Consider the following 72089-nt stretch of genomic DNA (forward strand, 5'->3'; position numbering starts at 1 on the left):
GATGAATTTAGATGGCGGGCCCCAGTAATCCTAGTCCTCCTCGACTTGTCACAAGCTTTCACACAAGGCGCTGCTAGGCAGACTGAGGGGGATTGGGGTGCAGGGAAGGGCCCTTAAGTGGATTCAAAGCTTCCTCTCAGGGCGTACCCAGAGTATCCAGCTAGATACGTTCATATCACAAACCGTCAAGGTAGATAAGGGCGTACCACAGGGATCTGTGCTTAGTCCAATCCTGTTTAATGTGTACGTAACCCCATTGGCTGATATCATCAGGAGCCATGGCTTTCAAACCATCTCCTACGCGGATGACACCCAGCTAATTGTCCCGATTGGGGAGGATATTATATCCACCCAATCAAGGTTTAGAAGCTGCATGGCCAACATCGCTACCTGGATGAGGAGGAATTTTTTACAGCTCAACTCCTCAAAAACTGAAATCTGTTTGGGAAGGCGGAGACCATTTGGTCCCCAGAGTGGTGGCCCACCGAGCTGGGCGATGCCCCCGCACCCAGGAGTTGGGCGAAAAACTTGGGCATCAAGATAGAAAATAAGCTATCCATGGAGGAACAGGTCAAGACAGTCTCAGGTGCCTGTTTTGGCACCATGAGAATGCTTAGGAAGGTCTTTCCTTGGATCCCTCTGTCAGCAAGGAAAACCCTTATCCAGCCACTCCTGGTGAGTCGGCTGGATTATGGTAACGTGCTGCTGGTGGGACCAAGGGAAGATCTTTTATCTCGACTCCAGGTAGTGCAGAACACGGCGGCCCGCCTCGCCCTCAACAAACTGGCAAGGACTCCATCAGCCCCACTGTTGCATCAGCTACACTGGCTCCCGGTGAGGAAGAGAGCTATCTTTAAGAAGCTCTGTGTAGTTTTCAGATCACTACAGGGAAAGGGTCCAGCTTACCTTAGGAACAAACTCAGGTGGTATCAGCCAGCCCGACAACTGAGATCCAGTAACTCTAATTTTCTGTGCTCCCAGAAAATACGGAAGGCACATATTGGCGGTAGAGCCTTCTCCCATCTGGCAGCCAGCCACAGGAATATGCTTCCACAAAATCTCAGGTTCTGCAGTGAACAAACCAATTTAAAAAAATTGTTGAAGACATGGCTCTTTTGAAGACTTATCCTCACGTTCTTTCTCCGATATAGCGCCGAGAGATCATTTCAGGGATGATTTGTATGCGCTTAATAAATCCACAAATAAAATAAGAAGGAATAAAGAAGGAGATTTTTCTTCTGACCTTTCAACTTTGACATATAGCTAATGAAAGAACTCATCTGCCATCGCTGCATGACACATACCAGCAGCTTCAATTATTCTGAATGAGGCTTAGAAATAATTTTAGACTCTTAATGGTCCCTGTGAAGTTATTTTGTAAATTGGTATTTCATAGTATTTTCTCTCTCTGTTTTCAAACTTTGCTATTTTTTGGGGGAAAAATGTAATGTTATACTGGAATAGTAAACTACTTTCACATAATAGTGGCATGGCATGTGCTTGGTGTCAAAGGATATGCCTAGCTCAATGATGTCAACAGTGATGCAAGGATTAGTTACTTACCTGTAATCCTAGTTCTCTTCCAGGGGTATCCTCATCAAAGTCATAAGCATTAGAATATTCCCGCCCATGCGCGGGACCCCGGAAACAATATATTATATGTGCCCCACATATATATAGACATATATATATACATATATATATATATATAAAAATAAGCAATTGCAGCCAAATAAAACAGTAGAGCTGGAATATGCTGTGAAGAATTTCCACCATACATGTGTATTTGCATTAAAAACATGAGAAACAACACCAATGCTTGTTTAGAAACTGTTTTAATGCTTAGAAAGCAGTAGAAATTCTTATAACACACTGTAAGCATATACAGCTCCCAGGCTGCATTGCAAATACCCAGTCTAAAGAGACTGGAAAGCTAACTTGTTGCTGTATGTACTAAAACTGACGCCGTGCCTTTAAGGCACCTCTGCCCCTAGCTTCCCATCATGCCTCAGGGGTTACAGTTAGGTCAGTTGTTCTTTTCGGAGACTGAAACCCAAACCATGGTAATAACAGGTTAAAACATCTCCTATTTAATAAACAAAGTCCTTTGCCCGGGGAGGCGGGAGGGTTGCTTATGACTTTGATGAGGATACCCCTGGAAGAGAACTAGGATTACAGGTAAGTAACTAATCCTTCTCTTCCAGGGGATCCTCATCAATAGTCATAAGCATTAGAATAGAGTAGCGAGCCTCACCTCATCCCTGCGGGCAAAGGAATCAACAGATAACATTTATATTCGTAGGCCCAAAAGTAGGCCTCATTCTACCCAAATAGGTTTCTCAAGGAGGCTTGCCCTACTTGAGACTCCGCTCTGGAATCAGACTCTAGGCAATAATGCCTTGTAAAGGTATGGACTGATTTCCATGTTGCAGCCTTGCATATTTCTGACATCGGAATGTCATGTAAAAACGCTATTGTGGCTGCTTTCCCTCTAGTGGAATGAGCTTTGGGTGATTGTAACAAAGGTTTGCCAGCCAGCTGATATGACAGCCTGATACAGGAGACAATCCATCTGGAGATGGATCTTTTGGCTGCTGCAAACCCCGTTCTTATTGAACCATAATTGACAAAGAGTTGGTCTGTCTTTCTGGTGTCCTTCGTCTTTTCTAGGTAAAACTTTAGCACCCTTTTAAGATCCAACGAGTGCAACGACCTCTCAGCTGGGGTCGATGGGTTAGGAAAGAACGAAGGAAGGGTAATCGTTTGATTTATATGAAAATCCGAGACCACCTTTGGAAGGAAAGATGGATGAGCCCTCATTACCACTCTGTTGTGGTGAAACACAGTGCAAGGTTCCTTGGTGCAGAGTGCTTGTATCTCGCTAACCCTGCGCGCAGAGGTTATTGCCACCAAGAAGGCCGCCTTCCAAGTGAGATGCTGCAAGGAGGCCTTGTGTATAGGCTCAAACGGTGTCGACATCAGCCTGGAGAGAACCAGGTTCAACTCCCAGGGAGGAGAAGGATTTCTCACAGGGGGATAGACCTTCTTCAATCCCTGAAGGAAATCCTTAACCACTGGAACTTGAAAAAACGATGTTTGTGTAGGTGATTTCCTGTACGCTACTATGGCAGATAGATGAACCCTAATAGAAGCGTATTTCAACCCTGATGTAGCCAAGGAAAGGAGGTATGGAAGGACTACCTCTTCTTGTCCTTTGGTGGGATCAAAGCCATGGTCCTTACACCAAATGAAAAATCTTTTCCACTTGAACGCATAAGACGCCCTTGTGGAAGGTCTTTTGGCCTCTTTTAAGATATGCATACATTCCGGAGGCAGATTTAAGTGTCCATATTGCAAGACCTCAGGAGCCATGCAGTCAGGTTCAGTGACGGGAGGTTGGGATGCAGGATCCTCCCGTTCATCTTGCTCAACAGGTCTGGCCTGCACGGCAGGCGTCTGTGTGGACACAGCGACAGATGTAACAGGTCTGGATACCACCATTGTCGCGGCCAATCCGGAGCTATCAGGATCATGTCCATGCTCGATCTGATGAGCTTGGCCACCACCTTCGGAATCAGTGCCAGAGGAGGAAACGCATAGGCGAACATTCCTGTCCACTCCAACAGGAGAGCGTTCCCTTTCGTCCCTGGTCGGTGGAACCTGGACGCGAAGGCGTGGCATTTGGCGTTTTCGTCGTCCGCAAATAAGTCTATGTCTGGACGACCCCAGCAACGGAAGAGTTCTTCGACTACCTCTTCGTTTAGCACCCAGTCTGGCTGATCTTCGAAGTGCCTGCTGAGCGCGTCTGCTTTTGTGTTTAGCTCGCCTGGGAGGTGCACTGCCACCACCGACAGTCCCCGAGCCAGAAGCCAGTGCCAGATAGTCTGGGCCTCCAGAGACAGAGGGCAAGATCGAGTTCCTCCCTGTTTGTTCAGATAGAACATAGTTGTAGTGTTGTCCGTCTGAACCAGGATTTTGTCCGTTTTTATTGCTGGAAGGAACGCTTTGAGCGCCAGATGAACTGCTCGAAGCTCCAGCATGTTGATGTGGTATGTCTGGAGGTTGGTCGACCAACGACCCTGAATCTGAAGATGACCCATGTGAGCACCCCAGCCTTTTAGAGATGCGTCCGTTACCACAGACAGCGAAGGAAGAGGTTGCTGAAAAGGGACATTCCAAGGGCGAGTCCACCACTGTATGGAGGTCAAAGCTGCTTGAGACAGGTTGATTCGATCCTCCCAATCTCCTGTCGCTTGGTCCCACTGGTCTTCCACAGACTGCTGTAGAGGCCGCATCCTCAACCTGGCGTTCGGTATTAGGAAGATGCAGGACGCCATGGAGCCCAATAGAGATGCTACTTCTCGCACCTTTGGACGAGGAAACTGAAGCAACTTTTTGCATTTCTGCCCCATGGAAGATAGTCTCTCCTGCGAAGGAAACGCTCTTCCTAAATTTGTGTCCAGAACTGCTCCCAGATAGTGGATACTTTGCGTGGGAAGCAGGACCGATTTTTCTGTGTTCACGTGGAGGCCGAGCCTGTGCAGTTGTTGGAGACACAGGTGACAGTCTTTGGTGACTTGACGAGGGGACGAACTCTTCAAGAGCCAGTCGTCTAGATATGGGTACACAAAGAGACCTCTTTTGTGAAGACACGCCGCTACCACTGCCATGCATTTGGTGAAGACCCTTGGTGCGGATTTGAGACCGAAGGGAAGCACTTTGTACTGGTAATGCTTGTTCCCTACCAGGAACCTCAAGTACTTTCGATGACCTGGTGTAATAGGAATGTGGAAGTACGCGTCTTGTAAATCCACCGAACACATCCAATCTCCGATTTGTAGATGAGGACATATTTGGTGAAGTGCCAACATGCGAAACTTCTCTTTGACCACCACCTTGTTGAGGAGTCGAAGATCCAAAATCGGTCTGAACTTGTCTTCTTGATCTTTTTTGGGGACTAGGAAATATCTTGAATACACTCCTTTCCCCCTTTGGGATGGGGGTACCTCTTCGATTGCGTTTTTCTTTAAGAGGACGCTCACCTCCCTTTTGAGGATCTTTAGTTGGTACGAGCGAGTCTTTTTTGGAGGAATCGGTTGTGGTCTCTTCCGGAAACGTAGCGCATATCCATTGCGCAGTATATTCAGCACCCACCGATCTTTTGTGATGCTGACCCACTCTGCCAGGTGTTGTGAAGCACTTCCTCCCACTGGAGTGGATAACGGCGCCAGAGGAAGCCACTGCTCAGGCCTTGCCTCCTCTAGGCGTGGTAGAGGACTGATGATGCCCGCCTCTGCCTCTGCCCGACTTTCCTCCTCTGTATTGCGGCTTTCCTTGTGGCTTGCTTTGAGACCATTGAGGGGTTTGAACCCTCTGTTGGCCTCCCCGGTTCTTGTTGGTCTTGAAGCATCGTTTGAACGGTCCTTTCTTTTTTTCCAGACCAACCGCCTTCACTGTGTCTAACTCCGTCTTCATACGGGTCATTTCCTGATCGGCATGCTCCCCGAAGAGTGAAGATCCGGAAAAAGGTAGATTGAGGATGCGCTGCTGGGCATCTGGTTTGAGTCCAGTTAAACGCAGCCAGGAGGATCTCCTCGCACATACCCCATGTGAGTAGGCATGTCCTGCTAGAAGGGCGTTATCTGCTGATGAACTAATCATTTGGTTTGCCACCAAACAGCCCTCCGTCACTGTCTCCTCAAAGTCCTTCTGGTCCTCCTTGGGCAATTTCTCCTTGAATCGTTCCATGGAGTCCCATAGGGCTCTTTCGTACCTTCCCAGAAGGGCTGATGCACTAGAGACTTTCAGGGATGAAGCTGCTGTGCTGCATACCCTGCGTCCCCAAGAATCTTGCGTCCTGCTGTCTTTGTCAGGCGGGACCGAAGAAGAAGGAGCGACAGTGTGAGTCTTTTTAGCTGAGGCTACAATGACTGAGTCCACCGCAGGCTCTCCCTTAACAAAGATAGGATCTGACTCGGCCGGCCTATATTTCTTCTGGATACGTGCCGGTACCGCTTTGACCGTTGCTGGCGTGAGGAAAACGTCTTTGATTGGATCCATTATCCCTGGAACCAATGGGAGTAAAGGCCGTGCAGATGATTTGTGACGAAGGGTCTCAAAAATCACAGTAGTGGACACCTCTGGAACAGCCATCTCTATATTCAGTTTGTGAGCCCCCCTTTGCAAGACGTCCAGATACGTGTTGACGTCGTCCATCGGGGAAGCTCTGGAGCGAGGACTGTCTACCAGCGTCGGAGAGTAATCCCCTTTAGAATATCCAGATGAGGATGAAGAAGAGGATGATGGAGTTCTCCTTCTCCTGTGATGAGATTTCTCCTTCCTCACTGGTAATCTTCTCGGTCGTTCTTCCCCTCGAGGAGAACGTGATTTTCTCTGATGCTCCCTTTGGGGAGATCTCGATCTCTCCGCCCGTTCCTCCCTTCTCGGTGTTCGAGATCTGGGTTGCTCCCTCCGTGGTGATCGGGAGACCCTGGGGGTATGCGACCTTTCCGCTCTCCTCTCCCGAGAGCGTGATCGGTGCTTGGTAGGACTCTGTCTGTCTGCCTCTTCTATCAGTCTCTGAAGAGGTGACCTGTAGTCTGGGCTTACATATCTTCGTAGCCTCTCCGTCGCTCCAGAATCCTTCCACTTACTCAACGGACCATACCATCTTGGCGAGAGTCTTGCCTGTGTGATATACCGTCGCTGGGGTGTCTGTTGCACCGGACTCCTACTCCTAGAAGAGGACCTCGATGAGCCAGAGGTACCTAAGGAGGAATGGTGAGAAGCAGATTGCGTTACTAGAACGGTCGAAGGCACTGAAGGAGATCTTCGTCTCACCGGTGTTGGAGGACGTCTCAAAAGTCTTTCCCTCGACGTCGAACGCCTCTGCGGCGTCGACGGAGTGATAACCTTCGACGCCGAACGCCTCGATGGTGACCTGTGGTCCCTCGACGTCGACCGGCGATTTTGAGCCGATGACGGAGTCTTCTCCCTCGACGTCGAACGGCGTTGTCCTGCCTTCGACGGAGGTCTCGACGTCGAACGGCGTTGCCCTGCCGTCGACGGAGGTGGTCTTTTCGATGTCGATCGACGTTGTCCTGTCGTCGACGATGCCCTCGACGTCGACCGGACACGTGGCGACGGCGGAGGATCAGACATCCTCGACGTCGAGCGCCGACGTGCCGTCGACGATGATCTCTTCTTTGACGGCGAGCGTCTGAGGGGGCTCTTGCTCCTCGACGCCGAGCGCCTCCGTGGAGACGTCGGCGGAGGTGTCACACTCTTAGAAGCCTGTCGACGTTGAGACGACGGCGAGTGTGATCTGTCTCTCGACGCCGATCGTTGCCTGGTTGACGACGGCGGAGTTGACTTATGTCTCCACGTCGATCGTCGTCGAGATGGTGACGACGATGGAGACCTGTCCCTCGACGCCGATCGTCGCCGAGTTGACGACGGCGGAGGTAAGCGTGGGCGGAAAATCCGTTCCGCTCGCGGATTTTGCGGATTTTCGGGAAATCCGCAATCCGCGAGATTTGCGGATTTCCCGCAAAATCCGCAAATTCGCACGCAGCGGATTTTTTTGGCGGCGCGCGGCGTTGGTGATACAATTTTTGCGGCGCGCGGCGTTTATCATCGTTTGCCGAGTTGTTTTTTTCGATAGTTTGCGAGTGCTGCGCCATTTTGGATCTTGCTGTGTGATCCCGCGGGAATTGGCGAGCGCGATTACGTCATCGCGGCTTGCCAGCGAGAGTTTGTCAACGCGAGTACGGCGAGATCACGTCTCGCGGTACTTCGCAAATTGCGAGATTTGAGATGCGGCGCGCGAAAATATAAATTTGCAATTCTGCACAAGAAATCCACCAGCAAGCAGCATAAACCTTCTAGAAATGATGATTTTTATGTGAATAACTCCTTAGTTTGACATTTGCCTGCACTTTTTTAGCGAGGAGTCCATTTTGGGGAGGGGGGCAGGGGGGTGGGAGGAAGGAAGTGCCCCATAGTCTTCAACTTCCTGTTCCTGTTCAGCAGGCTCCTCCCAGTGCTTTGTCCATCTCCTGGTCACTTTTCATTCGGATGTGGACCTGGAAGGATTACCTTTTGTGGATGCTGCTGGATCTTTGGATTTGAGGCCTTTTTGACTTTCTTTGGATCACTGTTGGATTAGAAATTTTACAAGTAAGTTTGTTTGGGGCATTACAGTTGCTGCAACTAAAATTTTGGGATTTTCGATTTTTGGGCTGTTTTGGGGCCTTTTCCCAGGGGTACTCAGTGGTGGGTGGACTGATTCTTTCTGTGGGTTGTCTTGAATTTAAACATCATGGAGGCCATAGATGAATTGGGATTGTGCTGATTTTTCTGTGTTTTTCGATTTTTTTTTTTTGTAAAATTTTGTGTTTTTCGATTTTTGACCTGTTGTTGGGGCCTTGACCAGGGGTAGTGAGTGGTGCATGGGGCCTAGTCTTTCTGTGGGCTGTCTTGAATTTAAACATCATGGATGGAATGGGATTGTGCTGATTTTGCAGTGTTTTTCGATTTTTGGGGGTGTTCATGGGGAGGGACATGCCATGTGGCTGGTGGCCATTTTGAGTGCAGCTACAGGCACTTGCCATGTGCTGGCAGGCAAGTGGCCATTTTGAATGCAGGCTTTGTTGTTAGGCCTCCAACCATTTTCCCTACTTTTCAACCTTTATTTATGCCAGGGGTAGTGAGTCTTGCATGGGCCTAGTATTTCTGTGGGTTGTCTTGAATTTAAACATCATGGAGGCCATAGATGAATTGGGATTGTGCTGATTTTTCTGTGTTTTTCGATTTTTTTTTTTTGTAAAATTTTGTGTTTTTCGATTTTTGACCTGTTGTTGGGGCCTTGACCAGGGGTAGTGAGTGGTGCATGGGGCCTAGTCTTTCTGTGGGCTGTCTTGAATTTAAACATCATGGATGGAATGGGATTGTGCTGATTTTGCAGTGTTTTTCGATTTTTGGGGGTGTTCATGGGGAGGGACATGCCATGTGGCTGGTGGCCATTTTGAGTGCAGCTACAGGCACTTGCCATGTGCTGGCAGGCAAGTGGCCATTTTGAATGCAGGCTTTGTTGTTAGGCCTCCAACCATTTTCCCTACTTTTCAACCTTTATTTATGCCAGGGGTAGTGAGTCTTGCATGGGCCTAGTATTTCTGTGGGTTGTCTTGAATTTAAACATCATGGAGGCCATAGATGAATTGGGATTGTGCTGATTTTTCTGTGTTTTTCGATTTTTTTTTTTTGTAAAATTTTGTGTTTTTCGATTTTTGACCTGTTGTTGGGGCCTTGACCAGGGGTAGTGAGTGGTGCATGGGGCCTAGTCTTTCTGTGGGCTGTCTTGAATTTAAACATCATGGATGGAATGGGATTGTGCTGATTTTGCAGTGTTTTTCGATTTTTGGGGGTGTTCATGGGGAGGGACATGCCATGTGGCTGGTGGCCATTTTGAGTGCAGCTACAGGCACTTGCCATGTGCTGGCAGGCAAGTGGCCATTTTGAATGCAGGCTTTGTTGTTAGGCCTCCAACCATTTTCCCTACTTTTCAACCTTTATTTATGCCAGGGGTAGTGAGTCTTGCATGGGCCTAGTATTTCTGTGGGTTGTCTTGAATTTAAACATCATGGAGGCCATAGATGAATTGGGATTGTGCTGATTTTTCTGTGTTTTTCAATTTTTTTTTTTTGTAAAATTTTGTGTTTTTCGATTTTTGACCTGTTGTTGGGGCCTTGACCAGGGGTAGTGAGTGGTGCATGGGGCCTAGTCTTTCTGTGGGCTGTCTTGAATTTAAACATCATGGATGGAATGGGATTGTGCTGATTTTGCAGTGTTTTTCGATTTTTGGGGGTGTTCATGGGGAGGGACATGCCATGTGGCTGGTGGCCATTTTGAGTGCAGCTACAGGCACTTGCCATGTGCTGGCAGGCAAGTGGCCATTTTGAATGCAGGCTTTGTTGTTAGGCCTCCAACCATTTTCCCTACTTTTCAACCTTTATTTATGCCAGGGGTAGTGAGTCTTGCATGGGCCTAGTATTTCTGTGGGTTGTCTTGAATTTAAACATCATGGAGGCCATAGATGAATTGGGATTGTGCTGATTTTTCTGTGTTTTTCGATTTTTTTTTTTGTAAAATTTTGTGTTTTTCGATTTTTGACCTGTTGTTGGGGCCTTGACCAGGGGTAGTGAGTGGTGCATGGGGCCTAGTCTTTCTGTGGGCTGTCTTGAATTTAAACATCATGGATGGAATGGGATTGTGCTGATTTTGCAGTGTTTTTCGATTTTTGGGGGTGTTCATGGGGAGGGACATGCCATGTGGCTGGTGGCCATTTTAAGTGCAGCTACAGGCACTTGCCATGTGCTGGCAGGCAAGTGGCCATTTTGAATGCAGGCTTTGTTGTTAGGCCTCCAACCATTTTCCCTACTTTTCAACCTTTATTTATGCCAGGGGTAGTGAGTCTTGCATGGGCCTAGTATTTCTGTGGGTTGTCTTGAATTTAAACATCATGGAGGCCATAGATGAATTGGGATTGTGCTGATTTTTCTGTGTTTTTCAATTTTTTTTTTTTGTAAAATTTTGTGTTTTTCGATTTTTGACCTGTTGTTGGGGCCTTGACCAGGGGTAGTGAGTGGTGCATGGGGCCTAGTCTTTCTGTGGGCTGTCTTGAATTTAAACATCATGGATGGAATGGGATTGTGCTGATTTTGCAGTGTTTTTCGATTTTTGGGGGTGTTCATGGGGAGGGACATGCCATGTGGCTGGTGGCCATTTTGAGTGCAGCTACAGGCACTGGCCATGTGCTGGCAGGCAAGTGGCCATTTTGAATGCAGGCTTTGTTGTTAGGCCTCCAACCATTTTGCCTACTTTTCAACCTTTATTTATGCCCAGGGGTAGTGAGTCTTGCATGGGCCTAGTCTTTCTGTGGGTTGTCTTGAATTTAAACATTATGGAGGGCATGGATGGATTGGGATTGTGCTGATTTTGCAGTGTTTTTCGATTTTTTTGTGCTCTATAACTGAACTGATGTTCCTCTGTCTTCCATTTTTTTTAGGTGCACAAGACTCAAGAGAACCACCAGTGCCAGGAAGAAGTCCTGCAGCGGTGTGTGTGTGCAGCATAACGTCACGCGACGTCACGTCTGGCCTCAGACAACTCTACAATTCGTGCAACTGCGGCCTGCTGTCTGACCTGCTCTGAAGAAGATGGCCCCAAAGAAACTTCTCCGTAGCTCCTCTAGCAAGAAAGTTGCTAGTAAGGAGCAGAAGAAGCAAGTTACCAAGGAGGCTGGTGTGCCACCCACCACTTTTTTTGGGAGCAAAAAAAAAAGTACGCCTGCAGCAGCAGGATCTGCTGGGGACCAACCTGAGAGCAGCACCCCTGCTCCATTGGGTTCAGTGCCTCCACCACCACGCCAACTTAAGTCAAAGCCCTTGAGTGCTTCAGAGGCAGTCAGTGTACTTCTCCAATCACCATCGACCAGTGATGTTGGCTCATCGCAAGAAAGTAGCAGCAATGTCCCTGAATCAACACAGGTTGTTGTAACTCATCTGACAAGTGTTGAACAACCACAGCCGCAACAACAACACCATGTGCAAGTACACGCCCAAGTACATGTGGAAGGAGAGGCAGCAAAAGGAGATGCGCAAGCAAAGGTGCATGGACGTTCACAAGTGCCCACAATAGTTGTTCCTCCCGAAGTAGGGGCACATTTGGAAATCGACAATGAAGCTGAGGTATCATTGGAAGCCACTCCTCCTGATGATCATTCATTGTCTTCCACATCCCTAGCAAGGAAAAGATCAAGGGGGGTGTCTACATCTTCTTCAAGCCCACCTCGTTCTGGTGCAAGTGATCTGTCTTGGGAACCACGACAACTGCGGTCTGACAGTGAGGCAGAGGCACACCATGATCTGCCACCGGTACCTAAGCGTAAAAGGAAGGTCGTCCAAAAACTCAAACCTATGGAGTGTGATGAGGCTCAACAAGAAGTGACAGATACTGCTGGTGATGAAGCCTCTCACGATGACGACGAGGCAGTCATCACAAAGGTCACTGCAGCCCCACCGGGCATGCAGCAAAGAGACATTTTGACCCTATCCCGAGAAGCTGCTGAGCGTGATGATGATGTCGGCGAGGAGGCAATGGAAATGGAATCATTAGATTTGGAGTTAAGTAGTACACCAAAACCTACCGCTTCCATATTTCTTCCTCGCAAGAAGGTACCCACCTCGTCCTCGACCTCAATTCGTGGTGGTGAAAGTGCAAAACGTACTGAAGTTCGGCAATCCACATCCTCCACTTCATCTGTCATTAGCAGCAGGACCACCACCACCAGTATCGCCGCCTCCTCCGGCCCCCGAAGACATTTCAAGTCTCCAGTTTGGGACTTCTTTAGTGTTTGCCCAAAAAAGGAAAACGTAGCCATTTGTAGCCTTTGTAAGCTTCGATATAGTCGTGGTAAGCTTGGTTCTAACTATGGTACCGGAGGCCAGAGAGGTCATCTTGAGAGAAGGCACCCTGTCGAATGGTTTCCGCACCTAGAGGCGGTCAAGAAAGCCGGAATTGCACGTAATGAAAACGTTGATTTGTCATCTGCTGATGACGAGGAGGTAGAAGAAGACGATTCAAACACTTCACTTACACCCAGTTCCCATGTCAGCAGCACACCCCATGGGAGCCACACTAAGAGTGTGGGAGAGAGTGAGACATCAATGCGGAAAAGTACATCAGCGAGCGTAACTGGGTCGAAGAGATCATCATCATCCCGTAAATCATTGGTCCAGGGCAACATTAAAAAGATGTTGTTTACAGAAGCGCAATATGAACGCAACCACCCAATGACCCGTCTGTATAACACTAAGCTGGCTAAAATGCTAGCTCTGGACCTTCTCCCTTTTTCTTTTGTAGAAGGGGTTGGTTTTCTAGAATTAGTGACAGTGCTCTGCCCTAAATGGAAGGTTCCTAGCCGGTTCTATTTTGCCCGAGTTGCGGTTCCAGCACTACATGAAGATGTTCTGAAGTTGATTGGGGCAGCTTTGGAGAAGAGTGCTGTTCACACTATACATCTGACAACAGACATGTGGACCAGTGGCGCAGGCGCTGATTACATGTGCATCACTGCACACTGGGTCTCTTTTTCAGGGGCTAAAGCAAAGCTAAACTCAGGTGTTGACACTAACATTGTTTTTAAAGGTGCTCGGAAACATGCAACACTAGCCATGTTTGGTTTGGAGAAACGTCACACAGCAGAAAACATTTTGGATGTCTTTAACACAAAGGTCCTTAACTGTCTGTCCCCACTAAAACGCAAGGTTGGTTATGTTTCCACAGACAATGGCTCCAATATAGTTAAGGCCATGAGGGACGGTTACTATTTCAGAGTGCCGTGTTTGGCGCACTGTATAAACCTGGTTGTCCAAAAATTCTTGGGTAATAAACGCAGTGCAGCGTACAGTGTATTGGACAACTGCCGAAAAATTTGCAAGCATTTCAGGCATTCTTTTAAGGCCCGCAAGCAGCTGAGGAGCATGCTATATCAAAGTCAAATGCCAGTGAAAGCACTCATCCAGGAGGTGGTAACACGTTGGAACTCAACCTTCTACATGCTTGAGCGTCTGTATGAGCAGTATACGCAACTCGATCAATTTTTCTTGAAAGAGGGTATAGAGGAGCTGAGGATGGGTGGGCCGCAATGGAACATAGTTGAAAGCCTAACACGCATGCTTCGTCCTTTTGAGGTCTTCACACGTGCAGTCAGCAAGGAGGACTCTAATTTGGGAAAAGCTATCCCATTGTTGTACATGCTGGAGGACCAACTGAAGGAGGTGTGTTCTGTGTTTCGAAAAGATGACAAAAAGAAAGACTCTTTGCTTCTGGCTGAGACATTATTAGAGCTCCTACAAGGTGATGAACGTCTTCAAAAGATCCACTCAGAACAGCATTACATTTGTGCTACTATTCTGGATCCACGCTACAAAAAGGCGCTGGCAGGCAGAGCATTCTTTCCTTTTGCTGATGAAGATGTTACAAAGTACAAACGTTGGCTAGCCTTGTCAGCCAAGAAGTTTGAAACAGAACGGCTGGAAATTGAAGGAAATGGCAGTACATCAGCAGGCCATCCCCAGTCAAAACAATCCACTTCTGCACCTGTGGCTGTGGCACAAGTGACCTCTCAGCCGTTAAAGACACCGGCAACCGCATCATCTGCACGAAAGGCAGCAGAAACATTGGAGGCTGAAGAGGATTGGCTAGCTCTGCGTGGGTTTGGTTCTCAAAAGGCCAGAGGCACAGCAAGAGCTACGCAAAGTGGAGGAACCTTGGAGGAGGACCTTGAGTCGATGGTGAAGGACTATCTGAATGACTCCACAGAGGTCTATGTTAATTCTGACCCATTGGCGTATTGGCATGGGAAAAAAGAATTGTGGCCACAGCTCACCAACCTGGCTTTAAACTACTTGTCTTGCCCACTCGCAAGTGTGTCTTCTGAACGGGTTTTCAGTGCGGCTGGTGGGATTGTAACTCCCAAACGGAGCCGCCTCTCGCCCAAAAATGTGGAGAGGTTAACAATGATCAAGATGAATCAGCACCTCATACCACCAGATATAAGAGTACGAGAGAGCGTGCCGGATGAAGAGGAGGTGGCCAGCACCATAGATGAGGGAATTTCTACTCTGTCAGGTGGCACTGACCTCACCCGGGCTGAATTCGCAGAGTATGATGACGAAGCCTTATTCTTATTCCTGGACCGTGATTCCGACTCCGAGCCCTGAAAATGAGACAACGAATCAATAACTTTCTTTTTCATCCTTATTCACTTTTATTCCTGTGTGTCTGTCTTTCTTTGTTGTGCACAGTTAATATAATTCAAACTTTAATCAGATAATCACAAAGACAAGCCCATCAGCAGAACTGTCTTCACTTGTTTGCTAATTTATTTGAAGGTGCCGCAGTCTGCATTCCTCAGGTTCACAAGTTCAGAAGAACATGCTCCTCTATCCTCCTCCTCCAGACTCCTATTTCCATCAAAGCAGAGGGCTGGTTTACGCCCAATGAAGAAAGACTCAGCACTTGTGGGGGTGTTGTTCTACCTCTTTGCAGGTGAGTTGACGGGTCTGGGGGCCATTGCTGGGAAGCACTAAAAGTGGTTTGTGCCAAATCCGAGGCGGAAATTTTTTTGTGTTTTTGATGACTTGCTTGCCTTTGAGGTGCTCTTAGGGGGGGTTCCGTCTGTTTGTGGGTGAGTTTCATGGTCTGAGAGCACTGCTGGGACACTCTAATCTTGATTGCATTTGCTTTTCAGGAAATCCGTCGTGCCAACCCCGACTTATGGCCCAGCTACGCAGCGCGTTTGGACCGAAGGCCCAGAAATATTGCAAGTATGAGAGTTTGCTTTTGGCCTGTTTGGGGGTGTTATACTTCTTGGCGGGTGGGTTGCCGGGTCTTGGGGCATTCCTGGGAAGGTCTAATACCGGGTAGAAGTGGTTGGGACTAAATCCAGGCCGATTTTTTTTTTGGGCTATTTCTGACATTTTGCTCTATGTAGCGTTTTCGGGGGCCTGTTTGGGGGGCTTCCTGGTGTTTGCGGGTGAGTTTCGTGGTCTGGGAGCACTGCTGGGACACTCTAATCTTGATTGCATTTGCTTTTCAGGAAATCCGTCGTGCCAACCCCGACTTATGGCCCAGCTACGCAGCGCGTTTGGACCGAAGGCCCAGAAATATTGCAAGTATGAGAGTTTGCTTTTGGCCTGTTTGGGGGTGTTATACTTCTTGGCGGGTGGGTTGCCGGGTCTTGGGGCATTCCTGGGAAGGTCTAATACCGGGTAGAAGTGGTTGGGACTAAATCCAGGCCGATTTTTTTTTGGGCTATTTCAGACATTTTGCTCTATGTAGCGTTTTCGGGGGCCTGTTTGGGGGGCTTCCTGGTGTTTCTGGGTGAGTTTCGTGGTCTGGGAGCACTGCTGGGACACTCTAATCTTGATTGCATTTGCTTTTCAGGAAATCCGTCGTGCCAACCCCGACTTATGGCCCAGCTACGCAGCGCGTTTGGACCGAAGGCCCAGAAATATTGCAAGTATGAGATTTTGCTTTTGGCCTGTTTGGGGGTGTTATGCTTCTTGGCGGGTGGGTTGCCGGGTCTTGGGGCATTCCTGGGAAGGTCTAATACCGGGTAGAAGTGGTTGGGACAAAATCCAGGCCGATTTTTTTTGGGCTATTTCAGACATTTTGCTCTATGTAGCGTTTTCGGGGGCCTGTTTGGGGGGCTTCCTGGTGTTTGCGGGTGAGTTTCGTGGTCTGGGAGCACTGCTGGGACACTCTAATCTTGATTGCATTTGCTTTTCAGGAAATCCGTCGTGCCAACCCCGACTTATGGCCCAGCTACGCAGCGCGTTTGGACCGAAGGCCCAGAAATATTGCAAGTATGAGATTTTGCTTTTGGCCTGTTTGGGGGTGTTATGCTTCTTGGCGGGTGGGTTGCCGGGTCTTGGGGCATTCCTGGGAAGGTCTAATACCGGGTAGAAGTGGTTGGGACAAAATCCAGGCCGATTTTTTTTGGGCTATTTCAGACATTTTGCTCTATGTAGCGTTTTCGGGGGCCTGTTTGGGGGGCTTCCTGGTGTTTGCGGGTGAGTTTCGTGGTCTGGGAGCACTGCTGGGACACTCTAATCTTGATTGCATTTGCTTTTCAGGAAATCCGTCGTGCCAACCCCGACTTATGGCCTAGCTACGCAGCGCGTTTGGACCGAAGGCCCAGAAATATTGCAAGTATGAGATTTTGCTTTTGGCCTGTTTGGGGGTGTTATGCTTCTTGGCGGGTGGGTTGCCGGGTCTTGGGGCATTCCTGGGAAGGTCTAATACCGGGTAGAAGTGGTTGGGACAAAATCCAGGCCGATTTTTTTTGGGGCTATTTCTGACATTTTGCTCTATGTAGCGTTTTCGGGGGCCTGTTTGGGGGGCTTCCTGGTGTTTGCGGGTGAGTTTCGTGGTGTGGGAGCACTGCTGGCTATATATACTTTACTTTGCAAGAGGTTTGAAGCAAATCCATGGTGGCTGAGGGGACTTAGGGCCTAGCTGCAGAGCGCGCGCGGAGTGATTTGGGAAATTTGTGAAAAAGTGACTAAGTCCCCATTTTTGTACTTTTGCTCTTTGGCTGTTTGGGGGTCTTCTACTCGTTTTCTCCTGGGTTGACGGCTCTGGGGCCATTGCTGGGAAGCTCTAATACCGGATAAAAGTGTTTTGGACCAAATCCCAGGCGGAATTTTTTTTGTGTTTTTGATGACTTGCTTGCCTTTGAGGTGCTCTTAGGGGGGGTTCCGTCTGTTTGCGGGTGAGTTTCGTGGTCTGGGAGCACTGCTGGGACACTCTAATCTTGATTGCATTTGCTTTTCAGGAAATCCGTCGTGCCAACCCCGACTTATGGCCTAGCTACGCAGCGCGTTTGGACCGAAGGCCCAGAAATATTGCAAGTATGAGATTTTGCTTTTGGCCTGTTTGGGGGTGTTATGCTTCTTGGCGGGTGGGTTGCCGGGTCTTGGGGCATTCCTGGGAAGGTCTAATACCGGGTAGAAGTGGTTGGGACAAAATCCGCGCGGAAAAGCCTTTAGTTTTGGCACTTTTTGTAACTTAGGGTTCGTTAGGGTTAGCCCTAGCAGCAGGATTGCATGTGTATCGGGGTGTTCTAGATTTTTCAAACTGAGTTCTGGGGTCTTAGAGCACTCGTGAGAATGTGTAATTTTGGTTGCAAGTCATTTGAAGAAAATCCATGGTGGGAAAGGGGGGATTTGGCATAGTTAAAGAAAGCCTTTGCCACTATTCTTAACTTAGGGTTCGTTAGGGTTAGCAGTATTTCTATTGCATGTGTTTGAGTGGGGGGGATTTCGAGTCTTGGAGCGATGCTGGCTATGGCTACTTTTGCTTGGTTGCTTGCAAGTGGTTTGAATACAATCCACGGGGGGTAATGGGTAATTAGGGTACTTCGGCCTACTTTTACTTTCAAAGTAAGTTTTGTCTCCAGTTTTCTGCTAGGCCTCGTTTTTTGGGTGGGAGCACTGCTAGGAAGATCTATTTTTGTTCTAAAACACAGTTTACAGTACACCTAGCTTGAGGGGCAAGATCCGCTACATTAATTTGCCCATACTTACTTATCCTTCAAAAGGTGACTCAGAGTACGCACTTTCAAAAACATTGTACTGTCTGTCTACTAGGAAAAACAAATTGTGACTTTTTGCACTCCACAGCCTACATACCTTATATTTATTTATCAGTGGTGTTGTAATATTATATCACTTCCTGTTTTTCGTTGAATAATTACAGGCCGGGTTTCAGTCTCTGCAATGGGGAAAAAAGGATGGAGTCAGGCTTCACAGTAGCGAGCCACAATTCAGCATCAGGCAGGCAGTGGACAGGGTGTCTTCTGGTGACCAACATCGGTGGACGAAGCGTCGGCTGCAATGGAGGAGTGCCGCTAATAGGAGGATTTTTTTTCTGCGGGCAACTTACTTACCACTTCCAACAGGACCACAACAACCACATAGATACAGTATCCCTTGCCTTTTTCTCTGACTGTGACTGCATTTCTTTGCTCTCTCTCGGCTTCTACATTGATCCCTTAACACATCACTTAGTCCACTCCACTATCTGCACCACACATAGTCATTTGTAAGTGCTCCTACGTAATTCGCAAGTCGCAGCACGCCCCAGGCCGTAGAGGACTGGGATGGCCCCAATGATGAAGCATGTCACCAAGGGGCAACCCTGGTGAGTGAGGGGACACCTAGAAAAAAAGCAATTTCTCCTTTTTTATCTACTATACCTTCTGTCAGGTTACGCAGCCCCTAAGCGCCTACCGTACTATGAAACTACATTTCCCATGAGTAGGCGGGAGACTTGCAGACTATTTAGTGAGACTATATGAGAGTACCCTTGTATGTTAGGACATCACTTCACTGATGCCTGTCTTGTCTTCTCTTACAGGTATCCTTTCCCTGCTGACCCTACCTTTACCCATCCCACATTTTTTATTTTAGTTTGTTATTTTTCTCCCTCGCCTAATGCCTCGAACACCCTGTGTTTACACTTCTGGGTGTTGGTGACATTTGGAGGTGGAACCATATTTGCATCGACTGGATCACGGGGAGTAAACGTGACACCTTCCAGACCAACCCCATTGAGTGTTGTTGTGAATGGATTTATAGTGACCAGCAAGGCTCTCGGGTATCTGGCTACAGAGACCTTATGTTGAATATAGTTATCAATAATTCCACACAGGCCCTGTACTGTCGCATTCTTTCTTTCCACAGTTGTCGATGATATATTCTTACTCTGCTTGACAAAGAACCATTGCTAATGTGAAAGAACTTCAACCGAATTAGTAGTTATACTTTACCATTTGTTAGGCTACAATGTGGCACTGCTCTACTGTACTTCTGTCACCTGCTATATTCTCAGTTGTACCGTTGAATTGCTCAGGAGGACAAACCAGATTTCATTTTCTTTTTTTTCATAGGCATGCAACTGCCACTGTGTCACACCACTACTACCACCGCTATGAGGAAATTTTATCCGACCAAGATTGCCAACGTTATTCGGTGTTTCCCGTGGAGCCAGCCCTGGGCCTAGCCCTACTTTCAAACACAAATTACAGGTAAGATAAGCGTTTGGTGGTTTGGGGGTATAATGGAGTATTAGTACGAGAGACGAGAGCCTGAAGGTAGTACTACTAAAGTCCTAGGACTCTTGGATTCACTTCACTTAGTCTGTGAGAGGCACTTAGTGTTGAAAACATTTGGGCATTTACACTTAAAGGAAGAAAATGGAACTAAACTTTCAGGAAAACAGTCAACGTTAAACCCCCACCCACCAGGCAAGCAGTAAAAAACAGGTATGCTCAGATAAAGTTTGAAAAAGTATATTTATATCCCTAACAAAATAATCTCCCGCAAGACCCTCCCTAACCCCAACGATTGTCCTTCAAAAGTCCCCAAAAACCCAACTCCCAATTCCCACCCCCCAAAAGTCTCTAAAAAAGGGGCAAGGGACACTATGGGTGGATGCTGTTCACTTTTTGGGCCAGGGCATCATGCTCCTCGCGGAGCAAGGCGAGCTCCTGCTGAAGGCGGGACACCATCAGGGTGGTGCGGCGCAGGCGTGCCTTCACTGCCTTGCAGGTGCAAGGCCTGTGAGAAGCAGCTGTTGGCCTTGCTGCTCGGCGGTGGCGTTTGCCTTTGGCAGCCCGGCTCAGTCTCGGTGGACCACTGTGCTGGGTCACGGTGGCAGCCGGTGAGGCCACGGAGGACGACGTTGTCGTTGTTGTCGACCGCACACTTTCCACGTCCTCCAGGGCCACCAGCCGCCGATATTCCGCAACAGTGGCCTCGATTCTCCGTTGCCGGGCCGCTCTAGCCAGCTCCTTCCTCCTTGTTCGTTTGGAAGGAGAACCTATATGAAGAAAGAAAGACATAGTCTGTAACCAATGCTCTTTAAGATTAACTCAATCATTCAGCAGAAATGTGTGCTGCAGTACAACTAGCAACTTGCAAGCGCATTACATAACTATTGAGGCCAGTATCTATCTAACCTCACACTTCTTCATCCTTGCTCTAACATTAGTGGGAGTTTAAGGAACAAATTCTATGAGCACTGTGGACTTCCATTGGAGTCGACTATGAAAGTACACCAGTCTTATTCTTCTTCTTGTCTCTTGTTTTGGAAAATTGGTACGTTATTTTCTGCAAGCCGGCATAATGCCAGCGCGGTAAACTTGCACCCGAGAAAAAGAGACGCACGCCATGAGGAGTGACCTAGACTTGCGTTGCCGTTGCGTTACTGTACCCGTCCAGTACATGCAGGTGGTGAATCTCTTACTTTTCTATTACGGGTGGCACTGAGAATACTCTGTTACAACTCAAGGGCTACTGCTTAATTAATTTAACTTTCACCCTACAGTGGAAATGAGTACTAGAAATGGAAAATTGAAGAAGATAAATAATCTGATTATCTATCACTTCACATGGGATGTTTTTGCTTATATATGGGATGACTTTAGGTGCTTTGCTTTTTATTGAGTGACAGGCAGTGATACATCCACACATGAATGACTGAGTACTACTAAACTTATTAAGAGAGGTAGGGAGTGGCCACCATAATAACCGGATCTATGCAGTGCTTGCAATACAAACTACTGCTACTATTTATGGTAGTATTTGGACAAAATTAAAAGTTCTTTTCCTTGCCTTTCCTACACTGGAACGGACGTGCGGGTGCAGTGTTAGTGTTACATGCTCTTCAAAGTTACACTTAGTTCATCCACTGACCGTCTACTCTCTCTAGATCATGGGTACCACAAACTTTCTCTCAGGGGCTACATTTACAGTGTAGTTTGGGGCCGAGGGCCGCACTGGTGGGGGCGGAGTCAGAGGGGGCGGGGCTAAAGCAAAACGATAACTTGTGACCATGAGGTTGCACACAGGTCCCTGCAGCAGATGCCCTCATCCACTGAGCCACCAGACCCAGCATTTACATACATCTCTCTCCCTCCTGCTGTCCCTCCTGCCCTCCCTCCATCTCTCTCTCCCTCCTGCCCTCCCTCTCCCTCTGTCATCTCACTGTGTGTGTGTCTATCTGTGTCAGCCTTCAGCCCGGGTTGAGACCGCTTCCTCAACGCGCACACACAGACAACAACACCAAAGTACTTAACAGGTCTTTAAAAGACCATTAACATATTATTGAGGCTTTGTTTGTTTTAGCGCCCCTGCTTCTCCACCCTGACAATCACTGCTTGCCCGGCCCCACAGAGCAGAGGCTTAGTTCTATTTCACCTCTTTGTGGCCTTGCATCTCCACTCTGCTCTGTGGGGGCCGGGGGAGCAGTGATTGTCAGAGTGGAGATGCAGGGGCGCTAACAGGTGAAATACAAAAAAGCCTCTGCTCTGTGGGGGCCGGGGGAGCAGTGATTGTCTGCAAGGTCAGCGCACCGCCAACGAAGGCTTGCCGGGCCACCACCGGCCCGCGGGCCGTACTAGGAGTACCCCTGCTCTAGATACACATATGCTATCTAAGAGTCAGATAGTAGCATGATCCAGGTATATGGACACATACAGTTTCTGTGTCACCCACCCAGGCTGTTGTCCTTCCACCCATCATTGCTTCATCATTCACCCAGCCATGCATCTCATATTCTTGCCTTCCCAGCTAGTCTTCAATCTCAATAAGTAAGGAATATATAAGAGCTTACCTCTGGCCGCCACCACCACCGTCTCAACTCTCACAGCTGCCGCCGCCGCCTCCTCCCCTGAAGCATCGCCCGATTCGCCCTCCGCCTCGGTGTCGAGCACCACCACCTCCACACTGGCCCCGCCACCAGATGTTCCACCTACAAAGTACATTTAAGAATGTTAGAATAAAGCAGTCACTAGTATTTGGTCTAGGAATGAAGACATGTGAAAACAATGTAATTTGTGACTGTCGTTAAAGTTAAAAAAAAATGTCCCTTTTTCCAGGGAAGGTTGTCTTGCTGCACTTTTTGGCACAACTGATGAAGGCTGTTTTTTTAACACGCACCATTTTTCTCCACACAGACAGAAGATGGACTTCTAACAACAAGATCAAGTTGAAACCAGGTGAGAGCTCGGCTCGACCACAAGAAATGTCTTCAATTAATCGTCAGCACTAACCACTTTTCCATTATCAGTTAAACGTTTAGTTTTATTATGACTTCATTTTAATAAATGTGTTTACTTTTAATAAAGCTTTTAAAGTTAAATACAATCTGTGTTTTTTGGTCCAGACTAGAGTGACTGAGCGAAAGGTTTTGCAATTTTTGCAAGCATGAGTCCAGATAGAACACTTCAAAAGACATTATGGACAATCCCAGAGGACTGCACTAAGTTGATAGAGCTATTGCTGACTAGAATCATGGGAGTTTCGCCAACCGTGCAATCTTAGTTAGCTACACAGACAGACTAATAAGAATAATCTAGTAATACCACAGGGAGTCATAGTAGAGGCAGGATAAGAATTTAGATACAGTCTACAAGAAGAGCAAAGACAATTTTGAAAAAAGTCAAATGAGGAACGCTAGGAAAAATAGGTACTAGTCTAAAATGAAAACTTACTGGGGCCAGCAGAGGAGCCCTCGCCTGCCCGATCCTGGCCCTGTTGATGAACAGCATCCGCCGCCTGCTGCTCCTGTGTCCTCCTCTCGCCCCTGGGGGGAGCTGACGTACAACATGAAAGAAAGAACAGAAAACATGGATGATTGTTGCTTGTCAATGTCAACCAAATCAAACATTTCAAAAGAACAATAACAAAATATTTCTGCGAAATTATATTGATTATGGTTACTTTTCATTTATATGCGGACCTGTGACTTCGAAAGTCACGTAACTCACTAAACAAAGTACTGAAACGTTCACCTAGGACTGGCAGGCAGCAGTCCGCAGGCAAGACGCAAAGTGACAGACAAACTCCATTGTGATTTCAGTCAGATCAGTGACAACACTAACAGTTGCCTGCTACATTACCAGTCATTTAAATAGTCAAACTATCAATCCACCGCCACTATTTTTCTTATTGTCAGGGTTACAAAGGAAGGGGCAGATTTAAGCCCTTGCGGCTCTTTTGCGCCGTTCTTGCGTGACTTTTGTGACGCAGCAGCTAAACAAAAAAGGGCGCCATGGTGCGGCGTATAATATTATAACAACGTGACGCATTTGGGAGATGCATCCCGTTATAAAGCCCTGCGCCATCAGGGGGCGTTCCGGCGCAAGGGAGGGCATTCCTGCGCTGGAACACATCCTAATAGTGGCTGAGGGAAATCTACAAAATATCAATCAGTCACCTTTAGGACAATGATGCGTCACACAAACCCTGCACCTGCTTGAAGCAGACGTACGGCTTGACCCAGCATTGGGGAGATAGGGTACCCCAGAGCATTGATGGAGCTGCGCCATCGTTGCGACGCAACTCCAGCAGTAAAGCTTCGGTGACGTTTTGGGCCCATGGGGCGCCGCATTGCAAATACGGCGCACCATGTTTGGTGGTGGTAGCGGGCCGCACAATTAATGGCGCATCCCTGCTACTTTGCAGGGATGCGACGGTAATTGCAATTCTGCCCCTTAGGGGCATACTTACTTACGCGTTCTGGCGCATCTCCAGAGATGCGCCAGATCAAATGCGTCACGCAAAACTACCCTTGCGACACGGCAGATGTGCCTCATTTACAATGCGGCGCGCCCTGGCGCAAGGGTAGGCACTTGCGTGACGCATCTCGTCACGTAAGAGCGGCGCATCGCTGGAGTCACGTCGCCAACGCAATGCAACTCCAGTAATGCTCAGGGCCACCCAATACTTTACATGCTGTGTCAGTCCTTTCGCCTGCTTCGAGCAGACATAAGGAATTGAATTGACGTAGCAGCGTCGCAGAAGTGCCTGCGTTAAATCTTGTAGATTTCACGCAGGCAATTTTGCGAGGCGCACAGCCGCTGGACCGCCCACCCTGCGTACTAGGAACGCACCCATTGTGGTGCAGGCCCATGGCTTTATAACGTGACGCATCTCCCTAGATGCGTCATGCTGTAAATGACTTGCAGGGATGCGGCACGTTTACGCCGCTGTTGCGTCACGCAAGGCAACGTAAACGTGGCGCAAGGGGCTTGTAAATGTAATCTGCCCCCTAGTGTCTAGCATTACGCAGTTCTGTTAAGTACACTCATACATAATAGTTACTCAGGCCAATGAGACCACGAAATAGAAAACAAATAAGCATAGTAGCAACCCCACTGAGAAGGAGAGCAGTGCACCTGAAATGCACAGAAGATTTTGAAATATAATTTAACTACAATGTAATCGTCATCAGCGGCATTATTGGCTTGCTCCATGTAAAAAACAAATATTTGCAATACAACAACACAGAGCAGGAGAAAACATCATAGTAGTGAGTGATTAAATGCCAATGGCTACTACTACTCACCAAGGCCGGGGATCTCCAAGCCGAGCTGGTCCAGCAGGTCGCGCTCGCGGTCCAGGAGGTCCGTCCAGCGATGGGTGACCTGGCTGTAGGTGCGCTGGACCCCGTAGAGGTGGGATATGGCCCAGCACACCTTCTCCCACCGCTTCCGGCGCTCCCGCATGTTATAGCCGCCGGCCGCGATCCTGCCGCCTCCCGCGATGGTCCTGGGCAGGCGGCGCTGGACGAAGTAGACCAGCGCGCCCACTTCCTCCGGGCTGAATATCTCCCGGCGCGTCACCTGCTCCCCCCTCGATCTCACGCCTGCTGTCCTGCCACTGGGTCCAGCACTACTCCCCGCCGCCGCTGCGGCCCTCAAGTGCCTGGGCAGCTTCACGGCGCCTGGCTTGACCATGGTCTGGGCAGGTAAGGTAGGAAGAAGTAGAAAATTAAGAAAGAATAGGATAGGGAAGAAGAAAAGAAAAGAGTTTACAAAAGTAGTTTAAAAGTAAAGAAAAATAGCAGAAAAGACAAAAATATACAGCTAGGAAAAGAGAGGGATAGATAAGAAGCAAAATCGTAAAAAAAAAACTGAAAACAAGCAAAGGATGGGAAAGATATCAAGAGGATTAAACACCATGCCCAGACACAGGAAATGAATGAAAAACAAGATGGCCGGCGCCCGTTTCCGAGCGCGAAAGTCAGTTCGCGCGAGATTTTCCTCGCGATCTCGTGCGAACCTCTAGATTTCCCGCGCGATCTCGTGCGAACCTCTACTCGCAATGCGCTTACTGCGCGAGATTATACATAGCGGGCGGAAACGGAAATACGTCACGCAAACAAAATGGCCGCGCCCGTACTCGACCTTGGGGTAAATTCGCGTGTTGCGCTGCAAGCGGCTCGCGAATACTGCAAAAAAACTCGCGAAACAACAAGCCGCAAAAAAATAAAATGCTCATTCGCACGAATTGGCGGCTTCCGCGGTCGGTTTCGCACGACGCCGCGCCCCGCGAATAGCGCGAAAAAAACCGCAAAACGATTTCAGCAAAAGCAAAAGCAATGAGCAGGTGCAAAAGGTCAACCTCATGATTTGTAACGATTCTTTGTATTGCTTCCTGAGGGGGCCCTCCAGAATTCGGTTGCCTGCTTGCAACTATTGTGTGACCCTGCTCTGACCTTAACTGTATGCCACAAAGGTCCTGATTTACAGCTAAAGGAGCAGACAAGCAGGTGCCAGGCTGGAACTTTAAATTCTTTCAGTGACACATTAATTAGCCCCTAATTCATTATTGTCAGTTGGGGCAGGGCAGGTGTTGTAACTAATTTTGCAACAATGAAAGCACTTAGCAAGTGCAAAAGATCACTAATCAGGGCGCACTAAGGAAGCAGGTGCCAGCTAAAAAAATATTCTGTGACACATTAATCAGCCCCAAATTAATTCAGGTCACTTGAGGCAGGGAAGGTGTGCTTTGCTTTGCCGAAAATAATGTACACTGGACAACCAGAGGGTGTGGTGATGAAACAGAGGGTGGCATGGGTGGGCCAGAGGGTGGCATGAGTAGTCAGAGAGTGGCAGTGGTGACAGAGAGTGGCAGTGATGAAGAAGAGTGTCCCAAACAGGCTGGACACGTAGAAACAACAAGTTCGCAAAACTTGCGACCCGACAGGTAAGTTCGCAAATTGCGAAATTGTAAAAACCCTCGCGAACTGGCAGAAACACGGGCGAACACAAAAAAAAAAAAAAATCCGCAAATTCGCGGGAATTCGCGGATTTTGCGGATTGCGAATCCGCAAATCCGCAAAATTCGCGAACGCGAGATCCGCAAAATTCGCCCAGATCTTTGTCTTGACGCCGATCTTCTCATCGACGGTGACCTCGTGGCTTCTCTCTACGCCGATCGTCGCCTAGTTGACAACGGCGGAGCTTTCTTCGTCGTCGGTGAACTTCTTTTCGACGACGATTTCTTCATCGACGCCGGTCCCGACGTCGACGGAGTTTTCTCTCCAGAACTGTCCATCAGATGTTGTTTTTTCAGTGCTGAGCCCGGCGCTGAGGTTGATGGACGCTCTGACTTGCCTTTGGAGGGAGTTCTGGGTCTCTTTGAACTCTTCCTCTCTGTAGATATTCCCCTGATGGATCTCTGGGCCAGACCATAGAGCCTGTTCCTTTCTCTGTCTTTTAAGAGTCCTCTCAGACAGGTTTTCACAATGTGAACAGACTTTAGGATCATGATCCTCTGGCAAGCATAAAATACAGACCTCATGAGAGTCTGTTTTTGCCTTCTTGTGGCCACAAGAAGGGCATTTATCAAATAGTGTGGGCATCCTGACAGGAAAACCTCACAAAAAATTGACTGCTAAGCAGTTATTTACTTGACACTGTTGTTAAAAGTCAAAGTAAATCAAAAAATAGTTCTTTAGAAGATTTTCTGACTGAAAAAAGTCAGAAAAGTGTGGAGCTGTGTAACCAGGGTCCTTCCTGAAGGAGCCGGAAAGAACAACTGACCTAACTGTAACCCCTGAGGCATGATGGGAAGCTAGGGGCAGAGGTGCCTTAAAGGCACGGCGTCAGTTTTAGTACATACAGCTACAAGTTAGCTTTCCAGTCTCTTTAGACTGGGTATTTGCAATGCAGCCTGGGAGCTGTATATGCTTACAGTGTGTTATAAGAATTTCTACTGCTTTCTAAGCATTAAAACAGTTTCTAAACAAGCATTGGTGTTGTTTCTCATGTTTTTAATGCAAATACACATGTATGGTGGAAATTCTTCACAGCATATTCCAGCTCTACTGTTGTATTTGGCTGCAATTGCTTATTTGTATATATATATATATGTATATATATATGTCTATATATATGTGGGGCACATATAATATATTGTTTCCGGGGTCCCGCGCATGGGCGGGAATATTCTAATGCTTATGACTATTGATGAGGATCCCCTGGAAGAGAACAACCTGTTTACGAATTGAAGGAGGCAAGGGATACTAAAAACATCTGTTCGCACCAACAGTGTGCCTCGCTTCTTCTTTACATACTCATTGTTGTAGACTGAAACTCGCGATCATCCCCACCCAATGGCCAGGACGACAGCTCCCCTCATCCCTCTTGCTTCCTCCCCCATGTGGAGGCTTATGTAGACTCTCATCCCCTCCCTCCCCATCTCAAGGACCCACAGCCCACGGGCTCTACCCCCGCTGCTGACACGGGGACTGCTCGCTGTCCAATACCTAGCACCCATTGTTAGGGGTCTGGCTTCCAGCGCCAGGTTGACTGGATAAATATACTGTTTCTGTTGATGGTATGTATCCCTCCATTACTACACCCACCCTCACCCTCATTTTACCCCCTCCTCTGTCTCCATTGCTGTACCAATTAACGTTGCATATATCCTTCTTTGCTACGCTGTTCCCATGTTGTAAAATGTTGTCTTGATAACCAATAAAAAATGACAACAGAAAAACAAAATCTGATTGTTATAGGTGTGAAGAAAATATTGATTAGCTCCAGTATTATTCAACACAAAATAAATTATATTTTTTTAATGGAACTGGGGAGGTTGTGCAAGATTTGTTTTTGTTCATAGCCATGAAAAAGTGACTAGTGAAGACTTGTAAGTGAAGAAAGTAATATGCACATGGTTTCCTAATAATAACTTACTTACGAGCTGGTCTCATCTGGAGTGGCGGCGATCCATGTGCGCTGCTTCCAGCACGCTTGTCGTAAGCCTGCAGCTATAAGATGGTACAATGTAACAGAATTTACCCACATGCGCCGCAGCGTGATTAATGACTATACATTCACAAGTCATGATGCTGGGGCGCAAGTGGGAAGACATTGCTTGGCAGTTCGGGCTGGACTGTTCCCATGAGGCACAGGGTAAAGGCTGATTTGCAAATGACCATAACTGAACTGGGGTGGTGTGGAGTGCAATAAAACGATGGATTTAGGGCCAGATCTCTGTACTGGGGTGAATGTATGACATTGTTCTGCATTCTGTCCATCAACTGTTGTTTTTGCATTTGTCACCCGAGTGGGACGGTATGCTCGGACGTAAGTCCTGTGCTCTCCACACCACTGGAGTCAAGCTATCCTGGCTGCTGATGGCTGATAACCAGAAACCGGTCCTAGGATGCTTGATTCCGGTCCAGGGATATCATGGCCTGGCAGTTCTGGCTGGACTGTTCCCATGAGGCACAGGGTCAAGGCTGATTTGCATATGGCCATGTCTTAACTGGGGTGGTGTGGAGTGCACAAAAACGATGGATTTAGGCCAAGATCTCTGTACTGGGGTGAATGTATGACATTGTTCTGCATTCTGCCCATCAACTGTTGTTTTTGCATTTGCCACCCCGAATGGGACGGGTATGCTCAGACGTGAGTCCCGTGCTCTCCACACCACTGGAGTCAAGCTATCCTGGCTGATGACGGCTGATAGCCAGAAACCGGTCCTAGGTTGCTTGATTCCGGTCCAGGGATGACATGGCTTGGCAGTTGGGGCTGGACTGTTCCCATGAGGCACAGGGTCAAGGCTGATTTGCATATGGCCATGTCTGAACTGGGGTGGTGTGGAGTGTAAAGAAACTATGGATTTAGACCCAGATCTCTGTACTGGGGTGAATGGATGACATTGTTCTGCATTCTGTCCATCAACTGTTGTTTTTGCATTTATCTGGAGGCTGAGCAGCTATCTAGTTAGATCAGAAAAGTAACATACCTTAGACACAATTGGGCTTTCGCCTGGGGCGGGACTGAAACAGTGCTGTTGCCTGAAGTGGAAGCCATTAGGCAAATCGTGGATGAAAGAAGTGAGCAGCGTTGGTACTACTTGGCAAGTTGGCAGCATTTGATATTGTTGCCCATCTCACTTAGATGGGGCATCAAGGTGTTAGTACGTTGATGCCCCACCTAAGTGAGATTGGCATACAGGAAAGCAGTAGTTAACTGGTCAATCAGTCTCCTAACCTTTTTCTATCCATTTCAACAGAACAGTGTTGAGTTATCTATTATCACCTATCATGGCAACCAGCGCGCCTGCTTATCTTGCTGACAAGAGTACTACCTCTGGTGGCTCAAGGCACACCTGCAGCCAGGACACCATCTGACTGCAGACCATGAAGCATAAGAACAAAAAAAAGCATTTGCAATGCAATAGGTCTCGCATTTACACGTGTTTAAGCTATTGGCATTGTAAATGACAATGCGTTTTAAAAACCAAAACATAAATAAAAGGCATTGTCATTTACAATGCCAATCGCTCAAACTCGCTTAAATGCGAGACCTATTGCATTGCATAACCAATAGGTCTCGCTTTTGGGACCTTGTAAGTAGAAAAAACTGAAGTATAAAAAGGCCCGATTTACAGAACTAACTTAAGACAAAATCATTAACTTACTACCATTTTGGTATTCACAGAAGGCACTTACTCATTTTGGTATTCACAGAAGCCACTTACTCATTTCGGTATTCACAGAAGTTAGGAGTCCTAACTTTAGGACTCCTCAATGCCTTCTGTGAATACCGATAGTCTTAAAATTAGGATTTTTCTCAGTTTAGGAGTCCTAAAGTTAGAACTCCTAACTTTACTACTACTAAACTGAGAATCCTAATTTTAAGACTTTTGGTATTCACAGAAGGCATTTAGGAGTCCTAAAGTTAGGAGTCCTAACTTTACTACTACTAAACTGAGAAAAATCCTAATTTTAAGACTTTCGGTATTCACAGAAGGCATTTAGGAGACCTAAAGTTAGGAGTCCTAACTTTACTACAATAAACTGAGAAAAATCCTAATTTTAAGACTTTTGGTAGTCACAGAAGGCATTTAGGAGTCCTAAAGTTAGGAGTCCTAACTTTACTACTACTAAACTGAGAAAAATCCTAATTTTAAGACTTTCGGTATTCACAGAAGGCATTTAGGAGACCTAAAGTTAGGAGTCCTAACTTTACTACTACTAAACTGAGAAAAATCCTAATTTTAAAACTTTTGGTAGTCACAGAAGGCATTTAGGAGTCCTAAAGTTAGGAGTCCTAACTTTACTACTACTAAACTGAGAAAAATCCTAATTTTAAGACTTTTGGTAGTCACAGAAGGCATTTAGGAGTCCTAAAGTTAGGAGTCCTAACTTTACTACTACTAAACTGAGAAAAATCCTAATTTTAAGACTTTCGGTATTCACAGAAGGCATTTAGGAGACCTAAAGTTAGGAGTCCTAACTTTACTACTACTAAACTGAGAAAAATCCTAATTTTAAGACTTTTGGTAGTCACAGAAGGCATTTAGGAGTCCTAAAGTTAGGAGTCCTAACTTTACTACTACTAAACTGAGAAAAATCCTAATTTTAAGACTTTCGGTATTCACAGAAGGCATTTAGGAGACCTAAAGTTAGGAGTCCTAACTTTACTACTACTAAACAGAGAAAAATCCTAATTTTAAGACTTTCGGTATTCACAGAAGGCATTTAGGAGACCTAAAGTTGGGAGTCCTAACTTTACTACTAAACTGAGAAAAATCCTAATTTTAAGACTTTCGGTAGTCACAGAAGGCATTTAGGAGTCCTAAAGTTAGGAGTCCTAACTTTACTACTACTAAACTGAGAAAAATCCTAATTTTAAGACTTTTGGTAGTCACAGAAGGCATTTAGGAGTCCTAAAGTTAGGAGTCCTAACTTTACTACTACTAAACTGAGAAAAATCCTAATTTTAAGACTTTCGGTATTCACAGAAGGCATTTAGGAGACCTAAAGTTAGGAGTCCTAACTTTACTACTACTAAACTGAGAAAAATCCTAATTTTAAGACTTTCGGTATTCACAGAAAGCATTTAGAAGTCCTAAAGTTAGGACTCCTAACTTCTGTGAATACCGAAATGAGTAAGTGGCTTCTGTGAATACCAAAATGAGTAAGTGTCTTCTGTGAATATCAAAATGGTAGTAAGTTTAGTATTTTGTCTTAAGTTAGTTCTGTGAATCGGGCCCTAAGACTTCACGTTTACATTTACTTCATACTTAGGATGCAGTAAATGTAAACGTGAAGTCTTACACTTATTTATTTTGTTTTTTTACTAACAAGGTCCCAAAGGCGAGACCTATTGGCTATGCCAATGCTTGTTTTATTTCTTGTTGCCTGTCCTTTTTGCCATCAATGCATTCTGTAATATATATTTTACGGAAATGTACTTCAATATCCTTAAAACGCTTTAGAAATTAAAGTCCCACTGTGCAGGCAAACAAGTACAGAAGTGTAGTGGGAGGTGTAATTTTTTTTTCTATTACTTGTCATATTTTGCTGACCTTCGTAGTACAAATGCGAGTATTAGACCAGAGTGACACGTCTAATTTGCTTTAAATCAAAGAAAACCAACAACCCAGGCCTCGGAAATTATAGTCTACATAGATTCACTTCTCCATCCCAAGGTCTAATAAATGTGCCTCTGTGCTGCAATCCTTCTATTTCTGTGGTGGATAATGTATATTTTATTCAATTCAATTATTTTAATATGATTTGGAGCTTCGAGGAGTTTCACATAAAACCATTTACAAACAACTACAATTTACCAGATCAATTACCACTTAAAAACCAACTAAAGATATACAACACCAGCAATTACAGTTTTCCTAAAATAATACAGGAATCATAGCTGCATTAAAATTACACAAGGGTGGAATGTGATCGCCAAATCAATGTCAGAGTCCTTACACTTACAAGACTAATAAAGGCGGGGCAAAACGTAATATACAATCAAATTCTTGTACAATGTTGGCTTTATATTACGATAGTGGCTTGGGCTTTCTTCCCAAACAGGTTTTGAAAACTCAAATAAAAAAACTATTTATTGGGTATCTCGCAAAAGAGATACAGCACTGCGTAACGCTCTCTAATAATGACATCATAGTGGGGAGTAGTATTTATAAACAACCCCAACCTTACATTATGTGGAATCTAGAGTTTTCAATGGTATGCTATGTCTCTCACTGATTATGTTATGGTTATACACTAAAGAATTTATGAACTTGGTTCTGTAATTGCGCCTTTGCAATTCCATCTTCTTGTATGCTGCTCTGAATATTGCCATGTATATTCGATTACCATTCCATGTAAACTGAATATTAATCAGTACTCTACAAGGATTCTTGAATTTTTTATCTTGCTCGGGCACTAGCACTTTTTGTCATTCTGTATGCTGCTATTCAAGGTGCATTGTACATTGCAATTTAGCATTTTTTTTAATTATTTGTATGTTATTCTTCGTTGAACGAAATACTCTTTTTTTCTTTTTAGCATCTTTCTCAAAATCAAACAAGTTTACAGGTTTCTCATAATTCCTAAAAAAAACACTTTTTCCCTTCAGGGTGAAAAAGATTTCCCACGCAGTTCTATCCGTTACAGGTTATTAACATTGTTCAGTAGTGCGTTACTCCATCTTAGGCACGCAGCCATAACGAACACTATTTGGAAAGTAGCCAAATTCGAGCCAAGTTGCTGCTATAAGGGCAGCGCGGCTCAGGTTACACATTTGGCGCCAAATACACCCCTCTACTTTCTCAACTTATCCCGCTTCTGTTTGTCTACTGATTCTCAGGTATAACTCAACTACCTAGCTCCTGGCAGACTTTCCTATGGGATTCAAGCGGGCCAAAAAACGATCCTCGTATGGGAACACGGTGATCCCTTTTTTCCTGAAGAGATCAACGTTAGCCATAATTAGCATTACGATTATCCCTGAGCAGAATGTCACTCTGGAGTTTGAAGACCCACTACTAAGGAGCAAGTAAACCAGCTCTATAGCTTTACTAGTTATCAATCGCAGGTCCTCTATTTCTGATAGTAACTGCAACAGGGAGCTTCTGTTGAGTGGAGCTATATCAAATAAGGCAGCAAAAATCAGAGTATTAGATGCTTTCCCCAGTCTATAACCTACACATATATTATTGCTTAACCTTAAGTCAGTCCCCGATTCCGACATTTGCTTGTGCGAGAAGCGTGGGCAGGACCCCTTGGAAAAAACACCCTTTGCTAGGATCAGTCCGTATTGAGAGAGTACCCTCGGCCAGAAGGATAGGAAGGACATTATCCACGGACCGCCCTACATCTAGCACAGCATCATGTGTTTTTACTGCTAAGCTCATTCAATCATGTTATTTCCTGGTTCCACGGGTTCCTAGGACCGGTTCAATGTTTACTTTAAAATTATCCCATGTGTGTCCCCCCCATTAGGTCTTGTTATCCCTATATCTTCCTGTCCTTACATCCCACCCTAGACCTTTCCTTAAAAGGTCATCTACCACAATAGGTGGAGAGGGAGGATTTATCTCTGAAGGCCCCAAGTCTGGCCATTGTCTAAGACAGTAGACCTGGGTTAATGTTTCCTTTGGAGCAAAATCAGCGTGTCTTGCTTCTCGGACCCAGAAGGGAACCTTAGTTTTTTTAGATTAAGCCTTGCAATGGGACGAATTCTGTTTTTCTTCTCCCTACGACCTTTTAATCCAACACTATCTTTGAGTGAGGCACACTCTCCACAGGGAGCAGCATCTAAGTTATCCATGGGCCTTTTGACTGGGAGTGGGTCTATTAAAGAATCAGTGGCGCAGGAGATAGTGGTTTCCCCTTTTTTTAAAATAGAATAAACCTGCAACAAATTCGTGGGTGCAGTTACATTTGTGTTTCCCCCAGGACTGATGTATGAAAGTACCCCCAATACTAGTTTATTAGAGGCAGTGCATAACGTGGGACTAACTATGGACAGTGGTGTGGGAGAAACCCCCTTGTCTTCCCAAGCCTCCATCTGGATTCCCAACTCTGATACCCCTGTGTGTGTCTGGCATGCCTGAGCTTCTGGACCCCTATTTAAATTGGTGAAAGAACATCCAGCATGTAATCAGAATTGAGAGTGGTTTTCTCCATTAGGGATAGAATAGACAAAAGAATCTTCTCTAATGCATACAGTATGTCAAAATTGGCGCCCTCCGACTCCCCCAATCTGCTATATTTATTAGTCGCCAGAAATCAAGTACCCTTTTATTTTGAGACGCCTCTAGCACCTCAGATGTTGACAGACCTAAATATTGCGCACAGGACTCACTCGAGGCGGTCCTACTGTAAAAGTTGGCATACGGGGCCACTAGTGTGGTTGTCCGATGATAGACTCAATGCCAACTTCTTGGCAACTGAAGTTTTCAAGTTGCCCTCCGTTATTTTGTTTATTTCCATCTGTATGGCTATGTCCAGCATGGTGTAATCCTCCAAGTCCACAGGTTTGAGGTTGCAGTCAACAATCTGTTATACAGGGGGGGGACATTTTAAGGGAGAGCTGGCCGGGTGATAGCTCTGCAGCATTCAAAGGGCCAGTTTTAACGACCAAGGACCCCGGCCCCACAAATACGGACAATGATTTATCAGCAAGATTGATTTCAGTTTGGCCCCTGACTTCTTCATTAACCATGTCCATTTCCATCTCAATATCTTCCACTACCTTCATTAAGGCAAGCTCGTCGGTGGCACGAGTTAGTGGAGTTATCTCCCCTGAGTTCTGATGAACAATTTACTTACCTTCGGTAACGCTTATTCTGGTAGATACAGTATCTGCCTCTGGATTCCTCACCTTGTGAATATCCCCTTGCGTCAGCAACAATCGGAAATTCTTTTTGTAGCTTCGCGCCGACGTGGACGACGTCACAGAGGCACGGCATCGCGCACGACTCCGATGACATCACCGACACCATAATAAGCCCACGCCGGCGTGATGACGTCAGTTCTGCCCTTTTTTCCGTGCTTTCGAGGCATACGGACGGACAGACCATAGTAGATATATATACAGCATACACAGTACACAAATGTCCAGATAACACACATAGGGCCAGATGTAGGTAATTCTTATTTACCTACTCTTAAATACCGAATCTTACCGATTCGGTATTTAAGAGTAGGTAAATAGGAAGGGGGCAGATGTAGGTAATTCTTATTTTAGAATTACCGAATCTGTAAGAGTCGGTATTTACCGATTCGGTAAATAACGAATCGGTATTTCCTATTGATTCCTATGGGCCTTGAAGCCCATAGGAATCAATGGGAAATACCGATTCGGTATTTACCGAATCGGTAAATACTGAATCCTGCAAGGGTGCAGGGGGCGTCATTTTGACACCCTGTAGCACCCCAATTCCAGGCTTGTGTGCCATGTGGCACACATACATGCCCTAAGGGCATGTCTGTGTGTCACATGGCACAGGTGTACATGTACCGATGTGCATGTACACCTGAATTCGGTATTTTAGCACCCAATTGTATTGGGTGCTAAAATACTGAATTCTGAAGGCCTGTAGCACTGTAAACAGTGCTACCTACATCTGGGATTTAACGAATCGGTAAAATTACCGATTCGGTATTTTACAGAATCGGTAAATTTACCGATTCGGTAAATTTACAGATTCTGTAAAATAATGCCCCCTACATCTCAATCCCCAAATACCGATCGGTAACGGCCGAATTCAGCCGTTACCGACCGGTATTTGGTGACCTACATCTGGCCCATAGTGTGAAACCAATGCAGAAAAGCAATTGAAATAAAACTTTTCCTTCAACAATAAAAACATATTAACATCACAGTTACCCAGGTATAGAAGAGTGGATAACGGGGAGGCGGGTGGGTCAGTGAGGAATCCACAGGCAGATACTGTATCCACCAGAAAAAGCGTTACCGAAGGTAAGTAACTTATTCTTCTGATGGATACATCTGCCAGTGGATTCCTCACCTTGTGAATAGATTCCCACAGCAGTCCCCACTCCCGGAGGAGGGTGACCACTCTCCTATACCAGAAAATCCTGGAGGACAGAACGCGCAAAGGGGCCTTCCCTCCTCACTTCGGTATCCAAGCAGTAATGCTTCGCGAAAGTGTGGAGGGAGGCCCAAGTTGCCGCTTTACAAATATCGTCAACAGGAACACCCCTAGACAAAGCAGATGTTGAAGACTTTGCTCTAGTAGAGTGAGCTCTTATACCCTCTGGAGGTTCCTTACCAGCCAGGGCGTAGCAGATCTTGATGCATAGAATTAGCCATCTCGAAAGTGTGCGCTTGTGCACAGCTCTTCCTTTCTTGCAACCAGCAAATCCAACAAACAGCTGGTCATCAACACGATAGTCCTTAGTCCTATCAAGATAAAAGCTCACCGCCCTCTTAGGGTCCAGACGGTGAAGCCGCACCGCCTCCTTGGAAAGGTGAGGTTGAGGATAGAAGGTAGGAAGGGTAATAGACTGTCCTAGATGGAAGGGAGTTACCACCTTAGGCAGAAAACCAGCCCTGGTCCTAAGAATCATTCGTTCAGCATGAATGGTCAAGAATGGGGGCTTTGAACTAAGAGCTTGAAGCTCAATTACCCTCCTTGCCGAGGTAATTGCAACTAGGAAAACCGTCTTAAAGGACAACAACCTCAAGGGACAATTATGTAAAGGTTCAAAAGGGGAACCCATTAGAAAAGTAAGCACCAGATTCAAGTCCCATTGAGGCACAATAAAAGGAGTAGGAGGAAATTTATTTGTAAGGCCCATCAGAAATTTTAAATCAATAGGAGATTTAAATAAGAACGGCGGATCCGGCAGGCAGAGAAAAGCCGACAAAGCCGAAAGATAACCTTTCACTGTAGCCACAGCAAAACGTTGCTGAGCTAAAGAAAGAGCAAATAGTAGTAAATCTGACAAACGAGCCCTCAAAGGGTCAATGGACTTCTCTCCACATAAAAGTCACAAATTTAGACCATCTGTAAGAATAGATTGACTTAGTGGAGTCACGCCTGGCCGAAAGAATGACATGCACCACATCATGTGGGAGAGAAAAGGAATTCAGGTTGCCCCGTTCAATCTCCAGGCATGAAGGTGTAAGGTCTGCAGGTGGGGGTGTAGAACCTGCCCCTCCATCTGAGAGAGGAGATCTGCCCTGAAAGGGAGACGGAGTGGCGGGCACGAGGAGAGGTGGAGAAGATCTGTATACCACACCCTTCCGCGACCAATATAACTTGGGCTCGGTCTTGGCGAATCTTCCTCAGAACCCAAGGAATCAAAGGTATGGGAGGAAACGCGTAAAGGAGTTGCGAGTCCCAACTCAACTGAAACGCGTCCCCTAAGGCTCCCTGCATCGGAAACTGGAGGCTGCAGAATGACGGGCAGTGAGTATTCTCGCGAGTGGCGAACAGGTCCACCTGAGGAGTTCCCCACGTCCGAAAGACGTGACAAACTACCTCTGGATGAAGCCTCCACTCGTGGTCGGCTGAGAACTGCCGACTGGGACTGTCTGCACGCACGTTCAGAACTCCGGCCAGATGATTTGCCATCAGACAAATCTGATGATCCTGAACCCAGGACCAGAGACGCAGAGCCTCTCTGCAGAGACATTGCGACCCTACTCCTCCCTGCTTGTTGACATACCACATCGCAGTGGTGTTGTGGTGAGGACCTGAACCGACCGACCGCGAAGGGAAGGGAGGAAGGCCTTGAGCGCCAGACGTATCGCCCGCAATTCCAGAAGATTAATGAGAAGCAACCTTTCCTCTGGAGACCAAAGACTCTTGATCTCCAGATCCCCCAGATGAGCACCCCACCCTAGAGTGGACGCATCCGTTATCACTGTGGCCACCGCTGGAGGAAGTTGGAAAGGCTTTCCTTGAGACAGGTTGCCTTCCACTCCCCACCAAAGTCAGATCCGCTGCAGCTTCTCTGGACATCCTCACAGACTCCCTGAGATCTCTGTTGTGTTGATACCACTGCCTGCGGAAGCACCACTGGAGTGCCCTCATGTGCCAGCGTGCATGGGTGACCAACAGAATGCAGGAAGCCATCAGACCGAGCAGGCGAAGGCCCTTCAGGACTGGAACGACCACTCCACTGAAAAATAAAGGAATCAACTCCTGTATGTCGCAAATCCTTTGAGGAGGAGGGAATGCACGACACACAGTTGTGTCCAGTACCGCACCTATGAACAGGTTGTGATGGGAGGGCACCAGGTGAGATTTGGGTACATTTATCAAAAAACCCAACCTGTGTAACAACTGAGTTGTCTCTTGCAGATGACAGAGCACTATCTCTGGAGACTCTGCTTTGATCAGCCAGTCGTCCAGATAAGGGAATACCGCAATCCCTGACCTTCTGAGATGTGCAGCTATCACAGCCATCACCTTGGTGAAGACTCGAGGCATAGTAGTAAGACCAAACGGAAGGACTGCAAACTGGTAGTATTGCGACCCCACCGTAAAACGGAGATACTTCCTGTGCGACTTCAGGATTGGGATGTGAAAATACGCATCCTGCAAGTCGATCGACACCATCCAGTCCTCTTCCAGCAGCGCCTGAAGAACCTGTGTAAGGGTGAGCATCTTGAACTTCTCCTGCTTCAGGTAAAGGTTCAAGATCCTGAGATCCAGGATTGGACGTAGCCTGCCATCCTTCTTGGGGATCAGGAAATACCGGGAGTAGTACCCCTGACCCCTTTCCTGCTCTGGAACCACCTCTATCACACCCTTTTTGAACAGTACCTGTACCTCTTTCTGAAGGAGCAACAGATGGTCCTCCGAGCAAAAACCCTGGCAAGGAGGGTAATTGGGAGGGAATTCCCGAAAGGGAAGAGCATACCCATTCTCTACGAGATTGAGAACCCAAAGATCTGATGTAACCAATTCCCAATCCCGTAGAAAATAAGTAAGCCGACCCCCTGCAGGACCCACATGATCCGGAATGGCGGATCTAGGGCTGCTTTGCTGTTGTAGGTGGGGGGTGGGTATTAGAGGAGGAAGTAGAAGAGGAGGAGGGTTGACGTCCACGTGGACGACCCCTTTGTCTATCCCTGTAGGACTTGTACAAAGGATTTTGTTGCTGTTGCTGCTGTTGGTTCTGCTTATAGGTACAAAAAGTAGACCTTCCAAAACCCTTGTACTTCTTGGTGAAAGAGCCTCTAGTCTGCAGACCCAAAGATCTTACTGTCGCTCTGCTATCTTTAAACCTTTCCAAGGCAGCATCAGCTTTGTTCCCGAAAAGGCCAGTGCCATCAAAAGGCAAATCCATCAGAGCAGCCTGAACATCAGCTGAAAACTCGGAAGTCTTTAACCAAGCAGCTCTTCTAGTGGCAATCAAAGACCCCATGATCCTAGCCACTGAATCCACCGTGTCCATACCACTTTGTATGACCTGACGAGCTGCAGCCTGTGTGTCAGAAACCACTTCACTAAAGTTCTTCCTATCCTCCTCAGGAAGCTTAAATGTTAACTGCTTCACTGTGTCCATCAAAGCATGAACATATCTGCCTAGCAGACAAGTAGCATTCATGGATTTAAGGGCCATACTACTTGACGAAAACACCTTTTTCGCATTTTGATCTTGCTTTTTAGAGTCTTTATCTCCAGGAACCTGGGGAAAAGCATCTGCCGATTTCTTTGAGCAAGCAGCCTGGACCACCAAACTCTCTGGCAGAGGATGAATAGACAAGAATTCAGGATCTCCAGGTGCCACCCTAGAGCGTCTTGCAACTGATTTGGACACCGCAGGAGCAGTAAGAGGCCTCTTCCAGACTTCTAATATAGGTTCAGTTAGAGCCTCAGTAAATGGTGGAGTTGGCTCAACCACAGAGGACGGAGAATGGAAAACCTCCGTAAGGATGTTAGACTTGTACTCCACAGATGGTAAAGTCAAATTTAAGAGTTCTGCATCTTTCTTAATCACCACATGGTAAGGAGCCACATCCTTAGAAGGAGTATCAGATACAGCAGGCAACTCCCATTCCGGTGAAAGTTCCAAACCACTTGCATCCTGCAACTCTTCAAAATAATCCTCCTGATCCTGAAGATCTCCTTCGTCAACCTCAGGATCCTCATAGTTCCTCTCCTCCATAAGGCGCTGCGCTCTACGCCTCGACCACTCTATCCGAATCGACGTCATCGGATCCGGTAACGACTCCGACGGAGTCGGAGCCGGCGTCGAATGAGGAGCTGGAGCCGCCCTTGAATGAGAAGCCGGAACCGGCGTCGAACCTCGATTTTGATCCAGAGGTCGCTCCGGAGTCGGCGACGCCGTGTGCGGAGTCGATGACCTCCGTGGAGCCGAGCTATGCCACGGTGGAACCGGTGCCGGCATAAATGGCAAGAAAGGCGCCGGAGCATAAGCTTGAGGCACGCCCAGATTAAATGACAATGGACCCATGGGACTAGCCGGTGCACCCGAGGGGTACATTGCTCTCACATATACGCCATACATGGCGTTAAGAAAATGCGAAGGGTTCTGACCTGGAACAGGAAACTGAGGGTACGAACCCACTGGTTGCCCCTGAAGAGGCTGTACCGGATTCGACTCCTCCTGCTCCACTTGTTCCTCGGGTTGGTTTACTGGAGTCGCCGAAACCTGAGGAGTCTCAACTTCCTCTTCATCATGCACCGAAGACTGGTACGGCTCCGGAGACGGATTCCATTCCGGATTCGGTGTTGGATCCCGAGACTGCAAAGGCGAGGCCTCACCTTCAGGCTTACGAGCCGAAGAGGGAGATATCATACCCTTATGATGTCTTCGAGAAGATGACTTCTTTTTCGAGTCCGACTCCCTGCAGGAATGGTGTCTCGAACTGTGCTTCTTCCTCTTATGCTTCTTCTTCGAGGAACCCGAAGCATGTCCCGAAGCCGACCTCGAAGCCGACTCCGACCGAGACCGAGACCTCGACCGCGACCTCGTCTTTGACTTCGACTTTGACCTCGATCGTCTTGATCTTGACCTCGAAGTCCTCTTGGTATCCTTACCCTTAATTTTGACAAGAAGGAGTTTCGCCTCTCGTTCTCGAAGAGCCTTTAGGTTCATCTTCGAACAGGAACGACAACCCTTGACGTCGTGATCTGAGCCCAGACACCACAAACAGTCACCATGAGGATCAGGTTTTTTTTTTTTTTTTTGCTTTTCAAAACCTTTGTTGGGTATCATCAAAAAAACACAGCTGTCCGCCTACAACCCCAAGGGGCCGGCACCAAACCAGGGCAATATGAACACACTTTATATGTCAAGCAACCACAGCCAATAAGCTGGCAACCCGGAGGTCCGGCGGCGTGTATCATAGGGCTTACAGTCGACTCAGTTTACGTAACGTGTCTGCGCCCCCCATCCTGCCCCCTACCCCCGGAGATGAGATAAGCTGAGTGTACGTGTTGGCTTGAGGGCCGTAAGTTGTAGTGTGCGCCAGAGATGATTCTACCCATGAAACAATGCCTGAACCGTTCCCAATCAACCCCTCCCCACCCCCCCCCCAAAAACTGCCTGTCCGCTCGTTGTTTACCATATTAATAAGTAGGTTAGTACTCAGACCCATCATGTCTGTACTAATGCCGGTCACGCGCCCACCTCCCCCCAGCCCGTCTCTACCACCCAGAGCTCCTGATCCCGTGGGCAACCCTCTAGTTCTGTGTGCAGCTATGTTTAGGTGTGTATAGCACTGCCCACCGCCCCAGGGGAGCCACGTCTGTCCCTTGTGAAGGGCTGTTGGAGTTTCTCCCCACCACTCCCCTCAAGACAGTGGAGAAATGAGTGTCTAATCACCGGGGTCAACTACCTCTTCCTGCGGCTCCACTTCATTATCCGTCTCCTCCTGAACTGGGTCTGCGCCATCTTTGGTGGATAGATAAGTTTGATATAGACCCCAGAAATTCTTAGGCCTATTACCAGGTGGGAGGAGGTCACTATAATTCTGAGATTGGGTACAGCAGTATAGCATGTCTCTGACCCATCTGCGTTTCGTCGGCAAGGGGCCACGCATCCAGCAAAGTGCAATTACTCGCCGGGCCATGAGAAGGCCTATATCAGTCATGCGACGTATCGCCACCGGGAGTATCTTGGAATGTCCCAACAGTGCCAACGCCATGTCCACAGGGAGCTCTGTATCCAATATCTGACCTAGTTCCAAGAAAATGTCTTCCCAGAACTTGTTAATTCCAGGGCAGTTCCACGCCAGATGCAGAAAGTCAGCTATAGGGGCATGACAGCGTTCACACTCAGAGGTAGGGCGGAGCCCATATCTATGTAAGCGTTCTGGGGTGTAATATATACGTTGTAAGAATTTAAAATGAATTAATCTATGTCTGGCGTTAAAACGACAGCTTCCTAGTATTTTGGCAGCAGTATTTCCACATTGCATCATCTATTTGTAGTTGCAGATCGCGCTGCACGTCATTCGGGCTTTCGAGAGTTGCTGTTCCCTGTGGGAAAATCCTATTTTAAATAAATGAGTGATCAGCTTGCGCGATGAAGATGTATTAATCACATACGTTAGCTCCGGAATTTCCGGGGGCTCGGCCATGTCCGGACCCAGAAGCTCCTGGAATGCAGCCCGAACTCTGTGAAAGTGAAAGCGCTGTAATAGCGTCCCCGCTACATCGGTGGGAGCGATCTGGTCCCAGGACCCAACATTTCTGTCCCTAAACAGGTCTCCCATCGTGGAGATACCCAACTGTTTGAGTGCACACGTGACCCCTTTCTCACGCATTGGCGCCAGCCATACGGTCCACTCAATCGGAGCAAGAGGGGAGTACAGCAATACGCAATCCTGTTCTTTCACCAATGCGTGCCATGCATGGTTCGTTGTTGTTATAGAGTCTAGTAAACCCACACGGCGAGTGGCCGGCTCGAACACTGTGGCCGGGGGAGGGAGTGGGTCCATAAACAGACGTTCCAGGATCACATGTGGAATATTGCGATCCCCGTGGATCCATGTGTGCAGGTGTGTAGCTTGTGCAACTCGATAGTATCTCTCCAAGTACGGGGCGCCCAATCCACCCTGGTCATACGGAAGCATAAGAACTTGCCACTGAACTCGGGGCTGTTTACCACCCCAGGCCAGTCTTATGAGAGTCTGGGTTAGCGTTTTAAAGAAGGCTTTAGACAGAATCACCGGGATGTTGCTAAAAAGGAACAAAAATCTGGGCAACACTATCATTTTCATTAGGGCGATTCTACCCATTAGGGATAGTGGGAGATTGCACCATCTGTCCACATCCTCAACCAACCTAGTGTAGGCGACTCCATAGTTCTGCTGTACCAATATGTCGGGATCAGGATGCATTTGGATCCCCAAGTATCTGACCGGATCCTCGGACCACTGTAAAGGGTATTCCATATCAAATTGCCGTTTCACTGGAGTCAGCGGGAATGCCACCGACTTGCTCCAGTTCACCTTCAGCCCCGAAAGGGCTCCGAACCGGACCACTTCCCTTAGCACCGGCGAAAGGTTTGTCTCTGGGTCCCGAATATACAATAGTGTGTCATCCGCGTATGTGGAAATACAGATCTTATACGTAGGGAAACTAATACCTTCGTTTCGGTGGTATTCTCGGAGCGCACACGCAAGGGGTTCGGCCACCACGGCGTATAGCAAAGGGGAAAGGGGGAAACCTTGTCTGGTGCCCCTGCCAATGTCAAAAGCGTCCGTTACCCTGTCGCCTATTCGCAGCCTGGCCTTAGGTTTGTAATATAAGGCACCTAACATCTGTAAGAAGGGTTCGCCCAACCCAAACTTTCTGAGGACTCTCGACATAAAGGGCCACTCGACCGAGTCGAAGGCCTTCTCCATGTCGAGGAAGATGGCCAAGGCCTTGTTCTCTGGTCTCACATGTTGCATTGTCCCCAAAACCGTGCGTATATTGTATGTAAGATTCCTATTAGGGATAAAGCCAGCCTGTTCTGGCGCGACCATCTCCGGTGCGAGCAGAGCCAGGCGCGTTGCCAACACCTTGGCATACAGTTTTGCGTCCACGTTTATCAGGGATAGCAGCCTGTAGAAGCCGCACTCGGAGGGGGGCTTCCCAGGTTTAAGAAGCGTAATAATTAGGGCCTCCCGCATTGATTCAGGCATGCTACCTTCCATACATATGTCGTCAAAGAGGGTTGAGAGGAACGGTATCAGCTGTTCTTTAAATGCCTTGTAAAAACCCACTGTCAGTCTGTCTGCCCAGGGGCACTTCCGGACCGCATCCCTTCTAGCGCCTCAGCAATCTCCTCCTTCTGAATGGGCATCATAAGGAACTCCCTCTGTGAGTTGGACAATAGGGGCATAGGTATATAGCTTAGGTAGTCATCTATTTCCTCCTCAACTCCAGAAGATCTGGGTTTATAAAGACCGGAGTAGTAAGACCTGAATTCGCCAACGATCTCGTCCTCGTCTGTGAGTACCTTCCCTGAGCTAGACACCAGTTCCCCAACCAGTAGCGGACGTCGCTCATTGCGTACGATTTTGGCCAGGAGGGAGCCCGGTCGTTCCCCCTCACCATAGGTGCAGGCAGTAGCGTATTTACCCATATGTTGCACCTCCCTGTCAGCCTCCTCATTGTATTCAGCGACTAGTTGTTTAATTTGCTCCATGACTTCCCCCTCTGGCTCTATCCTCTGCCTCGCTTCCAAGACTGACAGCTGAGATTCTAGGTGCTGCAGTCTCTGCCTTATGGATATGTTTGGACATGGCTATTCCGCGTATATAGACCTTAAATGCCTCCCACACTGTCTGGAAACTGTCTACAGTTCCCACGTTAAGCTCAAAAAAGTTGTCAATTTCATTTGCTAGTTCTCCCCGAAAGACCTCGTCCAGCAGAGAGTACGGGGGGAAGCGCCATGTAAATGGAGGGATTCTTTTAGTTGGCGTCTCCAGAATCAGGAGGAGAGGGGAGTGATCTGACAGAGTGTGCAGCAGTATCAGGCAGTCCCTGACACTGTGGATAAGCAGCTGTGATACTAGCCAATAATCAATCCTGGTATGGAGTTCATGATAGGCCGAGTACTGTGTGCACCCTCCTCTAGAAGGATGCCGGCTTCTCCATACGTCAAGTAAGTCTAGTTTGACCAGTTCGGACTGCATGACTAGCGCAGCTGCCGTTGGTTTCCGGGGAGGCCCTGCCGACCTATCCAGGTCCGGATTAAATACCAAGTTGAAATCGCCCCCCTAAAGCATCCTGGAATAATTATACGTCCTACATCTCTGGGCCAGCGTAGTGTAAAAGTCAGGGGAGTCGTAATTAGGGCCGTATACATTCACCACCAGTAGGTCGTGTCCCTTACCCTGACATTTACAGATTACATAGCGTCCCTCCGAGTCTACCTCTAGGGGTGTCGGTTTTAGCTTAGAGAGCAGATTGACCCAAGTGATCACCCCCCTGGAGTGTGTAGTGAATCCCGCCGCCACACTACAACCAGTTACACCCTTGGCCGTGAGCATCTTTCTGGTGAGTGGTAGGTGAGTCTCTTGTAGGAGTGCAAGATCAATATGGTGTCTGCGGAGATAGCTTAAGACCTTCCGTAGTTTCGGATAGTCATTGAGACCCCTCACGTTCCATGTCAGTGCCCTCAGGGTATCAGTGGCCTGTTCCGCCGTTTGCACAGTAGCCTCAGCCATTTTCAAAACAGAATACTGTATAATTCAAGCTAATACACAATAGCCTCACAGTCCATGTCAGGAGACGAGCGGGCAGCGAGTATGGCACGCGCGTGACAGTTCTGCGCATAATGTTACTGAGCATATAACCCATTCTTGTCGAGGTGGCAGTCAAATAAAACAACAGTGCAACAACAACATTCCCTGGAGCCCCACCCTCCTCCCACAGCAGACTAACCCCAATTCGGCCTTGCCGGTCCCCAACCCACCCATCCCACCCCAACAACATTCTCAACACTCCCAGATGCGATGCGCTCGGGGGCAAAGGTCGCAGGTCAGCGCTTCCTCTGCACCAACCTCCCTACTCGGAGGCATGACCCCTCCCCCCCCGCCATTCACCACCCATAGTGAATCAAAGCATTGTCATTCATCACATCATTATACACTGCGGATGTTAAATATTCATCTCTCCCTCCCCACCAACAGAGCAGGCTGCATCTTCGCTAGATCGCTAATGGGGAGCCAGGTGCATTACGTCTATCAGTCAGTTACTGTCCATTCTACAGCACGGCTGGCTCCACCCCCCCATACCCCAACCTTCACTTATATGTTGAAGCATCCCTGGCTGACTGTGGGGCGCCTTCTCGTGTCAATCCCCACCACAGGATGATGAGACCCAGCCTTTATCAGAAACCCTGTGGCTACGCCTCTCCAATTGTCGGGAGCCCCAAGATCACTCTTGCTCATCCAGTTGGCTCTTGTCGGCGTCCGGCTGTTGGTCCGTCTTTCCATTCTTTTTCTCCTTGGCCCAGGTTTTTAGGGCCCTTTGCAGTTCCGCAGGGTCCGTGAAGATGTGCGAGTGGCCCTGCCTGTTGACTCGCAGTTTGGCCGGATACAGCATTGCGTAGTCTAAGCCCATTTCACGGAGGCGCTTCTTATGAGGAGCAAAATGTTTATGTGCTTCTTTTACTCTGGCCGTGAAGTCCGGGAATATGGAGATAGCCGAGCCCTCAAATTTTAGGTCCTCCTTGGCCCGCGCGAGCCTGAGTGCGATGTCCCTGTCTCTATAGTTGAGTAGCTTCGCTATAATTGGTTGTGGGGGCAACCCCGGTTTAGGCTGTGGGCCCTGAGATCGATGCGCCCGCTCCACCACGAACATTGCCGAGAACACATCGTCCCCCAGGATTGCGGTGAGCAGCCGCTCAACGAAAGCTCCATCTTTCCAGTCTGAGTGGATTCCGGCAGGCCCGTGATACGGAGATTACAGCGACGAGACCGCGCCTCCAAATCCTCCGTCTTGTCCTGTAGTGATCTCATGAGGGTCTCCACTCGCCTGTGAGCCATGTCCAGTTCCGTTTGCGCCTCCTCCACCTCCGTGATTCTCCTTTCGGCCATGTCATGTTTCTCCGCATGTTTATCTAGGCGTTCCGCCATGCGGTCCATCCTGGAAGACATGGCATCCATCTTGGATCCCAGCGCTGTTATACTTGATTGGATACTCTGCTCCATTGAGTGAAGCATCGATTTGAGGTCCGAATCCTCCACCTGGACCTCTTCCGTTCTCGCATCCTCGTTGCGCTGGGTGGGAGGGCTCTGCGCCGGGAGCCGCCACTGCGAAAAGGGGAGTCTACTTTGCGTTTTATCACCCTTCCCCATGGTGCACAGTAGTCAATGATAGCCATTCTCTCCCGGGGGCAGACTCTTCCCGGGAGGGGGGGGAATGAGGGAGGCCGCCTCCCGATCGATTGTGGTCTCGTGGTTTAGCACAATCTACGTCCCTTCCCTCCCGGCGCCGGTTGCAACTCAGCAGAAATCCACACCTGCCTCTCCCAATAGGATCTGATGGAACGTGGAGCGGGCGGCCTACAAACCTGGCCCGATTTTTTAATTGCCTCTACGCGCCAGTGCACATATCCTCCAGTGATAGGCTCCGTCCGCCCGACTCAGATGTGTGGCCCCCGGCTTAACGTGGGATCCAGCCTGTGGGGAAGGTCACCTGGAGAGTGTCGAGTAGGCCCCTGCACACAAGGCCACAGGCAGGGTTCAGCAGCATCAATGTCCCACAAATGGAGCAACCGGGGCCCCGGGCTCCCAGAGAAGGGATGGGGGGAAGCCGCCTCTCCCTCGCCTGCCCTCAGCACTTCGGGACACCAGCCTGCCCTCGCAATGTCACTGCCTCGCCCCTGACCTACTCGGCACAGCAATGACGCTCCTCCGGTGCACTGCTCCGGGGGGTTCAAAATGGCGCCTTCCTCGAACGGCCCCCTCCTGCCGTCACCTCTCAGCCTCGGTGCCTCTGCGCGGGTTCACCCACCTTCCACCAGGGTCCGCAATGGGAGGTCTGTCCCCGGCCATTATTTCCGCAGCTCCGGTCACGGCACTTTTCATCCAGGGGGGCGGGCTCACCTCCCTCAGCCACATGCACTGCGACGCTCTCCAGGCCCAGGATCTACTTGAGGCCGCGGTCTGTGGCCTACCTCCTCCCTTCTGGACACACGCTTCCCGCCTCTGAGTGCGCCCGCAATTCTCTATCGCCGCCGGGTCGGAGGGTTCCCTGGCACTCCCGGTGCAGAAAGGGAGACAAAGTGTTTTGTTGCAGGATAATTGAGGATTGTTGGTGGCGCTGGCGGAGCTCGGGAATCAAGCGGCCATCCTCGTTGCCTGCAAGCTCCGCCCCCCACCATGAGGATCAGTTATGGACATCATCCTGGCACACGAGTCGCATGGCTTAAATCCTGTCTTCTTCGATGACATTTTCGACGGAAGACAGCACCCCAAACAGATACAGAACAAAAGATCACAATAGTAACAAAGTTACTATCCGCACAATAGAAGATCCCAAGAAACCGTTAGCGTCGACGACGCGGAAAAAAGGGAACTGACGTCATCACGCCGGCGTGGGCTTATTATGGTGTTGGTGATGTCATCGGAGTCGCACGCGATGCCGTGCCTCTGTGACGTCGTCCACGTCGGCGCGAATCTCCAAAAAGAATTTCCAAATGTTGCTGACGCAAGGGGATATTCACATGGTGAGGAATCCACTGGCAGATGTATCCATCAGAAAAGAAAACAGAGTGGAACTGTTAGCTCAGACAGGACCGAGCAAGCACTCACCTCAGCCTCACTAACTACAACATGGGCCACCCCCGAACCCTTATCCTTTATCACTGTACCCCTCATGCCTCATGCCCTCACGCGTGCAGTGGACAAATGCACGCGTGGGCCTGCAAAGGCGCCAGTAACACTTCTATAACTGGCGGTGCAACCGATGGAAGTGTCAGACACAGGTCCAACACGCAGCCAAATCCACAGAAGAAGCAACAGTAGACAGTCTAGCCAGACCGGTCTGAAAGACATGAACCAATACTCACTCAGCTCTCGTAGCTGAGGTGTAGTCAGGTAGAACTCCATACTCTCACAAAATCATAGTTTCAGCAGTGTTATCTCCATTTCTTGAGGGTTTGTGACGTCCATTGCGAAACAAGAGGATTAAAATCAGGATGCCCGCTACTGAAAGTAGGACCAAAGGAAGCCCTCTAAAAAAATTCCAAATGGACTTCCCCAGATTGGTGGGTCTCTACAGGATCCCTAAGGCAGCGTATTGGCAATACTTGGCGCTGCGCCACTGGGTCACTCAGCCACAGATCCGTCCGCATGCGGGTCGGCTCCTCACAAAATTTGAACTCTGGTACGTCACCCGCACTTCCAATAAGTGTCTCTTGTCCAATATTTATGGCTTCCTCAACAAGGCACGAACACCGGCCAAATCCTCGGCACAGCGTAGGTGGGAGGCGGAACTGAGTCAGGAGTTCTCCCCCAAGGAACGGGTTGATATTATATACAAAGCTCGGGCATCATCGTGCAGTACCTCAGGGAAAGAGATGCTCCTGAAAAAATTGCACACTATTGAGATTACACTCCGGCAGGGGTTGCGAAATGGAAGCCCCGCTGCATCGATCTCTGCTGGCACCAGTGTGGCCAGCAGGGTACACTGTCTCAAATTCTGTGGCATTGTCCAAATATACAGGCTTTTTGGGAGTCTATCTTGCCCGTAATTGATTAAATATATCAGACTGAGCTCCCTAGGTTCTCTAGTTATATCCTGCTGGGACAACCCAATCCTCTCACGTACCCCCTCTGGTCTTGCAGGGGCAGGGCAATCACTATAGCACTGGGGGCTGCCAAACAGGTTCTCCTGGCAAGGTGGGACATGCCCGACGTCCCGATGAAACTAGACTGGTTACACAGACTGTGAGAGGTTGTTGGAATGGAAAGGATTACAGAGGGGATCCACCATACATTACCAAAATTCGACAGGACCTGGGGTACCACGGTGGCATATTTATCTTCTGAGTTCATTGAACTCACCTGCCCCCGCTACCTACGAGTGCTACGATTCCCCACAACGCCACTAACGAACCCACCACCTCCACCGAAGGACCTCCAACCTTAGTTCCCTACCATGTCCTAAGTTATACCAAGGGTGGATATCTGTCCCCTTTCTTCTCTGTCTCTCTGATTCTCTTCTTGGTCTTCTTTTCTTCATCTCTTGCACACCTCCTTCCTCTCCAATAAAGTTTGACTTTGATTCTGATGTTACCCACCGGCCAGTGGTTGTAGGTAGGTGTGTTGTTTTTGACTGCATTAGACTCAATAAAAAAAAAGATTTGAACTATAAAAATGTTTCCAAGTACGAAGTGTTTGAAGGCTGGAATTACTCAGAGGATGGTCTGAAAGGAAATTAAGATAACTTGATCCAAGCTGCTTAAAGAACAAGTTACTTGCCTTCAGTAACAATGTATCTGGTAGAGACACAGTCTAGTGGCAGATTCCTTAACTTAACAGGCGCCAGTTCTGGATCCGGAGATTTTTTCAGCAGTACCCCTGCGCGTCGCATGTCTCTGCTCTGATGTCGTCCACTGATGTGACGTCAGTGGAGCCATATAAGTCCCTCCCGGCGCTGACGTCAGTTTTCTACTGTGAAACCTTTCCGTGCCACAGGGTGTAGCCAGTAATAAAACTGAATGTGTGGGAACAGTGTGCCAAAAATGGGTTAAACATTGTCAAAGACGACAATGATAATAAATAATGAAATAAAGAGAAACATCACTCAGCATTGTAGAGAAAAACGTTAAGTGACTTAAGGCGAGAGCAGAGTACTCGCCTCATAAAAAGAGGGAATGTGCAACCACACGCACTAAATTGGGTCAATTCACTGTAACAGAGTCAAAAGGCCCCAAACTAATGGATAAAGAGGATGAGGGAGGGAAATAGGATATGACCAACCTCCACATTGATAAAGAAACCAGGGTGCCAAGGCATGCATGCATATATGAGCTCATCACCCATTTGCAAGAATGGTTGAAGAAGCAACAGGTAAAACAGAAGGCTGCATTCTGACCTGGTGAAGGATGTGAAGTAGAGAAACACAGACGAAGGCAGAAATTACTGGCAGAAAAGACCAGTGGGTAAGAACCCAACCTGAAGAACAAGTTACTTACCTTTCGTAACGATATATCTGTAAGAGATATATGTTAGTTATGGATTCTTCACCTTAGAATTAAACTCAGGCATCAGACTGGATCTGGAGAATTTCTCTTCAGCAGTACCCCTGCGCGTCGCTAGATGGCGTCGGTCATCTCCGCATTCATGGTTGGTGTTGTGGTCGCTGGAATATACTTAGACGCCGACCCAGCACGCTGATGTTAATTATTTCAATGACATTCCATGCCAGATGCGCAGAGCCATGCAAGACACTGACCACTGGTGCACAAAACTAGGGCCCTGAAAGGAAGTCCCTTGCCCTAGAAGTCAGTTTGCAGACCGGGGAGGATGGGTGGGGCGGTGAGGAATCCATAACTAATGTATGCCTCATGCAGATATATCGTTACAGAAGGTAAGTAACTCGTTCATCTGGAAGAGACTATTAGTTATGGATTCCTCACCTTAAAATAGATACTCCAATAATACCAGCCCCAGAGAGTCTGCGAACTAAGTTCACATCAGAAAGTCCTGGAGAACTGAACGGCCAAAGAAGCTGTCTCTCCGGACTTGGCTGTCCAGGCAGTAGTGTTTAGTAAACGTGTGCAATGAAGCGCACGTAGCTGCCTGGCATATGTCCTGAAGTGGGATTCCACGTCCCAAAGCAGTAGTGGCTGCCATTGCCCTGGTAGAATGGGCACGCAACCCCACTGGAGGTTCCTTTTTCACTAAGGAATAGCAGATTTTGATGCACAGAACGACCCATCGAGAGATGGTCCGTTTTGCACAGCCCAACTTTTCCTGGTGCTCGCATGGACAAAAAAGAGCTGGTCATCCACCCGGAATTGTTTTATTTTCATCTAGAATGAAGTACACGTTTCGGATCCAGACAGTGGAGCCTCTCTTCCTCTTTAGAAGGATGTGGGGGCAGGAAGAAGGTGGGCAAAATGATGGTGTGTCCTATGTGGAAAGAGTTAACCACTTTGGGAAGGAAGAAGGCCTAGTGCAAAGGACAACTTTGTCCGGAAGAACAGCCAGGAAAGGAGGGTTGGAAGAAAGAGCCTTAAGCTCACTCACCCTGCGAACAGAGGTGATGGCAACCAAAAAAGCATTTTAAGTGTCAAAAGTCTTAGAGGACAGTTATGTAGCAGCTTGAAAGGAGACTACACATAGGGTAGGTCAGAACCAGGTTCAAGTCCTACTGGGGCATTACGAAAGGAATTGGAAGAAACAAGCGATTTAAAATAGGGGACTTGAACAGAGAAGGCTGATCAGGAAGCAGTAGAAAGGCTGAGATGGCGGAAAGATAGCCATTTAGAGTGCCTAGAGCTGAGCCTTGCTGGGCCAAAGAAAGAATGAAAATGAGAACCTCTGAAAGGGGGGCAGAAAGGAGATCCACAGCCTTTGTTGCACACCATGCCACAAACTTGTTCCATCTACCGGTATGACTCCTATACCACATAACCCGGAATTTTCTAAAAAAGAGGACTTCACTTTGGAAACCTGTACATGCCGACCTCCCATCTTTTCCACGAAACTGAATCTCTCTCCATCTTGCCCTCCCTCGCTCAGTACAAAATGGACTCCAGACTAGTGAAGTTAGGTATGAATAGTTACATAATTACGTTTCTAACCCACCTCTCCAAAAACGCGATTAAATCTCTGAAATATAGACTACTCAAAGCTAACCCAGAAACCCTTATCTCTGATCCCTATTTCTGTAAAAAAAAAAAAGGTGCTATTATTAGCGACCAAATCTTTTATACTAATAGAAGTGCTCAGTGGGTAAGGTGTTCCACTCTTTACTCAGAATCTCCTCGGGAAAAAAGTTTCCTCACGGTCTTAGGCTCCTGGCAGTGACATCACCCACATTTAGAGCAAATGCTACTATATCCATTTACAACAACGGTACTATACTAATTCAGGACACCGATCGCAACCTGGGAATCTTTGATGACAGATTCGACATCATTAAAAAATCACTGGACAAAAGTGACACTCCAATCCACTCTAGGAACGTCCGTCCCCTGACCCCGACTCAGGACCAACTTTATCCCTCTTTAATGTGCCACAAACACCTGATAATTGCCCCACTTACCTCGTTCAATACTCACAGGGCCCTAGCTCTACCAAACCTTGGCGCCTCAGACTCACACATTGAACCTCAAACTAATCAACCACATGCCCGCAATGCTGGAGAGATTGTTCGCCTTAGCTCAGATCACCTCTCCTACACTTCCCCCACACCCTCTCCCACTCGTTCTATCCTACATAACTCCCTCTCTCCACAGCTGGCTCATCCATTTTCCACTAGGAGACCAGTTCCCCCTAATCTCCCTTCCAGCAGTCACTCACCTTGCTCTCCTGTACAACAGAGTTGGAACTCTCCCTCAGCTGATGTCCCTCCTCCCCCTCGTCCCTTTGCCTTGAACAAGCCTACACCCTCCCCAGTGAACAACCCCCATCCTTCCCTCCACAAGAGCTACAATACACACTCAGATCCTGCTGCTAAGCACAAAGAAATTAACCAGGAACTTCTAATTCTCAAAACTACCATTCAAAATCTCATTAACACCACAGAGGAGCTGGCCCTTGATCTCTCTTCCAACATGACCTCGCAGGAGACCCTACATATGATCCAATACCACCATAATCTTCCACCTCCTTCCATTACATTACCGGGTGACCCTGGACTGAACCCCCAGACCAGAACTGGATTACCACTCCCTTCCCCTCCGCCATATCCAGACCCTCCAGATCCAATAACGAATTATCAGAACTAGTTATTCTCCCCCTCCTCCGAACATACAACACCCCTCATACGTCCATCTCAGCCTCTTTTATAACTTCACTAACCGCCCCTTTAAATGCCCCAGTTTCAACGTATTCTAAGCAAGGCAACACAGAGGCTATCCAAAGCATCACAACTAACCCTCATAGAGCACCCAGACTCAATGCCGATGCCGTAAACATTAATAACCTCATGCAGTTCCCCACTACCCAGCCCTCGCTTACTGACCACAAATCATACCTGAAATGCGTGTTACTCAACTGTAGATCAGTGGTGAAACATACCACGGACCTTGCAGATCTCATCTTGATCAAGATCTTGACCTTATCCTCACCGAAACCTGGCTCAAAGACTCGTCAGGCCCCATACTGGACATTCTAGTCCCTCCCAGCCACAACATTATCAGACTTGATCGAGTTAAGAAAACGGTAGGTGGCATAGACTGTATATACCTAATTTCTCTCTCAGCAAAACAGTCCCCTTCAGTTAATCTCTCATCCTGTGAATATTTATGCGTAGACATCTATAGCACACATAGAACCCTCTGCAGCATGCACATCTTCTACCACCCCCAGGAGAAAACCTCCCTCTAATTGAACAAACTATGGAAAATATCTCCTCCAACCTTTGCCGACACTGCCCTCAGATCTTCCTTGCTGACTTCAATCTCCATTGGAATGACCCGCATGATCAAGCGTTTAACACTCTCAAAAACTTCCTAACTGACCTCTCTCTGACCCAATTCTGTGACAGCCCCATGCACAACTTAGGATCAACCCTAGATCTAATCATCTCCAACCCCAACACCATTCATCTCGAATCCATTGTCCCCAGTGACTGGTTGGACCATCACTATATCAACTTCTGTATCCTTGAAAGTTGGAACGGCAAAAGATCACAACGACAAAAACAAAAACAATGGAAAAGATCGCTCCATATTACAAACGTAAATGAGCTCATAACTCGGTGCAATATCTCCCTCCCGCCGCCTGCAAACATGCCCGACGTTCACAACCTCACTGAAAACTATAACAATGCCATGGCCATGGTGTCTGCCCTGAATGCAACTGCCCCCCTTCAACTAAAAAAGAATACCCATCAAAGACTCCAAAGCATGGTTCAATGACAGCCTAAATGCTGACAGACGCAGCCTGAGACTAGCAGAATGCGCCTAGAGATCCACCCCATCCACTGGTCATCTAAAAACTCTTAGACTAAAAAGAAGTAGATACAACAAACTAATAGAACGGCAAAAGCAACCGTCTTCAGATCCCAACTTGACAAAGCCAAATATTGCCTGAAACGGCGATTTGAGCTGATTAAGTTACAATCCAATAACACGTCTATCCAACCTTAGCACATCTCCTGCCCTCAGCGAATCTGCGATGCGGTTGCTGACTTCTTCCTCAAAAAGGCTAGGAAGATCGAATCTGATTTAAAATCTGCTCCAACTGAACTCTCACCCTCTCCTGAGCCCTTATTATCCACGCTCTCCCCCAGCCTCCTTGTCTTTCCGAAAAAACAGTGCCTCTTGGAGTCAATTCTCACCCCTCAATGACACTGCCATCCTCAACGAACTCTAGACCCTTAAACCTTCAAATCACTTCAATGACCCCTTTGCCCCCAACTTCTTTAAAGAAATGATAGATCACTATTCCCGTTCTGGTCCAAGATCATCAATGCCTCTCTTCTCCAAGGTGAGATCCCGGACTGCCTGAAGGCTGGACTAGTCCTCCCTATTATCAAAAAAAACCATGGTGATCCCTAAAGACCTGAATAACTAACAACCAATCACAAACATCCCTACCCTTGAGAAATGTGTACATGAACAATTGCACAAACACTTTGAGAAATTCCAACTTCTCAAACAATTCCAATTAGGCTTCCGCACTGGCCACAGCACTGAAGCACACGTTATTTACCTTCGGTAACGATATATCTGTAAGAAACAGTAATTAGTGTAAGATTCCTTACCTTAGAATATCCCCAGGAGTCAGACTGGATCCGGAAAGTTTTGCGTAGCAGTACCCCTGCGGGTTGATAGGCGTCGTCTGCGCTCCGCGTCCATCGTGATCACCGGGATGACGTTGTCGGAGTACTTAGACGCCGCCCCCGCGCGCTGACGTCAGTTAAGTACCTAGCTTTCCGAAGCCAGGAACGCAGAGCCATGATAGAAACCGACACTGGTTCCATGAAACTAGGGCCCTCAAAGGGAGATACCTTAACCCTAGATACCAGTTTGCAGAACGGGGAGGATGGGTGGGGCGGTAAGGAATCTAACACTAACTACTGTATCTTACAGATATATTGTTACCGAAGGTAAGTAACTTGTGCATCTGAAAGAAACAGGTTAGTGTTAGATTCCCTACATTAGAATATATACCCCAGCAATACCAACCCCGGTGGTGGGTCTGCACACCAAGATCACACCAGAAAGTCCTGGAGAATGGAACAGCCGAAAAAGCCATCTCTCCGGACTTGGCTGTCCAGACAGTAGTGTCTAGCAAACTTGTGCAGAGAGGCCCACATAGCTGCCTGACATATGTCCTGCAAGGGGACTCCCCGACCCAGGGCAGTAGTAGCCGCCGTGCCCCGATTGGAATCGGCACGCAGCCCCACAGGAGGCTCCTTTTTTGCCAAAGAGTAACAGACTTTGATGAACAAGATGACCCATCGAGAAATGGTCCGCTTGTGCACCGCCCGTCCCTTCTTAGCGCCCGCGTAACCAACTAGAGCTGGTCGTCCACCCGAAACTGGCGTGTGCGGTCTAGATAGAAGGAGTATTTACAACAAGGGGTGGTGAGGGACAGAGTCTCTGAATTAAGCAGAAAGCTCTTACCCAGTCAAGAGATCAGGGCTAGATCCAACACCGTTTTTTAGCTCACTGCACCATCCCAGTTTCAGAACCTGGCTGTATGCAAATTAGTCTGTTCCTGTCCCAGTGCATGATGGGAACAGGGCAAACCAAACTACAAAAGCCAATTCTTACACTGGGAAGGAAACAAGCTCCCGGGGACCGGTTTCTGGCATTACAGCCGTCTTCGGCCCGGTTTGCTTGAATCCTGATGGTGCAATGAGCAAGGGTCTCACATCTGAGAATACCCTTCCACGCTTAGGGTGGACAAAAATATTTACAACAAGGGGTGGTGAGGGACAGAGTCTCTGAATTAAGCAGAAAGCTCTTACCCAGTCAAGAGATCAGGGCTAGATCCAACACCGTTTTTTAGCTCACTGCACCATCCCAGTTTCAGAACCTGGCTGTATGCAAATTAGTCTGTTCCTGTCCCAGTGCATGATGGGAACAGGGCAAACCAAACTACAAAAGCCAATTCTTACACTGGGAAGGAAACAAGCTCCCGGGGACCGGTTTCTGGCATTACAGCCGTCTTCGGCCCGGTTTGCTTGAATCCTGATGGTGCAATGAGCAAGGGTCTCACATCTGAGAATACCCTTCCACGCTTAGGGTGGACAAAAATATTTACAACAAGGGGTGGTGAGGGACAGAGTCTCTGAATTAAGCAGAAAGCTCTTACCCAGTCAAGAGATCAGGGCTAGATCCAACACCGTTTTTTAGCTCACTGCACCATCCCAGTTTCAGAACCTGGCTGTATGCAAATTAGTCTGTTCCTGTCCCAGTGCATGATGGGAACAGGGCAAACCAAACTACAAAAGCCAATTCTTACACTGGGAAGGAAACAAGCTCCCGGGGACCGGTTTCTGGCATTACAGCCGTCTTCGGCCCGGTTTGCTTGAATCCTGATGGTGCAATGAGCAAGGGTCTCACATCTGAGAATACCCTTCCACGCTTAGGGTGGACAAAAATATTTACAACAAGGGGTGGTGAGGGACAGAGTCTCTGAATTAAGCAGAAAGCTCTTACCCAGTCAAGAGATCAGGGCTAGATCCAACACCGTTTTTTAGCTCACTGCACCATCCCAGTTTCAGAACCTGGCTGTATGCAAATTAGTCTGTTCCTGTCCCAGTGCATGATGGGAACAGGGCAAACCAAACTACAAAAGCCAATTCTTACACTGGGAAGGAAACAAGCTCCCGGGGACCGGTTTCTGGCATTACAGCCGTCTTCGGCCCGGTTTGCTTGAATCCTGAGCCGAAGAAGGCTGAAATGCCAGAAACCGGTCCCCGGTAGCTTGTCTCCTTTCTGGTGAAGAATTGGCTTGGTAGTTTAGTCTGCCCTGTTCCCATGATGCACTGGGCCAGGGACAGACTGATTTGCATATAGCCAGGTTCTGAGCTGGGATGGGGCAGTGAGATAAATAACGGTGATGGATCAAGCCCTGATCTTTGGACTGGGTAAGAGTGGTCTGCTTAACTCAGACACTCTGTTCATCACCACCCCCTTTTCTAAATCGTTTTTGGCCACTATAGGTGTGGCAGGGTATACTCAGACATGAGTCCCTTTCTCACTGCTCCATCAGGATTCAAGCAAGCCGGGCCGAAGAAGGCTGAAATGCCAGAAACCGGTCCCCGGTAGCTTGTCTCCTTTCTGGTGAAGAATTGGCTTGGTAGTTTAGTCTGCCCTGTTCCCATGATGCACTGGGCCAGGGACAGACTGATTTGCATATAGCCAGGTTCTGAGCTGGGATGGGGCAGTGAGATAAATAACGGTGATGGATCAAGCCCTGATCTTTGGACTGGGTAAGAGTGGTCTGCTTAACTCAGACACTCTGTTCATCACCACCCCCTTTTCTAAATCGTTTTTGGCCACTATAGGTGTGGCAGGGTATACTCAGACATGAGTCCCTTTCTCACTGCTCCATCAGGATTCAAGCAAGCCGGGCCGAAGAAGGCTGAAATGCCAGAAACCGGTCCCCGGTAGCTTGTCTCCTTTCTGGTGAAGAATTGGCTTGGTAGTTTAGTCTGCCCTGTTCCCATGATGCACTGGGCCAGGGACAGACTGATTTGCATATAGCCAGGTTCTGAGCTGGGATGGGGCAGTGAGATAAATAACGGTGATGGATCAAGCCCTGATCTTTGGACTGGGTAAGAGTGGTCTGCTTAACTCAGACACTCTGTTCATCACCACCCCCTTTTCTAAATCGTTTTTGGCCACTATAGGTGTGGCAGGGTATACTCAGACATGAGTCCCTTTCTCACTGCTCCATCAGGATTCAAGCAAGCCGGGCCGAAGAAGGCTGAAATGCCAGAAACCGGTCCCCGGTAGCTTGTCTCCTTTCTGGTGAAGAATTGGCTTGGTAGTTTAGTCTGCCCTGTTCCCATGATGCACTGGGCCAGGGACAGACTGATTTGCATATAGCCAGGTTCTGAGCTGGGATGGGGCAGTGAGATAAATAACGGTGATGGATCAAGCCCTGATCTTTGGACTGGGTAAGAGTGGTCTGCTTAACTCAGACACTCTGTTCATCACCACCCCCTTTTCTAAATCGTTTTTGGCCACTATAGGTGTGGCAGGGTATACTCAGACATGAGTCCCTTTCTCACTGCTCCATCAGGATTCAAGCAAGCCGGGCCGAAGAAGGCTGAAATGCCAGAAACCGGTCCCCGGTAGCTTGTCTCCTTTCTGGTGAAGAATTGGCTTGGTAGTTTAGTCTGCCCTGTTCCCATGATGCACTGGGCCAGGGACAGACTGATTTGCATATAGCCAGGTTCTGAGCTGGGATGGGGCAGTGAGATAAATAACGGTGATGGATCAAGCCCTGATCTTTGGACTGGGTAAGAGTGGTCTGCTTAACTCAGACACTCTGTTCATCACCACCCCCTTTTCTAAATCGTTTTTGGCCACTATAGGTGTGGCAGGGTATACTCAGACATGAGTCCCTTTCTCACTGCTCCATCAGGATTCAAGCAAGCCGGGCCGAAGAAGGCTGAAATGCCAGAAACCGGTCCCCGGTAGCTTGTCTCCTTTCTGGTGAAGAATTGGCTTGGTAGTTTAGTCTGCCCTGTTCCCATGATGCACTGGGCCAGGGACAGACTGATTTGCATATAGCCAGGTTCTGAGCTGGGATGGGGCAGTGAGATAAATAACGGTGATGGATCAAGCCCTGATCTTTGGACTGGGTAAGAGTGGTCTGCTTAACTCAGACACTCTGTTCATCACCACCCCCTTTTCTAAATCGTTTTTGGCCACTATAGGTGTGGCAGGGTATACTCAGACATGAGTCCCTTTCTCACTGCTCCATCAGGATTCAAGCAAGCCGGGCCGAAGAAGGCTGAAATGCCAGAAACCGGTCCCCGGTAGCTTGTCTCCTTTCTGGTGAAGAATTGGCTTGGTAGTTTAGTCTGCCCTGTTCCCATGATGCACTGGGCCAGGGACAGACTGATTTGCATATAGCCAGGTTCTGAGCTGGGATGGGGCAGTGAGATAAATAACGGTGATGGATCAAGCCCTGATCTTTGGACTGGGTAAGAGTGGTCTGCTTAACTCAGACACTCTGTTCATCACCACCACCCCCTTTTCTAAATCCTAGATAGAAGGAGAGCGCACTTTTTGGGTCCTGGCGTGGAGCCTCTCTTCCTCTTTCGAGGGATGCAGAGGCAGAAAGAAGGTAGGCAAGGTGATGGACTGCCTGATATGAAAGGCTGTAACCACCTTGGGCAGGAAAGAAGGACGAGTTCTCAAGACAACTTTGTCCGGATGGACAGAGAGGAAAGGAGGTTTAGAAGATAGAGCCTGGAGCTCACACACTGTCCTGGCAGAGGTGATGGCAACCAGGAATGCAGTCTTAAGAGTCAGAAGACGAAGATCGCAATTGTGAAGTGGCTCAAAAGGAGCACACATGAAATAGGTTAGAACAAAGTTCAAGTACCACAGAGGAATCACGAAAGGAACAGGAGGAAACATGTGTGTGATGTCTTTCAAGAATCTATTTACAATAGGGGACTTGAAAAGAGAAGGCTGATCAGGAAGCCTCAAGAAGGCTGAAATGGCAGAGAGGTAGCCTTTAATAGTGCCCAGAGCAGAGCCCTGCTGGGCAAGAGAAAGAAGGAAGAGGAGAACCTCAAAAAGGGGGGCAGAAAGTGGATCCACAGCCGTTGCTGTGCACCATGCCAAAAGTCTGTTCCACCTGCAGGCATATACCGATTTTGTGGAGAGACGTCTGGCTGCCAGAATCACATCACAGACTTTAGGAGGCAAGTCAAATGGCCTCAACTGCCGCAGCTCAATCTCCACGCATGTAGGTTGAGACTGGACAGGTTTGGGTGGAGGACCGTCCCCTGCTGCTGCGACAGAAGGTCCTCCTGAAGAGGCAGACGAATCGGAGATCGACTGACATGCTGAGTAGCTCGGGATACCAGTATCTTCGTGCCCAGTCTGGAGCCACAAGGATGACTTGGGCCCGGTCTTGCCTGATCTTCTTCAGCACTCTGGGCAGAAGTGGTATAGGTGGAAAGGCAGAAAACAGACCGCAACTCCACTTGCGACGAAAAGCGTCTCTGAGCGAGTGCCGCCTTGGAAATTCCAACGAGCAGAACTGATGACATTGAGCGTTCTCTTCGGTGGCAAATAGATCTAACCAAGGCTCTCGCCACTGTTGAAAGAGGCCTTGTGCCACGTCCGAGTTCAGATGCCATTCGTGATCCATCATGCACCGGCGGCTGAGTTTTTCCGCCCTGGCGTTCAGGGAACCTGCCAGGTGTTGAACCACCAGGGTGACGCCCTGCTGTTCCAGCCATTGCCAGAGGCGCAGAGCCTCCTGACAAAGGGTCCAAGACCCCTCCCCGCCCTGTTTGTTGCAGTACCACATGGCAGTGGTGTTGTCCGTGAACACCTGCACTACACTCCCCCAGACAGAGGGGAGGAATGCCTTCAGTGCAAGACGGATCGCCTGCAGCTCCAGAAGGTTGATGTGGAGCCGGGACTCTGCGGAGACCAGAGGCCTCTGATCTCCTCCTCTCACATGTGGCCCCCCAGCCCAGGAGTGACGCATCTGTCACTACTTCGTGCTCCAGTTAGGGTAGGGAGAGGGATCTGCCGCTGACCCAATCGCGGTTCGTGAGCCACCACTGCAACTGTCTCTCAGTGCCCTCCGAGATCCGAATGTGGTCGGACAGGTTACCCTGTTGCTGGGCCCACTGAAACTTCAGGTCCCACTGCAGAGCCCACATCCGCCACCTGGCGTGATGCACCACAAGGATGCAGGACGCCATCAGCCCCAGAAGCCGCAGAGTCAATCTGACTGAGACTCGGGATAACGGCTGAAAGATCGGAATCAGAGCTTGAATATCCCGAACCCGTTGTTTGGGAGGATACACCCAAAACTGCACCGAGTCCAGAACCGCTCCGATGAAGAGGAGCTTCTGAGAGGGGCACAGGTGTGACTTTGGCGCATTGATGGAGAACCCCAGCAGGGGCAGAAGGTCGGCCGTAGTCTGGAGGTGGCTGACGACTGTTTGGGGTGAGCCCGCTTCCAACAACCAGGCATCGATATTGGGGAAGACTGGAACCCCTGATCTGCGCAGATGAGCTGCGACCACCACCATCACTTTTGTGAACACCTGAGGGGCGCTGGTAAGGCCAAATGGGAGCACAGTAAACTGAAAGTGCTCGTGACCTACCGTGATCCGCAGGTATCGCTAGTGGGCCGGCAGGACGGGGATTTGGAAATATGCATCCTGCAAGTCCAACACTACCATCCAGTCTCCAGGGTCCAGGGCGGCTAGGACCTGAGCTAAAGTCAGCATCTTGAACTTCTCCTTCCGGATGAAGCCGTTGACACTCCGGAGGTCCAAGATAGGGCGTAGGCCTCCTTTGCCCTTCTTGGGTACCAGAAAGTAGTGGGAGTAGCAACCACGTCCTACTTCTGGCCCAGGAACGAGCTCGACGGTCCCCTTGCCCAAGAGGGCCATAACTTCCTCCTGCAGAAGTTGCAAGTGATCCCCCGACATACGGTGGTACTGCGGTGGCATGGCTGGAGGGGTCACCTCAAAGGGGAGGGAGTAGCCCCTTCGGACGATTTGCAGCACCCACCTGCCTCACGTGATGGTATGCCAGTGGAGGAGGTGATGGCGGATCCTGCCCCCCACTGGCGTTGTATGGGCCTGAAAGCTTGGTCTAGGAAGGCTTTGAGGCAGATGCTGCGGGAATGGATGTGGACTGACTCTGCCGTTGTCCGCCGGCACTGCCACGGCGGTTACCACTTCAGCGACCGCGCTGAGGTTGGTTCTGTGGCCTGTGGCTGGCTGGACGTGTGGGGACACCCCTTCCTTGGCTACGAAAGGGGTGAGAAGCGGAACTTTGCTGGCACTGGCCGAGGCCCAATGACTTGGCCGTAGCCCTGGAATCCTTAAAACGCTCTAGCGCACTATCCGCTTTGTCGCCAAAATGGCGACAGCCATCAAATGGAATGTCCATGAGCGTGGCTTTGACATCCCCAGAAAAGTTGGCAGACCGCAGCCAGGCATGGCGACGAATCGCCACCGTCATGGAAATCGCCCTGCCCAGCTTGTCCATGGTGTCAAGTCCACATCTAATTGAGTAGCGTGCTGCATCCTGCCCCTCCGTCAGAGCTTGGGCGAGCCGTGCCCGGGCGTCCTCCGGACACTGTGGCAGCACCTCCGCAACCGTATCCCACAGAGAGTGGGTGTAACGGCCCAAAAGGCAGGCGGTATTGACAGACCCCAGCCCCAAACTCAGGGAGAACAGTTTCTTCCCGAACTGATCATGCCTTTTGGATTCCCGGTCCAGAGGAGCGGTCAGATATGCAGACTGGGAAGTAGAGGCCTGGATTACCAGATTCTTGGGGGTGGGGTGAACGGACAGGAAGCTGGGGTCGCCCAGAACCGGGCAGTGGCGTCAGACCACGTTCCGATCTACAGGGAGGCCTGTAGAGGACTTGGACCAGGTGCCCATCAGAACATCAGTGAGGGCTTCGTTAAACTGCAGGAGAGGCTACGAGGGAGCTTGCCTGTGGTTTGAGCACCTCAGTGAGGAGTTTGGTCCTTACAGCCGCGACAGGGAGCTCAAGAGTCAAGGCCTTGGCTGCCCTGGTCAAAACCACGATATAGGTAGCTCCCTCCTCCGTAGCCACGGAAAAGAGACAAATCCAGTGTTGGGCGAAGTGTTCAAACCACTGGCCTCCCCCAGCTCATCTGCCCAGTCCTGGCTCAACTGACACGGTAGTGCCAGAGGGTCCTCAGACCCCTCCCAGTCCCCCTCATCATCCATCTCCTGGAAACCAGGTAAAAATGATGGAGCCGGGTTGTAGATGAAGGCCTCACCCGTCGATGCCGGAGACGGTGCCGAGCTGCGCCGGTCGGACACTGGACCCAGACCGGGGCTGAAACTGGGGACGGCATCGTCCGAAGACAGCGCCGGGAGCGACACCATCGGGGTCGCCGCCAGCAGAGGAGTCGTGAGGTCGACTGGCGACGACCCAGATCCAGGCCTGGATCTTGCGGGGCCCTGCGGCATCAGGACCGGAGTCGACGACGGGGCTGGGCTGGGGCGGAAGCATCTGACGGCTCCGGGGCCGGAGCCGCCGGCCAGCAAGGGCTCCCAGTTGGACTCGCGGGGCCTGAAGGTGCCTCGACGGGACCCGACGGAGGGAAGTGAGTCGTCATGGCCATGAGGAAATCAAGTATCTCCTCCGGCATCACGTGCAGCACAGGGACCGGCGGGTCAGGAGCTGGACGCGACACCTGCGGCTGCAGCAGAGCTGCGTGGGCAGTGTCGCGTGAGCGTCGGGGGGAGTCAGAAGAGCGTTGACGCCTCTTCGACATCTTCTTAGAGTGCCTCGACTTACCAGAGGACTTGGAGCCCGACGAGTGGTGGTGGCTCGACGAGCGACGATGACTGCGGCTCCGAGGCCGGTCCCTCGACTTCCTCCTTGACCGGGACCTCGAACGGCACGGAGCCGACTGCCGGATCTTGAGCAGCTTGCGGGACCACTCCCGTCTAGCCTTCGACATCAAGGCCCGGCAGTCGGAGCATGACTTGTCATCATGGTCGGCTCCGAGACAGTAATGACATCAGACCAACGTCCCGTTGGTGGATTCCAGAGGGTCTGGAGCAGCATTGGGGAGTGATTCCAACAAGAGTGGCTCAGGTAACTTCCAGTCCTGTGTGATGGAAGAGGTTCAGTGTAGCCCAGCTGGGTCTCAGTGTAGTGGGAAGGGTGTAGGGGCTCGCGTCCTGCCTCAGAGGAGGAGGAGTGAATGTGGGGTCTGTCCCCAGGTACCCGAAACCCAGTCTCCGGGCCTGGATGGGGTCTTAAGGGAACACCATGTGAGGGCCTAGGCTTTACTTGTAGGCCATTTGAGGAGGATCTCCCAGTATCTAGAGAATGCGGAGACTCTGTAAGCAGAGCTCCAGTAGTTCTGGTATCTGGCAGTACCGCTCCAGTTAGGAGGGTGCAGAGGTCCAGATGGAGGGGTGAGAGGGGGAAAGAGTCCCCAGTGGAAGAACCAGTGGGTCCGAGGCCAGCCAGAAGGGCTGCGCCCCCAGGGAATGACCATGGGGACACCACTTCTGTCCTGGGGGATCTTCGCGCACTGTCAGATGGACAGGGGACAGGGGTGCTGCGCCAAGGAGACTGTCACACAACACAGGGATTATGTGTTACCCGCAGGGGAGGCATGAGTGCTCCCAAGGAAGTTCTGGTGCGCCAGGCAATTGTTCAACTGAGGGGTTGGATCCCTGAGTTGGGAAGCCAGGTTCAGAGGCTGTCTGACCTGGAGGGTGGGACCACTGTAATCAGTGTCCTGACCCATGTCACTTCTAGGGGTACCACTCAAGTTGGGAGTGGGCAGTACTCTGGAAGGGGGTGCAGAGGGAGGGAGTCCTCGCCTCTGACCCTGGTGCAGCTTGAGGGTTTAGACCTAGGTTAGAGGGCCAGGTACAGGGTGTTCCCCCTCACCTGGTAACCCAGTTGCAGGATAGCACCCCTGAACTGGTGGGTGAATTGTGCAGATCACCTGCCACAGGTGCCCTGACAATTCTGGAAGGGGGTACCACTCCAAGTGGGAGGCTACAGAGCCCCAAGGAAGAGGACCGGGTGTGGGAGAGCCCACCCCAGTCTCTGGTCCAGCTGCCGGGTACAGGCCTGGGGCTGGTGGGTCAGTGCAAGGATGTCATACCTGACCTGACAGGAGGGTGAGTGGACAAAGGGTACCAAGTACCTGGGGCTACTCCCCCCCGCTCTCTGACACCACAGAGGTTTGAGAGCCCTGAGAGGCATAAGGCCTGGGTCTCATCCCTGACTACTGTCAGTGGCAACTGGGACTTGTTGTCGGTCTGTTGGGACACACCTGTGAGCAAGTTAAGTTTAGATGCTGCACAGGTGGTGTCCACAGAGGAAGAGAAGGGTGCCCCATGGATTGCCTTGCTGAGCTCTTAGAGTATGGACAGAGGATTTGAAATAGGTTCAGATTGGCGAAGAACTGGAATATGCCCCTGCTGTTGCAGGCCAGGTCCATGTTCTATCGCCCTAAGCGGGGAAGCCCATCACGGTAGTGATTGGTCTGCCCTGCGTTTGGCTGGAAGGGGGTTGTGTTGGACCTGGTCCTCTCTGCAGGGTCATCCCTGAACCTTTTGCCTTCCTCCAAAATACTCTTTGACCTGTCTTTGTTGGTTTAATGACTTTGGGCACTTTACCACTGCTGACCAGTGCTAAAGTGCATATGTTCTCCTACTGTAAAATGTATACATTGATTGGTTTCCATGATTGGCTTATTTGGTTTACTGTCAGTCCCCAGTAAAGTACACCAGGAGTGCCAGGGCTTGTAAATACAAATGCTGCTGGTGGGCCTGCAGCACTGGTTGTTCCACCCACAGAAGCGGCCTAGTAAAATGTGTCTAAGTTCTGCCATTGCAGAACCTGCGTGCAGTCTGGTACTGTCACGCTGACTTGATAAGTGCACACACTTGCCAATCCCTAAACCTTCCCTTAACTTCATATCAGTCACCCCTATGGTAGGCCCACTGGCAGGGTGCATTGTAAGCATAAGGTAGGACAAGCCCTAATGTGTGTGGCTTGTCCTAATAGTGAATTACAGCCCTTTTCGTTCTTCACTGTTGAAGGGCTACCTGCTCTCATAGGCCAGAATGGGCAGCTGGAATTATTACACGCTATAATCCTGGCAGGCTCAGGGAATACGGTGGCACATCAAGTTTAGTATGCCTGAACTCAGAATAATAAAATACTTCCTTTAGTAAGGTTTATTTTAATATCTTGTGTTTGCAAATGCTACTTTTAGAAAGTTGCGGTACAAAAGGGGGTGGTAATGGACGGAGCATCTGAACCAATCAAACACTCACACCCAGTCAAAAGATCTGGGTTTAATCCATCACCGTTCTTTAGCCCACTCTGCCACCCCAGTTCAGACATGGCTATATGCAAATCAGTCTGACCCTGTGTCTCATGGGAACAGTCCAGCCCGAACTGCCAAGCCATGCCTTCCCAGGACCGGAAACAAGCTTCCGAGGACCGGTTTCTGGCATTACAGCCGTCTTCAGCCCGTCTTTGCTTGAATCCAGTGGCAAAGTGAGCAAGGGACTCACGTCTGAGCATACCCTGCCACACTTATGGCGGCCAAAATCTGTACAAAAGGGGGTGGTAATGGACGGAGCATCTGAACCAATCAAACAATCAGGCTCACTTTGCCACTGGATTCAAGTAAGCCGCCCTTGAAGGGAAAATGGTGGACGCACAGGAAGGACTGCTCCTTTTGTTTCCCTAGACAGGATGGGATGCGTCTGTACAGATTGGGGAGAACAGTGGTTAGCCACCTCCTTGGGTGGTCTACTAAGCTCCACAAGTTTAAGAAAGGGGTTCTGCATCTTGAGGGTGGGCAGAACATGGCATTCTGGGATAGCTAGATGCCACATTTTGCAGAAAGTTGTCATCAATCAATCAGGAGTAGTAAAGCGTGGCTAATCACCCACCAGGGTATCCAGGCGCTGAGACCCCGCTACTGATAGAAGGTTCAGTTGAACAACCAGGTCTAGAGCCTTTCCTGAATTCCAGCACGGAGGAAGAGGTCCGGAGGTGAAGCAGTAGGTTGTCAGAAAAAGATCTTGAACTTGTCCACCATCTAGCCACTATGTATTAAAAACAAATTACTTTATGTTTATATGTTATTGTGTTGAATGTAATATTTTTTTGCATTGAATTGGTTTATAATTGTTTGTATCAATGTATTCTATGTCTCTTTAATGTGTTGTTATATACAGTATGTCTCAGTATCTTTGATCAAATTGTTTTTACCATAAATTTATAAGAATAAAATGAAGATTTTAAAATAAATATTTAGTACACTGAGTCTGCACATATATCAATGAGCCTGTTATAGGTCGTTTGATGACCAGTTAATTACCTAGGTTTTCTGCCACTAGAAGCAGTAGGTTGTTCCAGGACTTTGCAGCAAGGTAGGAGAAGAAGCGTCCTCTGCAGTTGCTTCAGCGGATGTGAGGGGTGTGAGCGAGGGAGAGGGAGGCGGAGAGCAGGTTTCTGGAGGGCTGGTGGAAGTTCAGGCGGTGGTTGATGTATGCCAGTCCTTGATTGTGTAGGGCTTTGTAGGTGTGGATCAGCATATTGAATTGGCATACCTTCTGAATAGGGAGCCAGTGGACCTTCCTGAGGTGAGAGGAGATGTGGGGCCGCTTGGGAAGGTCATGGATGAGTCTGACCGTTGAGTTCTGTATGGTCTGCAGTCTTTTCCTGAGGTCAGAGGTGATTCCTACGTAGAGTGTGTTGCCATAGTCCAGCTAGCTAGTGACTAAGGTTTGAATTAGGGTTTTTCTGAGATTGACCGGGAACCACTTGAGGATCTTGTGGAGTATGCAAAGGATGAGAAAGCAGGCAGAGGAGACTGGGTTGATGTGGCTTTTCATGGTGAGCTTGCTGTCCAGGATGATTCCAAGGTTTCTGGCATGGTCTGTCGGCGTGGGAGAGGGTCCTAGCTTAGGCGGCCACCAGGAGCTGTTTCACGAGGAGGGGTTGTTTCCGAAGATCAGTGTGAGAAGTTGGCCTGTTATATGATGCTCACTAGTTCTAGTGATCACCTTGTATCAGTCCAAACAACCCGTATGGTGATTGGTTGTAAAGTCAACCTTATAGACCAGCTATCCTACTGGTAGCATGGGCAAAGCAGTCTTAGGCTAAACTCTTTTGGCATGTGAAGCCAGCTGTTTTACCACATATAACCCCTTGAATACCACATGAAAGGACACCACACAGGTTGTTATGAAAATAAACAATATATTTATTAACTAACATACACCTCTGAACTCTTTATGAGATCAGAGGGCTAAGCACATGACAATCTCTTAGGAAAAATACGTTTACACAAGTTACAATGGTGCCCTAGGGGCACGACAAACCATATACTAAGTAAGTGGAATGTGAAAGTCGATAGGAGGAATAGAGCTGTCCAGAGACTGTAGGATCGCTGGAACCACGCTACCCTAACTTGAGGTAAGTAATAGGAGGCCCACGGAACGCGTGTGCAGAGTGTGAACTCACACGCGAGATGCGTAACAGTGTCTATGGACAGTACAGTTTAAGAAAAAGGTGAGTACGGACAATCCTGACTAGATAGGACAACAACGACTGTGGAACTGGACACTAGGACAGTTAAACTACCCTTGAGCACTGAAATGCTCTTGTTACCTCACCCACGGACTGCGGGTGCATAGTCTCAAAGTGTGTCGGGTTCTCGCGTTGAAGTCAATGGAGCCTGGAAGAAAAGATGCTGCAGGCGACCAGGAGGAAGATGTCCGGTGCGATCCAAGGGTGGATCGGTGAAGAGAAGGACCTGAAAGCAGAGGGGACAATGATCAAAGTCACTAGCCAGTGACTGGAGTGGAACCAGGAAGGAACCAGATGTCGTCGTCGCGATCAGGTGAAGAGTGGACGCTTGTCTCTGCAGCCACGTGGACCAGGAGGTGTCTTCGATGACCAGGATGGAAGCACAAGCTGTCCCACGCAGGCTCTCGCTGTCGGCGGTGTTGGATCCGGAATCAGCGTCAACAGGCCTTGGCAAAGGCAACCCACGCGGTGAGTGGAAACGGCGTCTAGAGTGGACCAGGAGGGTCCGGGGTGCTCCTCTTTTGGAAGGGAGCAAGGGCCAGTCTGGAGCAACCAGACCAGCAGTGGAAGTGTCGAAGTTCGTCGTCTAGGAGGCCACTAGCCAGCCGGCAAGTGACCAGACAATGCGTCAAGCAGCAAACAAGCAGAAGGGCCCCACGCAGATCTCGTGGAGGCTGGAGGGCTGATCTTCAGTGCAGGAGCTGCTCGGGGCTGGGGATTCTCGGTCCCCAAAGCACTTGGTCGAGTTTACCTCGGGAGTCGTGCTGGAAGCGAAGTGCAGTTTCTTCCAAGATGGCCGGTCCCACGTGTCTCGTCGCACCCACGGATCTCAGCTGTGCTGCAGATGTAGGTAGAGGTCGGAGAGGTCTGGGAATCCAGGTCTCGTCGGGCTCTGAAGTCTGGATCCTCGAGGGAAGACGACAAATTGAAGCCGCTGGACGCTTGATGGTGCCTGCAGTTGCAGGGTGGACACTCCTTGCCCACAAGGGAGATATCTTCAGTCTTCTGTGGAGCAGAATGTCGAAGTCCAGAGTTTCTTCTTGTTAAGTTTCAAAAATGGATTCTAATTTGGAATGGGACCAGCTCCTACCTTTATCCTGCTAAAGGGGGCTGCACTACGACTAGGTCCCTCCTCTGGGTGGGACCAGGAAGGGGGGTGGTTACACCCCCTATCCTTTGTCCGGTCTTGCGCCAGCACTGGGGCTGGAGTGCCCCAGGAACTGGTTTAGACCGGTGTATGCACAGGGACACCTTGTGTGCCCCAGGCATGTCTCATTCCTTTCAGCCCTGTCCTACCCAATACACAAAATCCTGTCTGGGGTGGTGCTAGCACCTCCCAAGGCAGGAAACCCTTTGTCCAAGCCTCCCTCGCTGGAAGGACTCCCAGCAGCAGGAGGTCAGACTTGTGTCTGTGGTGGCAGCATCCATTTTGTGGAGCTGAGGCTCGGGTTAACTTTAACCGGGGTTCACAGTTACATACATGTCGTGTCCCTCTAGAAGGGTGGGATGCTACCCCTGTCGCCAGAATTGGCGAGGGGGTAGTATCCCAATTCGTATGACACCTTACTCGACATGTTTTGATAATGCGATACCAAAGTTAGCAAATAACCGTGAGGATTATAAGGCACTTAAGAGTATATGGTACGCGTTATCATGGAAACAGCTAAAGGACTTGGTTCCGAAAGCTGCAGACAGGCTCAGCTCATGCTAGAGCACCATCTCACATAATTCCAAGCACTCTGCCTTCAGGATTGATAAGGCCTGCCATAGGAGTGACTGATAGGAGGATATGTGTCCATTTTAGGGTTAGATATAGGTATACAATATCTAAAGCAAAGGGTGATTACACCACCTTGCCCCAGCTGACGGATCAGCCAGTTGTGTCAGATTTGGATGGCCAGCCAGGGGTGGCATAATACATGCTGCAGCCCCTGGTAGGCCTGAGTGCACCTATGCTCTGTGTACCTAGGATACACTGTACAGAGACTGATAA

Source organism: Lissotriton vulgaris, chromosome 8 (genome assembly GCF_964263255.1).
Source record: "Lissotriton vulgaris chromosome 8, aLisVul1.2, whole genome shotgun sequence".
Lineage (NCBI taxonomy): Eukaryota > Metazoa > Chordata > Amphibia > Caudata > Salamandridae > Lissotriton > Lissotriton vulgaris.